This window comes from Glycine max, chromosome 15, assembly GCF_000004515.6.
Source record: "Glycine max cultivar Williams 82 chromosome 15, Glycine_max_v4.0, whole genome shotgun sequence".
In the NCBI taxonomy this organism is placed as follows: domain Eukaryota; kingdom Viridiplantae; phylum Streptophyta; class Magnoliopsida; order Fabales; family Fabaceae; genus Glycine; species Glycine max.
The window spans coordinates 24,024,719-24,096,570 of NC_038251.2; the positions used below are offsets into that span (position 1 = coordinate 24,024,719).

The 71,852-nt window shown below is 38.9% G+C and overlaps 4 protein-coding genes and 1 long non-coding RNA gene across 17 annotated transcripts in view; 2 read left to right on the top strand and 3 right to left on the bottom strand.

Moving 5' to 3' along the window:
- Window positions 1-2,349, top strand: part of LOC106796056 (uncharacterized) — a 2,519-nt gene extending 170 nt beyond the window's left edge. Inside the window, exons 1-6 of the mRNA XM_014767502.2 lie at window positions 1-422; window positions 510-728; window positions 823-1,086; window positions 1,166-1,801; window positions 1,889-2,127; window positions 2,210-2,349. The exon at window positions 1-422 is cut by the window's left edge and continues 170 nt beyond it. Of these exons, the coding sequence (XP_014622988.1) occupies window positions 117-422; window positions 510-728; window positions 823-1,086; window positions 1,166-1,663 (1,287 nt within the window). The 5' untranslated portion in view covers window positions 1-116 and the 3' untranslated portion in view covers window positions 1,664-1,801; window positions 1,889-2,127; window positions 2,210-2,349. The remainder of the gene's footprint in view (window positions 423-509; window positions 729-822; window positions 1,087-1,165; window positions 1,802-1,888; window positions 2,128-2,209) is intronic.
- A 27,810-nt stretch (window positions 2,350-30,159) lies between these two features.
- On the bottom strand, window positions 30,160-32,881 carry LOC102666695 (uncharacterized). The gene is made up of 6 exons (XM_006598395.1): window positions 32,694-32,881; window positions 31,862-32,588; window positions 31,514-31,800; window positions 31,150-31,217; window positions 30,995-31,068; window positions 30,160-30,393 (listed from the first exon to the last, which is right to left on the bottom strand). The coding sequence occupies exons 1-6, from the start codon at window positions 32,879-32,881 to the stop codon at window positions 30,160-30,162; spliced, it is 1,578 nt and encodes a 525-aa protein (XP_006598458.1).
- A 3,354-nt stretch (window positions 32,882-36,235) lies between these two features.
- Window positions 36,236-37,761, top strand: LOC102666825 (uncharacterized). The gene is made up of 3 exons (XM_006598396.1): window positions 36,236-36,569; window positions 36,637-37,407; window positions 37,679-37,761. The coding sequence occupies exons 1-3, from the start codon at window positions 36,236-36,238 to the stop codon at window positions 37,759-37,761; spliced, it is 1,188 nt and encodes a 395-aa protein (XP_006598459.1).
- A 206-nt stretch (window positions 37,762-37,967) lies between these two features.
- Window positions 37,968-46,510, bottom strand: LOC100798669 (uncharacterized). Of its 13 annotated transcripts, XR_005888698.1 has the most exons (12): window positions 46,036-46,510; window positions 45,409-45,473; window positions 45,216-45,290; window positions 44,985-45,080; window positions 44,804-44,853; window positions 44,605-44,678; window positions 44,405-44,512; window positions 44,180-44,310; window positions 43,059-43,193; window positions 39,053-39,173; window positions 38,697-38,816; window positions 37,968-38,418 (listed from the first exon to the last, which is right to left on the bottom strand). It is a non-coding gene; the product is annotated as an uncharacterized lncRNA (long non-coding RNA). The 13 variants fall into 13 exon arrangements; XR_005888700.1 differs by lacking the exon at window positions 44,804-44,853; XR_005888697.1 differs by having other exon boundaries at window positions 44,405-44,678.
- A 6,608-nt stretch (window positions 46,511-53,118) lies between these two features.
- On the bottom strand, window positions 53,119-58,295 carry LOC100804062 (NEDD8 ultimate buster 1). Its single transcript, XM_003546533.5, has 11 exons — window positions 57,901-58,295; window positions 57,469-57,591; window positions 57,268-57,364; window positions 56,282-56,317; window positions 55,932-56,119; window positions 55,714-55,816; window positions 54,646-54,827; window positions 54,499-54,576; window positions 53,867-53,969; window positions 53,702-53,795; window positions 53,119-53,605 (listed from the first exon to the last, which is right to left on the bottom strand). The coding sequence occupies exons 1-11, from the start codon at window positions 58,197-58,199 to the stop codon at window positions 53,241-53,243; spliced, it is 1,668 nt and encodes a 555-aa protein (XP_003546581.1). The 5' UTR covers window positions 58,200-58,295; the 3' UTR covers window positions 53,119-53,240.
- Window positions 58,296-71,852: the final 13,557 nt, after the last annotated feature.

Here is a 71,852-nt window from a genome sequence, read left to right on the forward strand (position 1 = left end):
TATCAAGCAAAGAAAATATTGTGTCCCATGGGTATGGAGTATCAGAAGATTCATGCTTGCCCGAATGACTGCATATTATACAGACATCAATTAATGTTTTTTTTTTGTACAGCCAAATGGCTACACAGCCAAACTCTCCTCCGCCTCCTCCTCCTTCTACTGGTGTAGCATCGCATTCGTCGTCACCACCATTGAAGCGGACTAGAAAGGCCTCACGCCTAAGATCATTGGCGACTAGACCATTTGGGGCAGAGAGACCCCTTGTCCATGTGGATCCTGTTACTGGCAAAGCAGACGGTCCCCACAGCAAGAAATTTAGAACATATTTAGGGATCGTTGCTCGTGATAAGGTGGATGTCACATACGAAAATTGGAAGCATGTCCCTATTACTCAGAAGGATTTGATATGGGAGGATATTCAGGTATCATGTATTATTTCATGTTCCATATTGTTTGTTAGCCAAATATTTGAATTTAGTATTAATAAAACCTAATTTACTCTTTGTTATGCTGAATTTGATATCCCTGAAGCATCTGATTTAAGGACAAAAAAGAAAATACTTCAGACTGTGGGGGAGCGGTGGAGACAGTTTAAGTCTGATTTGACGTCGAAATGGGCACTTGCAGCTGACAAGGATAGTGTCGATGACACTGTATGCAAAATGTACGACATTAGCAAGGAGAAATGGACCCAATTTTGTCAGAGCCGTAGAGACCCTTCATGGGAGGTAACTAATTTGTGATTTTCATTTTTTTTAACTTTAAATGAACTTATTATAATATATTGTAATCATGAGTTTCATTAATGTTTCATTTTTACAGAATGTGCGAAAAAAAGCACAAGCCGTCCAAAAACAAAACACTGCCCCTCACGTGATGTCTCGTGGGGGTTATGAATATTTAGAAAAAAAGTTGATGGATGAGAAGAGAAAGAAAAAACTAGAGGAAGCTACTCAATCCGGAAGCACTGACACCGTCACTGATCCTCCATCTCCCATCAAACGACACGTGAAGTGGAAGCTAGCCCGCACCAAGAAAACTGGTGACATGACATCTGAAGCAGCAAAGGAAATTGCTGACAAGATTGTAAGTCACTTTCAATTCATAATTGTAATTATTTTTTTTTATTGTGTGATTAAGTATAGAATAAATGTGTTCTTCACAGGATGCGCTTGAGGAGCAGGCCTCACAGGGTTCTTTTGTTATCCATGGACGTCATGATATACTGACTGCTGCCATTGGGCGACCAGAACACCCTGGTCGTGTGCGTGCTGTAGGAGCCGGTATAACCATCAAGCAATACTTTGGATCAGCTTCAAGGACCTCCTCCATTGCTCCCGAATACCTGCAACAGTTGACGCAACAAATCAAGGACCAACTGGAGGATTCAATCATAGAAAAAGTCACTCAACGGCTAATGTTATCCCTCAGCCAAATGCAATCACAGGGACTCGCACTGCCTCCTGAACCTGATATTGGTCCTTCAGCTGCTCGTGTCAGCACAAAGGAGAGTTGTGTTGATCCCTCGGGGAACGATCCAGACACCGATGACTCATACAAATGCGGGTTGTATATTGAAGAATATCCTTCTCGCCTGGTTGCCCTAGGAAGAGTTTATGAGGGATCCACAACCATTTACAACATTCCTTTGCTGCATGATTAAGTCAAGGTTGGTGTTGAGGAGATTAGAGATGCAGATGCTCCCATTCCTGTACCCACTAAAGAGGTTAAGGTCATGGGACAGGCTCTTAACACATTCCTTGCTTGGCCGACACATCTTGTCAAGCGTTTATCAGAACAGGTATTTTAGTGTCATTAAATGCTTATTTTTCTAATTAAAATGATTACTGTGATTAAATTATGTCAATTAATTATGTTGGATAAACAGGGAGCTGTGGTACCCGCGAAACCTACAGATAGGCCGGATGATAAGGTCGATGATCCGCTATATCTAATGACATTGACCATCCCACAGCTTTTTCTGAAGCCATTGCAGGTTATGTGGGATGCTACCTTGTTTGGCCTGTTTAATGAAAACTTCCCCTTGTACATAAAGCATGAAGATCTGTCTGAAATTGCACACGGTGGTCAATGTCTCAGCATATATGTTATACAGTTGTGGATTCTGTAAGTCAATTTAGATTATTGTTAATTACCTAATTTATTGTTTTACCTTTATGCATAATTTGCTTTGTGTTAACAATAATAGGCATATGGCTGAGACAAGTATACGAGCCGGGAATATCGATGTGTATGGATTCCTCGAGCCACAGTCTATCCAGAAATCTAGCCAATCACAATTTGAATCAGAAAATTACATTAAGAACTGGATGCAAAATTCAAAACGGGATGTGTACCTAGGAGCCTACCTGAATGGGTAACTTAAACTCAACAAATGAATTTAAATAATGTATAATAGTATAATAACCTATATTGGTCTCCACTGCAGTGCACATTGGCAAATGGTCGTCATTTTGCCTAAGGAAAATGTTGTCATTTGGTTTTGTTCGTTGCATAATTAGCCAGACAACTACCTCAAAGGCATAATTAATAGGTCAGTGTTGTTTTTCAATACATTTGCATTAGCATTAGTTAGGTAAATCAAAATTTTAAATGTACAATAAGAATCTATGTTTGTATTCAATAGTGCTTTGAAAGGACTTGACGATACTCAACAAAGTAAATCCAAGTCTCTTGCTAGGTGGATTGTTGTTAAAGTAAGTTATTTAAACAATATGTTTTTACTTATATTTTAGTACTGTGTAGACTAATTTGTACTGATCGTTGCATATCTAAATTTCATAATGTATTTAGTGTAATAGACAAAAAGGAAGCACTGAGTGTGGGTATTACGTCATGCACTGGATGTCAATTATAATCTTAGGAAATTTCCAGAATAATTGAGAAATGATAATTTTCAATTCACCAAATTTCATATTATTATGATTGCTAATATATTATTAACTTATGTTTTATTATATCATGCAGTATTTCACTGATCCTAGACCATTGGAACCATAAAAATTGAAGGCGCTTCGCAACCAGTGGGCAAAGTACTATTTGAAAGTGAAAAATGAAACTTAGGATGGTTAGACAATTTTGTAATTGTAGTTTATATTTACTTACTTAATTTACAATTCATGTCTCAACATTGAATATGTTTTAAATTCATAGTAATTAGTAAATTTCTCATTGAATTTTCTGGTAAAAACTGTTTCAAAACGGAATGAAAATTATATGTTGTGTGGTCTGATTTTAAAATTTACAGGTTATTTTTGGGATTTATTGGAAAAAAAGACATAATGTTAAAAAAAAGTTTCTAAAACAACATCGGTTTTTAAAAAAACTGATGTGAAATGTTACTTACAACATCAGTTTTTTTAAAAACTGATGTTAAATGTCACCTATCTCAACATTTTTTAACATCGGTTTTTTAAAAAACTGATGTTAAATGTCACTTACAACATCGGTTTTTAAAAAAATCGATGTTGATTTATAGATTTATAACTTTTTTTTTTTCATAATTCGTATCATATAACATCGCCTATTTAAATAACTGATGTCAAATATGATTTACAACATCAGCTTTTTAAAAAACCGATGTGAAATGTCACCTACAACATTAGTTTTTTAAAAACCAATGTCACATGTCACATTTAACATCGGTTATTTAAAAAACCGATGTTAAATGTCACTTATAACATCGGTTTTTTTAAAAACCGATGTTGATATATAGATTTATAACTTTTTTTTTTCATAATTCTTATCATATAACATCGCTTATTTAAATAACCGATGTTGTATTTATTAGTTAACATCGGTTTTGAAAAACCGATGTTAATGATACTACTTTCCACATCGGTACTTTCAACATCAATTAATAACCGATGTTGAAAGTCTTAAATAACCGATGTTGAAGCCTTATTTTCTAGTAGTGTTGTTTTAGTAATGTTATCACTTAGATTCTAGTTTATACTTTAATTATTATCTATGTAAATAAAGGTGCATATTTTCCAATATCTTCCATCTTTCTTTACATAAACCAAATGCACGTTCAATTGTACTTCGAAGACTAGAATGATAATAATTAAAAACTTCAACTCTCCCCCCGATTTTAGGCCCAATTCTAAATTGTGGGAGATGATACCGGTTTTCTTGTACGGCCCTAGAAAATCCATAAAAGTAGGGTAAGCAGAATCAACAAGATAATATTTACCTAAAGAATAAAATAATAGAGCAAGTTAGAACATAAAATTATAATGATACATATATTTATAATATATAAATTTTAAGTACCTTGAGGAGGATGTGGAAAATGCAATGCAGGCTTAAGTAAAGCCTCCATAAATATCTTAGTATCATGTGCAGAACCTTCCCAACCTGCCCAAACAAAAGTGAAACACATGCTAAAGTCACAAATAACCATGACATTAGTGGTAGTGTAGCCTTTCCGACCAATATAGACTCCTTGTAGATGAGAGCGAACACAAACTCATATATGAGTACCATCTATTCCACCAATACAATCCCTAAAATAAGGGTGATATCTGACATCTTTTAGAATCTCATCAAGAGTATCTCTAAATGATGGATCAACCGGCTTAATTATATCATTTGCAAACATACACACAGCTTCTAAGACACTATGGAAATGTCTAGATATTGTTTCACCTGAATAAATCTTTCCTCACAATTACGAACAGAACCTGGTTGACTTAACATGTATAAAGACAAGCCAACTTGCTCATAAATGCTGACATTTTGAGTTTTCTTTAAGTTGTACTTGGTTTCCAAGATATCACATAATTCAAGAAAGACAAGTTTCTTCATTCTAAACATCTGGTAGCAACGTATTGGATGACCATTTAGAATTTCAGATACCCAACGATGGCCTGTCATGCTTGAATCTCTAGATGGATTTTTCACAACATAATTCATGAAGTAATTGGTAACATTAGCTACAACAAACATCAATACTTTGTCCTTCGTAATGTGATCGTCATCGCCAGATGAAGAGTGATTTGATGATAGTGATGAGTCATTTGATGATAATGATGAAGACATCCTGTAGGAGGAAAAAAAATTCATAACACAACTGAAAATAAAAATCAAGTGTCAAACCATAACCAAGATCCATAACATAACAAAAATTAAAATCAAAGATCCATGACATAACTGAAATTAAAAACTAAGATCCATAACACAACCAAGGTTCATAACCAAGAAAAACTAGCAAGTGTCAATGATATCAGATATAGGAGAAACTAAGGAACTTGTGCTTAAGTCTCTGCCTTGTATGCTTCTCCACCCAGATCACCTCAACCACAATTTTTCGTCAGGGAAAACCCCACAATATGTGTGATTTTAGTTAATGTATTTTAAAAAATTTAAAAACTCTAAGAATAAAGAAGACACATATTTTTGCAATGATAAGAAATTTTTAACATTTATAATTTTTTAACATAAAATGAAAAAAAATCACATAGGTTGATATTTTCAATATAAAATCATGTTGGAGAACACATCAAGGTTTGAAGAAAGCCTATGCCATCTCTTGCAGAACATACCAAAGAATTGCCAAATATAATGGATAGTAGTAAGTAGTAACTCATGTACTCAAACTTACCCTGCCATGTTATTACAAAAAGCTCATGAAAATTTAACTAACATTATAAAGAACAAGCAACTTTTTAGAAACTCAAATTTACCATTCATAAATTAACCAAAAGCATCTTCATACTCATCTTACCCTCATGCCAAAAGCATCTAAAAAGAGCACAATGCAGTTAGCCTAAAATACAACTCTCTTAAGAAAAAAATAAGGAGTTATTTTGGTATGGCCACTGCATCAGCATTGCAAAAGGAACCATCACCCTCTGATTTATTGGTTGTGCTCCCCACAAGCCTCAAATACGGCTTCCGTTGCTACAAACAACTAAAGATCACAAGCAATAATCAAACCCCAATCATTTAGTTAATGCACCTCAAGCCTAAGCCAACCTTCATTTACTCCCAATTTTTAAAAATGAGCAAGAATATACCAGACTACAATACAACACATCTCTAGAGAGATCTTTTAGCAAATATTTCACAGAAAAAATAATTAAAAAAAAAATTATAAAAGAAAAGAAAAAATATAATAAAGATAAAGTCCAATAATACATACATCTAATGCGGTCAACTTCAACCGTACGAAGATATAAAGGAATTTCTTCAACAAAAATGCATGACTAACCTTAGCCTCAAATTTGGTATGCATGACTCAAAAAAATGCATGACTAACCTTAGCCTCAAACAAATGCATGACCAACTGGAAAGAATCTAAGTCCATCTTTTTAACTTTGCTCATTTAACTACTAAATTTTTCATTCTCAAAGAAAACCCAGTAAAAATGGATTTGATGTGGGTGAGGTTTGGGCTTTGTTATTCGCACCTCTTTTTGTCTCTTCCCACTTCCTATTTTTTTATTTCCTATTGTACAACTTTTTCACACTTCCACTCCCTCTCTAGATTTGGATTGTCTCCCATCCAAGATAATTCATGGGAAATTTTATTGGAAATTTCCGGGGGAAAATCAATCGGAAATAATCCGTGGCTAAATTTCGACGGACATTTCCCACGGAAACTTTCCGTCGGAAATTTCTCACGGAAACTTTCCCATGAAAAATCCATGGCAAAATTCCGACGAACATTTTCCATGGAAACTTTCTGTCGGAAATTTCCCATGAAAACTTTCTGACAAAAAATCCATTAGAAATTTCCGACGGATTACAAAAAATCCGTCGGTTAAAATTTCCTACTACGATTTATCCGACGGATTTTTGTTCGTCGGAAATCCGTCGGAAATTTACAGTTAGTGATGGAATTTTAACATTTCCAACGGATTTTGGCTGTCAGAAAAATGCTTTTTTTTGTAGTGGGAATTAGCACTAGATAACCTTGAATTTGAGGACAAGGTATTCCTCCATGAACTACTGATCATTGATGAATTTCTTGCTTGTCTATTTCATTCTCATTCATCTTATTTATACTAGTAATTGTCTGGTAGTGTAGAATTGAAAGGACAAAACACTAACAGAATTGCATAACAGAATCCTTTCTAACAAATTCTGTTATAGCCTATCCTAGCACTAAGTGCTGAAATCCTTCAAGTAATTGGGTCTTGTTGTATTCCTTTTGGGCCTCCCTTGCTAGATGATGTCGCTATTCTTGTTCTGGTTAGTTTCGGTAATTCTGCTATTGCTAACAACACCCCCTTTGAAAAATCCACCTTTTCCTCAAGGTGGTAAGCTTGACGAAGCTCATCCCAATTTTCCTAAGTTGTATCCTCGAGTGCAAGACCGCGCCATTGCACCAAGACCAGGCGGGTCAGAGGATCTTTGGTCATATCCAATTTGGAGGAGAGAATGGATAGTGGTTCCAATAAGGGGTTGTTACCTACAACATTTGGGGGTAGAGGGTCTGAATCTCGAACAAGAGGACCATGGTGAGGGCAAAGCAAGGAACAATGAAACACATGATGAATCTTCGAATTTTCCAGCAACTGGAAGCAATGGGCACCTGCCCAATGTGTTCAATGATTTCGAAGGGTCCATAGTAGCGTTTTGAAAGTTTGTGCTATGATGTTCCTGTAACAGATGTTTGCCAATAGGGGCAGAGTTTAACGTAAACCCAACCCCCGACATGAAATGTCACAACCCTTCATTTGTTATCAACTTGTTTCTTCATATCATTTTGAGCTTTGATGAGGTGGCGAAGAAATGATTCATGTAGTGTCTATCTTATGGTGATGAGTGAGTCAACAACCTCATTTTTAGATGACCCGATAAGATAGCGTGGAAGTGATGGCGGTGGTTTGCCGTAGGTGATCTCATACAATGTGGTGCCTATTCCAGAATGGAGAGAAGTATTGTACGACCACTATACAAGACTAAGAAATTTGTGCCAATCCTTTGGTCAAGTGTGAACAAAAGAGTGGAGGTATTGTTCGATTACCTTGTTCATAACTTCAGTTTGACCATCCGTTTGTGGATGATAAGCGGTGCTCATCCGTAACGTGGTTCTAGAAAGCTTGAAAAGTTCTCTCCAAAATGCACCGATAAAGATGGGGTCGCGGTCTGAGACGAGGCTTCCTGGAAAGCCGTGTAATTTATAGGAAATATCCAAGAATGAGGTAGCAACTTTGAAGGCGGTAAATGCAGGGGGTAGAGTTCCCAGATGAACCCCTTTTGAAAAGCGATCAACCACCACTAATATGACTGTGAAGCTTTGTGAACTAGGAAGATGAGTGACAAAATCTAATGATAAATCCTCCCATATCACCGAAGGTATCGGGAGTGGCTGCAAAAGATTGGCAGGTCGCCAGGAAACATGCTTAACTTGTTGGCATGTATGGCACTGTCAAACAAATTGTTGAACATGACAGTGCATATGTTCCCAATAAAAATTAAATTGCAATCTATGGAGTGTTTTTGCAACACCTAGGTGGCCTCCAATGCGGGTGCTATGAAATTCGAGTAGCAAAATTTTGATATAAGGATTTGCAGAATTCACTCAGATGTTATCCTTAAAGTAAATTAACCCATTGTGGATTTTAAAATCAGGGTAAGAATTGGGGTCTGTCTAAATTGCTTGTAATTTCTCCTGGAATTCTGAGCTTGCAAATAGTGTTTGTCGAAGTTTCTCTATGAAAACGAAATTGGGTATAGACAAAAGAAGTAAATGGTTGTCTGTTGGAGCTTCTACACGAGATAATGCATTTGTGACAATGATTGCAGAGCCCAAACAATATTCAATCTTGAATTCATATCCAAGTAATTTTGACAGATAATATTGTTGTTCACGGGTCTGAATCACTTGGAAAATTAAATCTTTTAGACTCTGGTGGTCAGTAATCACAGTGAAGGGGTGACCAAGAAGATAATGACGCCATTTTCGAATTGCAGTGGTCATTACGTGCAGCTCTCGCACATAAGTAGAGACCCTTTGTAATTGAGGACTGAGTTGCTTACTGAAGAAAGCAATAGGATGGTTGTCCTGCATTAAGACGACACCCATGGCACTTCCTGAGGCATCAGTTTCCAATATGAAAGGTAGAGAGAAATTTGGAATGGCTAAAACAGGGGTGTTAGTCATTGCAACTTGTCGCAACCTACCCTTCGGCGGGAGGGCGACGCGAGACTCGCGGGATGCGTGTTCCACGAAAGGAATACGCGCGGAGTCGCCACCAACGTTTATTTGAGGAAAACGTCGGAAAAACCGGAAAAGACGCGATCTACGAACTTTTAAGTTGAAAGGTTCGGGAGTTGTATTTACGCACGGGGAAGGTATTAGCACCCCACACGCCCGTCCCAAGGGACGGCAGCCTTTAATCGAATGTGCAAACATGACTTTGATTTTTTGTTCCCTTTTATGTTCTTATATTCTTTATACCCTTTTTATATTTTTTCCTTTTTTGTGGTCGACAAGGGTGTTTCCCTTTGCTCCTACGTATTCCTCAATTTGGGATGAGAAAATCAGACCTACGTAGTTCTTTCGGAACAAAGTGTTTGGTTAAGTTGTTTTTGTCTTTTTTGCAAAGTATGTTTTTATTGAACAAAAGGTCATTTAAGGTGTTGAACCATTTAAACGGTCTTTTGATTTTGAAAGGGGAGAAACGTTAAGGCTTTGGACCATTAACGATCTCTTGTTTTTGAAAGGAGAGAAACGTTAAGGCATTGGACCATTAACGATCTCTTGGGGTGGTCGACAAAAGCGGGGCTTTTGCTCCTACGTATCCTCAATGAGGAACTCAGACCTACGTAGTTCTTTCTTATCAAGTGATTCTTTTTATTTTAAGAGGTGATCATTTTAAGGCGTTGGACCTTAAAAATGATCCATTTTACTTAGTGAGAAATTGAAATGACAAACTTCAAAAGCCTATTTTTGTGGACGAGCTTGACTAGGCGAGTTGATTTTAGCCTTAGTTTCACCTTAGTTATTAATCAATTCGATTAAGAATGAGAAATCCCAAAGAGAAAACGTCCGATTGATGTTCCGCTTTATTTTACTAAAAGATGTCTTTTTGATTATTATATTATTTTTTACCTCTTTTTGATTTCCAACGTGGTTACGGCACGACCGAACGGTCGGAATTGATTTTAACCGAAGTTAACGGATAATGCAATTCAAATGTTCGGTGGAAATTTATTTTATTTTTAAGTTAAGCGAGAAATGACTTAAGTAAAATGGCTTAAGCACGTCAACAGGGGGTATAAAAAGTAAACAAAACGAGAATCAAAATGCACGAAACACAATGTGGACCACTACGGGTACATAGAATGAATCGAAAAGCTTGGTTCGAGGTACTTACCCGTTGAAGATCGAAGAACGATGAAGAACGAATGAAGAACGTCGAAGAACGGTTCAAACCTTTGCGAGATTCCTCACGGAAAACGTTACGGAAACGTTTCGGAAGCGCCTCGGCTTAGATTTTCTTCACGGAAACAATTTTTCCAAGCAATTTCCAAAGAGAGAGAAGTGCCTAAGGGGCTGGGATCCCTTCCTTCTTCATTTCCTCCCCTATTTATAGCAAAATAGGGGAGGTGGTTGCCGCCCAGCTCGCCCAGGCGAGCTCAGCTCGCCCAGGCGAGCAGGGTTGCTTCCTCCAGAAGCAACCGCCTTCCCAAATGGGCCTGGGTGCTATTTGCACCCCCATTTTTACTAAGTACACCCCCCTCTGCTGTTTTTTGGTGATTCTTTTTTCGTAAAGTTACGGAAACTTACGAATTTCGTAACGATACTTGTTTTCTTTCCGTAATGTTACGGAACCTTGCGGATTACATAATCATCCCCTTTTTGACTTACGGAATGTTACGGAACCTCACTTAATTATGCAACGATGCTTCCTTTTGATTTCCGATGTGTCACGGAAACTTACGGATTGTGCATCAACATTTTTTTGGTTTTCGGCATGTCCTGGAATTTCATAAATTGCCTAATGAGGGGTGCCAAGCACCTCACAAGGACCAAAGAATGGTCGCATGTCATCAAGCAAAGGTCCCCGGACGAAATTAGGGTATGACAGTTGCCCCTCTTTACTTGTCTTTTATTGAAGATAAAAGAAAAGTAAAGATAAGACACTAATTTCGTCCCTCCCGATTTGACGAGAGTCGCGGGTGACCATAAAATCTCCACATGCAAATGACTTGTTGTTCCCAAAATTTCACAAATTGCCTAATGATGGGTACCAAGCACCTCACAAGAACCAAAGAATGGTCACATGTCATCAAGCAAAGGTCCCCGAAAATCAGTGTATGACACTAATTTCGCTCCTCTCGGTTGATGAGAGTCGCGGGCGACCATGAAATTTCCGCATGTAAATGACTTTGTTGTCCCCGGAGGAACAAAAGGTGCAGAAGACTGTGTCAGCCTCTGCATGCTATCAAGCGTTCTGTCTTACAGATAGCAAAAGAATGGGTGCGAATAACCACAAGGTATCTCCGCGTATCTTGGGTGCAGAATGACCAAACTTGGTCTCTGCGTGCCATCGGACACAACTGTGTCTGCCTAGCAAAGGGGTGCGGATAACCGTAAGGTATCTCCGCGTATCTTGGGTGCAGAATGACCAAACTTGGTCTCTGCTTGCCATCGGACACAACTGTGTCTAAATAGAAAAGGGGTGCGGATAACCGTAAGGTATCTCCGCGTATCTTGGGTGCAGAATGACCAAACTTGGTCTCTGCTTGTCATCGGGCCCGCCGCCTCTGGATGACAAAAGGGTGCGGATAACCGTAAGGTATCTCCGCGTATCTTGGGTGCAGAATGACCAAACTTGGTCTCTGCTTGCCATCGGACACAACTGTGTCTAAATAGCAAAGGGGTGCGGATAACCGTAAGGTATCTCCGCGTATCTTGGGTGCAGAATGACCAAACTTGGTCTCTGCTTGTCATCGGGCCCGCCGCCTCTGGATGACAAAAGGGTGCGGATAACCGTAAGGTATCTCCGCGTATCTTGGGTGCAGAATGACCAAACTTGGTCTCTGCTTGCCATCGGACACAACTGTGTCTAAATAGCAAAGGGGTGCGGATAACCGTAAGGTATCTCCGCGTATCTTGGGTGCAGAATGACCAAACTTGGTCTCTGCTTGTCATCGGGCCCGCCGCCTCTGGATGACAAAAGGGTGCGGATAACCGTAAGGTATCTCCGCGTATCTTGGGTGCAGAATGACCAAACTTGGTCTCTGCTTGCCATCGGACACAACTGTGTCTAAATAGCAAAGGGGTGCGGATAACCGTAAGGTATCTCCGCGGGCTACCAGCTCTTGAGTTATGGCAACAAAAGGCGGTGTGGTCGACAAAAGCGAGGCTCTTGCTCCTACGTATCCTCCAATGAGGAACTCAGACCTACGTAGTTCTGGATAACTTGTGAGACTTGAAAAAGTCTCGGTGTTTTCTCCACTAAAATGCAAACATGTTTTAGCAAAGAGACAAATATTCCAACTGATTTTAGAGCAGCATATGATTTGAGTGACAAACAATGCGCCTACCAGGGAAGGAGAGTCTGCTGATGGGATCCCCCATAACCATAAATGAGATCTTGGATGTTAGCATTTCGTTTCTAAATGACCATTTAGAGGAAACACTGGGTTCGACAAAAATAGAAGAAATCCACTCAAAGTGTATCAATCTCGCACAGGTAAGTGTTTCATCCTAATTCCGAACCATAGATATGTCATGACTTGACTTTGCAAATTATTTCCTATCAAATCAAAAATTACATGCGTGATCATGGATCAATAGGGCTTCCCTTGGGAATGGGTTCTTTTGATGGTTTCTTCTTTCGGTTTTTATGTGTTTTTGGCTTTTGATTTTTCTGGCTTTTTCTTTTTTCTGTTTTTTTTTGTTTAGTGCGGGGCGAGGAAAAAAGGTCGCTAGCGCACGGGATTTTGGTTGGTAATTAAAGGGAGAAGACCATTTTAGGTCGTGGTTTCCTTTCCTTCCTTTTTGTTCATTTGGTGACAATTCTGTACTGTTCAGATATTGTCTGGTCCAAAGACCTCTCTGCACATTTCTTCTGGTTTCTTTCGATCCTTGATCAGGAGCTGGTCCAAAGACCTCTCTGCACATTTCTTCTGGTTTCTTTCGATCCTTGATCAGGAGCTTTCTTTCCTTCTTCTTCTTCCTTTTTTACTTTCTCCCATTCTTTGATTGGGAATTTTCCTTTCTTTTCTTTTTGCTTTCTCCCACTCTTTGATTGGGGAATTTTCCTTCTTTCCCTTTTTGCTTTCTCCCACTCTTTGATTGGGGAATTTTCCTTCTTTTCCTTTTTTTGCTTTCTCCCACTGATTGGAAATTTCCCCTCTATTCTTTTTTTGCTTCCGAGGGTAAGGATTGGCATTCTCACCCTGATCGGAAATTTCCCCTCTATTCTTTTTTTGCTTCCGAGGGTAAGGATTGGCATTCTCACCCTGGGTCAAGGTTTATGGTGAATCAGGATTTTGGCTCAAAGCTTGTAGAATGGCTAGACATGATACATGTCAGGGTTTGGTTTGGTTCAAGGATAAAAGGGATGCCCCACATTATTTCCATGACACAAATGCAAAAATGATGATTTGGAAACTTTATGCAAAACTGGTCATGCATGCACCTATGCGGACACTCAAGTGTCAAATTTTTATGGTCATGTGATGCTAGGGCTCAGGATTCATTTCCTCTATTTTAATCAACCCAATGTTTCCAAAATATGTTCTTTTATCAATTTGTGCATTCATCCGAGTCCATTTCGGGCGTCCGGGGAAATTTCACAGCATTCACCCTTCAGGTGTAGACACATTTTCCAAAAATTGGTTATGATCAACGAACTTTTTCAAAGAAAAGTTGGAAATCGTCTCTTTTCAAAAGCATGCTGTTTTTTAGCTAGACAACCTATTTTTTCCTTCTTTCTACCTTTTTCCTTACTTGCCCTTCTTCCCCTATTTGCCCTCTTTTTCTTTTCACTTTCTTTTCTTTTCTATTTCATTTTCTTTCCTTTTCTATTTCTATTTTTATCATGATTTTTTTTGTTTATTTTACATATATACTTTGGACGATGTTCCTAAACGAAGAACTCTACACGGTTCCAGAATTTCAAACATCATCGATAGTAATGATATATAAATACTAACGCACCAATCTAAACAAAAATGCATGCGCTGTACAAATGACAATCGAAACAACAAAAACAAACGTTAGTCTCTCAAGTCAAAACAATAACATAGAATAAAAAAAAATGACAAAAGAAATACGAAAGAAAACATGAATCTGGGGATCTCCCAGTCACGTGTCTCCACTCCCTCCCAAGAAGTCAAGCAAATCAGCCATCTCCTCATCCTCGTGGGCTTCTTCTCCATCGCCGGGAGCTTCTGGGGGTGTCCCTCCTGCTTGGGCCTCGGGCCAATCTCCGGGCCATGCAACCTCTGCCCTGAACTGGTCTGGAGTAGGGCATGAAAAAGGAGCGAAGCCCTGGCTCTGCATGCTAAGGCTCATCTGGTACAGACAATCATGGGTCCGTACATGTGCTCGGTGGTTGGCTGCCTGCTGGCGAACCAAATGTCGTAAATACTGCTCCATGTCGAATGCCCCAGCCTGGCCCGCCTGATGAGGTGGTGGGGGCGCGCCTGCGGCCTGTGGAGCATCACCCTGACCCTGTCTCTGGGTACAGTACTTCTCAATAAAAGCCCGGGTGATAGGCGGCCGAATCACCTTGGTAGGTGCGACGGGGACTCCGAACGACTGGCAGAGTCCTGTGATCAGTGCGGGGAATCCCAGGGCCCTGTTGGACTTATCTGGGTCCAAAGGGTGCCTAGTGGGCGCCATACCTGCAAAAATATAGATGGCATCAGCGATTAACTGAGCCACATGGATGCTCATCCGTGTCAGGATGGCGTACACCAGCTGACACTTAGGCATGGGGAGGTCGGAATTATGATCGGTGGGCAGGATGTTGCTGAGGAGCAACGTCATCCATATCTGGGTCAGGGTGGTCATATTGGTACGCATGATTCGCACTCGCCTCCCTGCAGCAGTCCGGGCAAAATCCTGCCCTGGTATACATAGCAGCTGGGCGATGGCCTCCTCATCGAACCCATCAGACCGGTTCCTCCTCTGGCCATACTCGCATTCCTGGCCCTCTTCCAACACCATCGGATATCCCAGGAGCTGGCTGATAGCGTCGGCATCGAACGGGATCCACTGACCCCTAACCCAGGATCTCATGTCACGCACGCCCTCCTCTGTTGGCCAAGCATTAGCATAAAATTCAAGGACTATTTCTGGATCAATCTTGGCCATAGGAGTAACCAGTGGTGCCCACCGCCGGCGCCCTATTTCCTCCTGAAAATCAGTATACTCGTCGTCCCTGAGCTGGACGCGTCGCTCCCGGAGAAACGACCATCCCTTGATGGCTTCAAAGCGCTGCTGGTGTACAACGCTCCTAAAGCGGTGACTGTCGTACTCCGGGGCGGAACTAGTTCCTTCGGCCGCCTTGTCCTTCCTGGACCTCTTTGAGGCAAGCTTCCTCGGGGCCATTCCTGCGAAGGCAAACATTTGGAAAGTTAGTTTACAAGAAATATAACAATCATTACAAACAAGGGCCAAACAACACTTCTCATGGCCCGAGTGTCAACATGCACTTTATAAACTAATCATATTGGGGTCGTGCTATTTTATGACACATACGTATTTGCACACATAAAAATTTTGTGTGAAGCATTTTACGACACCTATCCATGTACATATTTTTTGACAAACCTTTTCATGCTACATCCTATATATATACACACACATTTTTTTGGAAGGCTTCTTTTGTTACCTACTCACAAATACACATATTTTGAAAAACACTTTTACGCTACCCATCCAACACTTTGTAAGGCACTTCATGCTATATATATTCACATTATGCAAGGCATTTTATTCAACATTTTGCAAGGCATTTCCATGCTATATATATTTACATATATACATACCGTTGAGAGGTATTTTCCATGCTACCTAGGTGCAAGGTATTCCTCATGGGGCAGCCAAATTTAAATTCTAATAACAACCTCTCAAACATGCCCTAATATTCATGCCTTTTTTCATTCAAAACCAAAACTTAGATTCCTAGGCGTAAGTCATGCTTTCTTGTATTGAAATTAAAAGCTTGGGTTCCTAGGCCTAGAATTGCATTCGGGCACTCATTTTAAATCCTTCATGCTGTCCCTATACATATAAAACAGTCCCACAACCCAAAGCTCACAAAACCATGCTCATATCTCGTTGAGGCATTTCACCGAGCACTTGGTGGGCGCATGTTTAGGCACGAATATCAAGAGAATGGGGACAATGTGGCATGCGCCATCACTTCAGAATACACCCTAGGCCAAGGCCATCCCTTACAACCCCTCAATCCAACAAAAACAAGCAACAATCTGAGGATAAATCCCTCACGTTTCTTAGCAAACACATGCAATTTAGGGCACCAAAATACATCAATGGAAAGCTAGAAAGCCCAAGAATGAGGTACTTACCTGTTGGAGACGAATAATAGAGCAAAACGGAATCAAAAACGCAAAAAATGGTGACCTAAGGGCTGCAAAATCCGTGAGTCCCGTGAGCCTTCTTTTTTGAATGAGGGGGGGAAGTTTTTTGAATAAAAAACGTCCCCCCCTTCGTCATTTTTATATTTTGGTGCAGAGGTGGCTCGCCCAGGCGAGCCCAGCTCGCCCAGGCGAGCTAACCTGCACTTTTTTTTTTTTTTTTTTTTTTTTTTTTTTTTTTTTGAGGGGAACATTGACCATGTCCCCTCCCTTCTCATGGATTAGCATTTTGCCTAACTTGAACTTACTTAGGTTAGAATTAGGCGTTGATTACTTATCTTATTATTACTCTTTTCCTTTTTAAAACAAACAAATAGTAAAAGAAAGCTACAAAATAGAAAGGATACGGGGCTGCCTTGCAGCGACATTCCCTGCTTGTTTCGCAAAGAGAAGAGCAACGATCGGTCGATCGTGACCCCATCCCCGCTTGCGTTCATCCTTAAGTACCTGCAAGTAATAAACAACCAGGTATGGCCAATCTTGGCCGCATCATTACCCTACCTTGACTGGTTTCTGCCATTCATGTTTTGTCTTCACTCCAGAGGGTAGCCCAAGGTGATCCTGCCCCTGTTTTACCACAACAATATACATGCGTATGTGTATGCGTATGCATGAATGTTTTCAAACGCTGAAAATTTAGGGAAAGTTGGTTCAGGTTCAATTCTAATTAAGCGCTTGGGGGATCCCATGAACTGAGCGGAAGGGCTCAGGCGATCACAAATTAACGCAAGGTGTGAAACTAACATGAGGACTAAAAGCCTCAAATCCATGTTCATTTCTTTGAAAGATCGTAACAAGAGATACAACGGACCGGAAATCCCCGGGGGGAAATCTAGAAAACGCGTAAAGATAGAGAACATGTAGCGACATCCTTAATTGCCCCAGCTTCTAAGCATAATATTGTTTGACGACATCAGAGTTCACGGGTGAAGGTAGCTCTTCGCCATCCATGTTGGTAAGCACCAGGGCTCCTCCGGAAAAAGCCCTCTTCACAACAAAAGGCCCTTCGTAGTTCGGGGCCCATTTCCCTCGATGGTCCTTGACAGCATGGGACATTTTCTTTAGCACAAGGTCTCCCTCATGGAACTTGCGTAAGCGTACTTTCTTGTCGAATGCACTCTTCATTCTCTGCTGGTATAAGCGCCCATGACTTATGGCTGTTAAGCGCTTACCCTCAATGAGGTTGAGCTGATCGTAGCGTGTTTGAGCCCACTCTGATTCCTTTAACCCGGATTCCGCCAAGATCCTTAACGACGGGACTTCCACCTCAAACGGTAACACCGCCTCCATCCCATATACCAATGAGAACGGCGTTGCCCCAGTTGACGTTCGCACTGAAGTCCGGTAACCGTGTAACGCGAATGGGAGCATCTCGTGCCAATCCTTGTATGACACGGTCATCTTTTGGATAATCTTTTTGATATTCTTATTGGCCGCTTCCACGGCTCCATTCATCTTTGGCCGGTAGGGCGTGGAATTGTGATGCTGGATTTTAAACTCCTCGCACATTTCTGCCATCATCTTATTATTCAGGTTGGTGCCGTTGTCCGTGATAATCTTCCTTGGCAAACCATATCGGCAGATGATCTCTTTCTTAATGAACCTGACCACCACATTCCTCGTGACATTGGTATATGAAGCCGCCTCGACCCACTTGGTGAAATAATCTATCGCTACGAGGATGAAGCGATGACCATTCGAGGCCTTGGGCTCAATGGCCCCGATGACATCTATTCCCCACATGGAGAAAGGCCAAGGGGCGGACATGACATTCAGAGGATGTGGTGGGGCATTGACATTATCTGCGAATGCTTGACATTTGTGGCACTTCCTCACATGGACACAACAATCACTTTCCATGGTAAGCCAGTAATAACCTGCTCTTAAGATCTTCCTGGCCATAGCATGCCCATTGGCGTGCGTTCCAAACGAGCCCTCATGGACTTCCTCGATCATGTGATTTGCCTCCTTGGCATCCATACATCGCAGGAGTGTCATGTCGTGATTTCTCTTATACAGTGTGCCTCCGCTCATGAAGAAACTGGCTGCCAACCTCCTCAATGTCCTTTTATCGTTGTCGGCAATCTCTGGCGGGTATTCTTTGCTTTCGACATATCGCTTGATGTCGTAATACCAGGGCTTTCCGTCTCGTTCCTCTTCCACTTGGCAACAATGTGCGGGTTTGCCACGACACTGAAATTCAATGTAGGGTAGGTCCCCGTGCGGTGTCAGCTGGAACATAGATGCCAATGTAGCAAGTGCATCCGCCATTTGATTTTCCTCGCGGGGAACATGATGGAAGGAGATCTCATCGAAGGTCTTAGCCAATTCCTTGATATAGGCTTTGTAGGGTATCAGCTTGGGATCTCTAGTTTCCCATTCCCCTCTCAGCTGATGGATTACCAATGCCGAGTCGCCGTACACCTTGAGTAGTTTGACATTGGAGTCAATTGCTGCCTGGACGGCTAGGGCACATGCCTCATATTCGGCCATGTTGTTGGTGCAGTCGAATCCTAGCCTGGCTGTGAAAGGTACACATTGATTGTCCGGAGAGATCAACACTGCCCCAACGCCATGACCTAGAATGTTTGACGCTCCGTCAAACCATACAGTCCATTTGTCCCGATCTTCGTCCAACCTTTCCTCGAACAAGGCCATGATGTCCTCATCCGGGAATTCCGGATGCATGGGCTGGTAGTCGTTAAGAGGCTGCTGAGCCAAATAATCTGCCAAAGCGCTTCCTTTTATCGCCTTTTGGGTGACGTAGACTATATCAAACTCAGATAGCAAGACTTGCCACCGGGCGATTCGTCCTGTGAGAGCTGGCTTTTCAAAGATGTACTTAACCGGGTCCATTTTGGATATCAACCAGGTAGTATGACTCAGCATGTACTGCCTTAGGCGATGGGACGCCCATACTAAAGCACAACACGTTCTTTCGAGCAAGGAGTAATTCATCTCACAGGTCGTGAACTTCTTGCTTAGGTAGTAAACAGCGCGCTCTTTCTTCCCGGATTCGTCATGTTGCCCCAGCATACACCCCATTGACTCGTCCAAGATTGTCATGTACAAAATGAGAGGCCTTCCAGGTACTGGTGGCATAAGCACGGGAGGATTCATTAGGCACTTTTTGATCCTTCCAAAAGCCTCTTGGCAATCCTTATTCCACCGATCAGTTTGGTTTTTGCGCAAGAGTTTAAACAACGGCTCACAAATGGCGGTGAGCTGTGATATGAATCTGGCAATATAATTCAAGCGCCCCAGGAAACCTCGGACTTGCCTCTCCGTACGGGGTTCTGGCATCTCAAGGATAGCCTTCACTTTTTCGGGGTCTACCTCTATCCCTTTCTGGCTTACAACGAAACCAAGCAATTTCCCTGATTTGACCCCAAAGGTACACTTAGCGGGGTTCAACCTTAATTGATATTTCTTAAGCCTTTCGAACAACTTCCGCAGGTTGACCAGGTGTTCTTCCTCAGATTTAGATTTAGCAATTATGTCGTCCACGTAGACCTCGATCTCTTGATGCATCATATCATGGAACAAAGCTACCATGGCCCGTTGATAAGTTGCCCCGGCATTCTTGAGTCCAAAGGACATCACCTTGTAACAGAACGTTCCCCACAGGGTGACGAAAGTAGTCTTTTCCATATCTTCGGGCGCCATCTTTATCTGATTGTAACCAGAGAAACCATCCATGAAGGAAAATAAAGCGAAATTGGCCGTGTTGTCTACGAGGATATCGATGTGTGGTAACGGAAAATTGTCCTTGGGACTGGCCCGATTCAGGTCCCGGTAATCTACACACATTCGTACTTTCCCACCCTTTTTAGGAACTGGCACGATGTTGGCAACCCATTCTGGATACCGAGCGACGGCCAGAAATCCAGCGTCAAACTGCTTCTTCACTTCTTCTTTTATCTTCAAGGACGTTTCGGGTTTCATCCTCCTCAATTTCTGTTTTACTGGGGAACACCCGGGATTTAGAGGCAATCGGTGCTGCACAATGTCCGAACTCAAACCGGGCATATCTTGGTATGACCAAGCAAAGATGTCTTGGTAGTCTTTTAGCAGGGTTATTAATTCTTCACGGATAGGTGCGGCAATGCCTGTACCTATCTTTACTTCCCTCTTTCCACTGCCAATTCCTAAGTCTACTAGCTCTGTTTCTTCTTGATGAGGCCCCATTTCTTGGTCCTCATGGGCAACCATTCTTTCTAGTTCCGAAGGAAGTCCCACCTCCTCATCTCCTTCATCTTCCGTTTGGTTCATTTCTTGCTCGAAGTTGATAGACGGGTCCCAGGTATTAGTACCTTCGGGGGACTCGTCATCGGATCTGCCGTTTTAGAAAAAGAAGTAAACATGCAAATGAATGAGAATGGGTAGAGACTAGGAACAGATGAAGAAAGATCCTTGTATTATAAATTCAAAGACAAAAGACACAAAGCCTTAACAAAATGAAAACTCTAAAGCCTAGGCCCAACTATAGAGCTTTTAAAACCGTAAAGGTTTACATTATGCTCGTTGCGTAAATGCCGGGGCGTTCCTCCACTCGCCAATTTCCCAGCTGGAAATCAGGAGGGCATGGTCGGACCAAATCCAGAGTTCTTGGAACATCATCTTCACCTATCGCGACCACTTGACCTTCGTCTCCCAAACCCGCACTTATAAAGCTTCTACTTATGTGGCAGGGCGGGTTTCCTTCACTTTCTTGTTTCCAACGCGAGCTCTGACCGCTGTTCTTCCTTCCCGCGATGCTTCTTTTCATGTCCGCCTGAGTGGGCTTATAGCCTAAACCATACTTCCCACGATTCCCTTGGGTTTTTATCAGACTAGTTATGCCGCCATTGTCTTTGCCTAAACCCATCCCGGGTTCATAACCGTTCCCCAACATAACTCGGGCCATCATTACCGCCGCATCGGACAGACAAGGTTGTCCAAAGAGGGAGTCCACGGAGGAAATGCTGACCACCTCAAAAGACTGGAAAGCGGTTTCTAACGATTCTTCTGCGGCTTCCACATAAGGCATGGAGGATGGGCAGCTTACCAAGATATCTTCCTCGCCAGACACGATGACCAAGTGCCCCTCCACTACGAATTTCAGCTTTTGGTGGAGTGTGGAAGGCACAACTCCCACTGAGTGGATCCAAGGGCGCCCCAACAAGCAGCTGTAGGGGGGTTAATATCCATTATTTGGAAGGTGACTTGACAGGTGTGAGGGCCTATTTGTACTGGGAGATCGATCTCTCCCCTAACCTCTCGGCGAGTGCCGTCGAAGGCCCGAACCACCATTGAGCTTGGTTTTAAATGGGAAGCATTGAATGGTAACTTGTCCAAAGTGCTCTTAGGCATCACGTTTAAACTGGAACCATTATCGATGAGTACCTTGGCCACGATATGGTCCATACACTTGACTGATACGTGTAAAGCCTTATTATGCCCTCTCCCCTCGGCGGGGATTTCTTCTTCGGCGAAGGCAAGATAGTTGTTGGCAGTGATATTGTTGACCAGTCCTCCGAAACCTTCTACCGAAATATCTTGGGCCACGTGAGCCTCGTTCAGCACTTTTACTAGCAGAGCCCGATGAGGCTCGGAGCTCATCAGTAACTCTAGCAGCGAGACCCTAGCCGGGGTTTTGTTGAGCTGTTCGATAACCTTGAATTCGCTCTGCTGAATTATCCGAAGGAACTCGCTGGCTTCCTCCAGCGACACCTCCTTTCTACCATCCTTTTTCTCCGGGGGTCCCTTTGATGGAATATCTTTATTCGAAGCGTGGGGTGCTTCGCCATCTTGTTCCTCCACCACTTTTCCTTTTCCCTTGACGTCGGCGGGTTGGACCGGTAGGTCCGGAGGTGCGAACACACGACCACTACGGGTCACACCACTCAATCCCGTGATATTTGTTACCTTAGCCGACAGCGAGCTGACGTCAGTGACCTCTTCTTCCTTCTTCTCCGGAGGTGTATATCTCCACGGGACCGCGTGACTATTTTGATACGGGAAAGGAACAGGTTTGGCCATTAAGGGATGCCCAGGCTTTTGCGAGGCTGCACTTTTAGTAAAGTATATCACCAAGGGTTTGGGCTTCGCAATACCGCTCCCCTCCGTAGATTGCATGCATATATGCGGCTCTTCTTTTCCTTTAATGCCGACTTCTAGTCGACCTTGGTCTATCATCCGTTGCAACAATTCCTCTACTTCCAAACACGTCTCCATGTCATGCATCTCGCCGGGATGTAGCAGACATGAATTCTCCTTACACCCACTATGGGGAATTACCCCTCCTTTTTGTAGGGCCTCAAAGATAAACCTCCTAGGGGCTGCCACATCTCTCAACGGTTTAGACCTGTGGGGCCTATCGGATTCAACTGCATTAACTGCTCCCCCTCCATGATTGGCGAGCGGGTTGGTTCTCACATTGGGCCGATCCTCTTGGAAAGTCAGCCATCCGGCATCCATTAGATGTTGGACCTTGTATTTAAGGGCCATGCATTTTTCGATGGAATGCCCCGGGGCACCCCCATGGTACTTGCAAGTTGCATTAGGGTCATACCACTTCGGGAAAGGGGGTTCGAAGATCCTTCCGGGAGTTACCACGGCCAAATGATTGGCGATGAGGGATGGTAGAAGATCTTCGTACGTCATTGGGAGCGGGGTGAATTCCGGCAACGGTCTCGGAGGGAAGTTCCTTGTCGTGTTGGAATTACCGGCCGGTCGAGTCGCGTTCGGAGTTGGAACTTGGGGAGCTTCCCTCTGGGTGGGTGCCTTAGGCTGCACGGGTGTTGAGCTAGAGGCGTTCCCAGCAGGAGCCGAGAAGCTTGGGTGATGTTGCGCGTACTGATGGGTACCATGAGGTGTTTGCTGGGGTTTGACCCATGCGGGCGTTGAAGAGACGGCATGGGCATCTCCTTCCTTCCTTTTTACCCCTGTTGCCCCGATTCTTTTGGCGTTCACGTTTGTGGAGGAAACGTAATCAAACTTTCCTCTCTTCAATCCCACCTCGATTCTTTCCCCGGCAAACACCAGATCCGCAAAGCTGGACGGCATGTAACCGACTAGCTTCTCATAGTAGAACACTGGCAGAGTGTCTACCATCATGGTGATCATCTCTCTCTCAACCATGGGAGGAGCTACTTGTGCCGCCAAATCCCTCCATCGCTGCGCATATTCTTTAAAGGTTTCACCCTCTTTCTTGAACATATTCTGCAGTTGAGTACGGTCCGGAGCCATATCAGAATTGTACTGATACTGCCTTAGGAAGGCGGTAATCAGATCCTTCCAAGTACGGATACGGGAAGCTTCCAAATTAGTGTACCACACTACCGCAGCTCCGGCCAAGCTATCCTGAAAGAAGTGTATCAACAGCTTTTCATCTTTAGAATGGGCGCCCATCTTACGGCAGTACATTTTGAGGTGGTTTTTGGGACAAGTCGTCCCTTTATACTTGTCGAAGTCCGGCACTTTGAACTTCGGGGGAATAACAACATCGGGTACTAAGCAAAGATCCGTCATGTCTGCAAACGGATAGTCCCCAAATCCTTCCACAGCCCTCAATCTTTCCTCAAGGAGATCGAGCTTCCTCCTTTCTTCGGTTGCCGGGGGTGGCCCTTCCATAGACAAAACTATTGGCGACGCTGCGATGTTGGGTCGGGGCAACGTGCCTGGTGCCGGCCCTTCGGGGATCGGGGGATAAAACTCGACATCCCTCCGAGCATAATCTTGAGGGTCTTTATGGACTTCGTCGGGCTGCTGATGAGGCTCTTTTTCATGGACGGGAGAAGCAATGTGGTCCGCATCTTCTTGCAAGATGGGTGGTGAATAGTTGGGCGGCAATCCATAAGGGTAAGCCGCTCGGTTGTATCCCAGGTGAGGGCTGCCATCGTGCCCCAGTGCGTCCCTTCCCCGTCCTACTATGTTTGAGGGAGGATGGTGCGTAGTTGCCAAGGGAGTCGGGTCTACTTCGGCAGCCGAACTGACAGCGGCGGCGGTGGCCGCGTTCTTCTCTATGAGCTGCTTCATACTTAACATGGCCTCCATCATGGAGGCCATTTGTTCTTTCAGAGCCGACATGTCGGCTTTCATCTGTTCCTGCGTCTCCTCTTGATCACCCATCGTTCTAGATTTGGATCTGGTGCGATAGGGATCCCTTGCGGCGCGTTTAGTTATGGTGTTTTCCCTAAAAAACCAAACGTGAGGAGTGGGTAAAGAAAGAAAATGCATGCTAGAGATGAGATATAGGAGTGATTTGATTTGCACAAGCTTTTTGGAGTAGAAACATGGGACCAACTCATTTTATTTCAAAAAAAAAAAAAAAAGAAATCATATCTAGTCAAGGTCTGAGAGACCATACAAGTTTCCTAACGATTTCTAATTATGTGGGCCATTAAGTCTATCATATGCTGACAATAGCCGAGAAGCCCATGAATCTCTTCGGGGGCGGAATAGGTGTCTGCCATCGCCTTGGCCTTGGCTAACAATCGGGGAAGTTCTTGACTCCCGTTCAAGGTAAGAGCAAACCGATCCATCCACATGGTTGCCTCTTGGTGTAAAGAGTCGATCACCCTTCCTCTAGCCTCTTTTTCCGCATATACTTGGGCATACTCATCCGCGATTCTATGCTCGTGGGCCGTGGCTAGACCCAACTCTTCTTGGTACTTGGCGATGATAGCTAACATGTTGGTTTCTGTCTCGCATAGACGCTGAGACAAGCTTCTTTTGGACCTTGAACAAGCAATCAACTCCTCTTTCAGAACCATGCTATGTGCTCGCGACTGGTCCCTTTCTTCCCTTCGCAACTTGAGTTCACTATTGCTACCCCATAGAGCTCCGCGAAATTTGTTCCGGCCATATTCTTCCTTGCGAGCCCTCTTGGTCTCTCGTTCAAGGGCCCTTGCGGTAATTGCATTCTCTTCCCGTAACCCGGCACACTCCTTCCGAACGTGTGTAGCAGCCAACTTGAACTTCTCCTTGGCGAGTTTTGCCTTTCCTAACTCGCTTTTGAGAGCTTGGACTTCCTCGTCCTCTTCCGGTGCTTCGAAATTCTCTTCGCTGACGACTTTTAACTTGGCGAGCCAATCTAAACCTCGTATGCGAACTTTCAGCCATTCGTGGTACCCACCAATGATGCCATTACGAATGCCTCTAAGCTCTTGATCTTTCCTTAACGGGGTTTCCCATGCCTTATGAATTCTTTGTATAGTCTTGGAATTTTGTGCGCCGAGATCCCTCATAAGGAAAGGAGACATGCTTTCTTCCGTCGGTGCTCCCCTCATGGGGTACCCTAGTTGTCTTATAGCGAGCGTGGGATTGTAATTAATACAACCCCTCGTTCCTACCAGCGGAATGTTTGGGTATCTTCCACATGAGAAAAGGACTCCTTCTTTTCCTTCCTTCCATAGGGGGAACCAACTGATTGTTCTACCTCCTATCCCGGCCAAGAGCTGGTCCCAATCCATTCTCCTCTTTTCAGTGCACGAGCGATGACTTAGGAGCGGACATGGATGTCTTGTGTCTTGTTGGAACAAGTGTGAAACCAACCAAACACAGAGGGCGGGTAAGCAACAGATGATCCGTGCGCTACTCTTCTCGCACCTTCGGTCAAATGTGTCAAATAGATCTGCCAAGACAGCTACCACCGGACTTTCCTTACTATGGTGGTAGGCAAGGAAAGCGTCGATTGCTGCTAGGTCTATCAAACCATCCACGTTTGGAAAGAGGACGACCCCAAAAATTATTAAAGCTAACACATCCATAAACGGGACCCAGTCTCCTTGATTGGCCATACCCCTCGCCTTGTTTTCTAGGTACTTCTGTGGTAGGCCCGCTATGCCGTTCCGAGTCTGTTTTATGCGGTCCAAACCTCTGGCTGAATCCTTGACCACAGTTGCAATTCTGTTCAAAGAGGGGAGACACCCGGAGGGAAGATATGGTTTCCTTCCCTCGAGAGGACATCCTAGAATTTCCTCAAATTCTTCAATGGTTGGTACTAATTGGAAGTCCCCGAATGTGAAGCATCTCAAGGGCTGGTCGTAGTATTGGGTAAGTGATGCAATGGCTTCTATGGACACCTCTGCTATGGTCAATTCTAAGATTTTTCCGTAAGTCTTGCGGAAGGATTGCATTTGGAGGGGTTCCATCAACCGCCCTAATTCCTTGATGCCGGTGGTATCTGGGCTTTTGACCTTGACTTGGTAGAACCTCTTGCCGGTTTGATTTGTTCCCATGCTTACTAAAGTGAGATAAAAGCTGGTGCAAATCAAAACTCCGATATCTCATGGGTGGAATGGATGAATGCATGATGGAATGCATATGACACAGATGCAATCTAGGAATGCGGGGGTCCAGGGAATTTGTCCCCTTCTTAGATACGACGTCTAGGGGTAGCAAAAATGCCCCAACGCACGTTTTTAAGAAGGCGACACGGACCCTCCGTTGGTTTGTTTACAGTAGGGATCAAGACAGAACCCATATGCAATGCCTATGCAAAAGACACAATGCGGGAATGTACAAGTATGACAATATTTACTGAACATAAGCAAAAGGGTATATGATACTCATGCATGGCAGTGTGAAAAATGGCACGCAGCGTGTTTGCTTCGTGCCCCTATTTAAGGGACCTATAAGGGAGAGAACTAACTAGGCTTTTAGCAATAATCCCCAAGGTAGTTATATCTCTCTTGATGGTTTCTAGAGGTATCATCCCCTTTGAAGAACATATTGTAGCAGTAGGGACTACTAGCAACAATAGGTTTTCAAAGAGAAAAGCTCTAGATGAGGGTTCACTGTAATCAAGCAAGTCGGAGACCTAGCATGATCACAGATTCACCTCCACTCCTTATGTTCCCATGAACCCGGGTATAGGGCCCTTTTTCACTCACAGTGTGTGCAAATAGTGTTGGTGTTTGTGTGCATCAAATGAATAAATATTTACCTCATGCATACATTCTAAAACACACTAAAAGCAACAAAATAGTTTATATACATAAGAACATAAGACAACTAAAGGGAAACCAACAAAGGAGAAAGTCATGATAACACATTGCACAAGATTAAATGGCCTAACTCTCTAAAAAAGTCCCCAGTGGAGTCGCCAACTGTCGCAACCTACCCTTCGGCGGGAGGGCGACGCGAGACTCGCGGGATGCGTGTTCCACGAAAGGAATACGCGCGGAGTCGCCACCAACGTTTATTTGAGGAAAACGTCGGAAAAACCGGAAAAGACGCGATCTACGAACTTTTAAGTTGAAAGGTTCGGGAGTTGTATTTACGCACGGGGAAGGTATTAGCACCCCACACGCCCGTCCCAAGGGACGGCAGCCTTTAATCGAATGTGCAAACATGACTTTGATTTTTTGTTCCCTTTTATGTTCTTATATTCTTTATACCCTTTTTATATTTTTTCCTTTTTTGTGGTCGACAAGGGTGTTTCCCTTTGCTCCTACGTATTCCTCAATTTGGGATGAGAAAATCAGACCTACGTAGTTCTTTCGGAACAAAGTGTTTGGTTAAGTTGTTTTTGTCTTTTTTGCAAAGTATGTTTTTATTGAACAAAAGGTCATTTAAGGTGTTGAACCATTTAAACGGTCTTTTGATTTTGAAAGGGGAGAAACGTTAAGGCTTTGGACCATTAACGATCTCTTGTTTTTGAAAGGAGAGAAACGTTAAGGCATTGGACCATTAACGATCTCTTGGGGTGGTCGACAAAAGCGGGGCTTTTGCTCCTACGTATCCTCAATGAGGAACTCAGACCTACGTAGTTCTTTCTTATCAAGTGATTCTTTTTATTTTAAGAGGTGATCATTTTAAGGCGTTGGACCTTAAAAATGATCCATTTTACTTAGTGAGAAATTGAAATGACAAACTTCAAAAGCCTATTTTTGTGGACGAGCTTGACTAGGCGAGTTGATTTTAGCCTTAGTTTCACCTTAGTTATTAATCAATTCGATTAAGAATGAGAAATCCCAAAGAGAAAACGTCCGATTGATGTTCCGCTTTATTTTACTAAAAGATGTCTTTTTGATTATTATATTATTTTTTACCTCTTTTTGATTTCCAACGTGGTTACGGCACGACCGAACGGTCGGAATTGATTTTAACCGAAGTTAACGGATAATGCAATTCAAATGTTCGGTGGAAATTTATTTTATTTTTAAGTTAAGCGAGAAATGACTTAAGTAAAATGGCTTAAGCACGTCAACAGGGGGTATAAAAAGTAAACAAAACGAGAATCAAAATGCACGAAACACAATGTGGACCACTACGGGTACATAGAATGAATCGAAAAGCTTGGTTCGAGGTACTTACCCGTTGAAGATCGAAGAACGATGAAGAACGAATGAAGAACGTCGAAGAACGGTTCAAACCTTTGCGAGATTCCTCACGGAAAACGTTACGGAAACGTTTCGGAAGCGCCTCGGCTTAGATTTTCTTCACGGAAACAATTTTTCCAAGCAATTTCCAAAGAGAGAGAAGTGCCTAAGGGGCTGGGATCCTTTTCTTCTTCATTTTCTCCCCTATTTATAGCAAAATAGGGGAGATGCTTGCCGCCCAGCTCGCCCAGGCGAGCAGGGTTGCTTCCTCCAGAAGCAACCGCCTTCTGGAGGAATCTTCTGGAGGGCCCAAATGGGCCTGGGTGCTATTTGCACCCCCATTTTTACTAAGTACACCCCCCTCTGCTGTTTTTTGGTGATTCTTTTTTCGTAAAGTTACGGAAACTTACGAATTTCGTAACGATACTTGTTTTCTTTCCGTAATGTTACGGAACCTTGCGGATTACATAATCATCCCCTTTTTGACTTACGGAATGTTACGGAACCTCACTTAATTATGCAACGATGCTTCCTTTTGATTTCCGATGTGTCACGGAAACTTACGGATTGTGCATCAACATTTTTTTGGTTTTCGGCATGTCCTGGAATTTCATAAATTGCCTAATGAGGGGTGCCAAGCACCTCACAAGGACCAAAGAATGGTCGCATGTCATCAAGCAAAGGTCCCCGGACGAAATTAGGGTATGACACAACTTTAAGCCACTCAAAGACTTTATGTGCTTTTGGTGTCCAACTGAAGTTGTTTTTACATAGGAGTGAGGTCAAAGGGGCAGCAATGGCGGCATAGCCTTTGACGATCTTTCAGTAAAAGCCCGTGAGTCCGAGGAAGCCTCGCAGGTCCCTTTGGTTGTTGGGGACTGGCCACTCGAGCATCATGGTAATCTTAGAGTAGTCTGGTTCTATCCTATTAGTGAAAATAACATGTCCTAAATACTCCATTTGTCGTTGAGCAAACAAGCCTTGGAGTGTTTAAGGAAGAACTACCCCTGTAAGAGAGTTGTGAAAATCAACTCTAAGTGATGGAGGTGAGATTCCAGGGTGGCGCTATAAACCAAAATGTCATCGAAAAACACCGTGGTGAATTTTCACAGATAAGGTTGAAGGAGTGTGTTCATGGTTGCTTGAAATGTCGATGGTGCAATGCATAGACCAAAAGGCATTACGCGATACTCATAATGACCTTGGTGAGTGTGGAACGTCGTCTTCTCAATGTCGTCGACGACCATTGAGATTTAGTGAAAATTCTGACGGAGATCAAGCTTTGAGAACCATGAGGCTAGGCCGAGGTCATCTAACAATTCGTCTATCATAGGCATAGGGAATCTATCCTTAACTGCAATGGTGTTAAGCACGCGATAATCAACGCACATACGCCACCCACCATCCTTCTTTTTGATGAGTAACACTGGTGACAAAAACAAACTGCAATTGGGATAAATGAGACCTGCCGCGAGGAGTTCAGAGACCTATTTCTCAATTTCAAATTTTTGGGAATATCAGTATTGGTATAGTCGGACATTGACCGCGGAAGCAGAAGTTTGAAGGGTGATGTGGTGAGTTATTTGGTGGGGAGGTGGAAGCTGATGGGGTTGGTTGAAAATGGAGGAGAACTTGGTGAGGATGGTCTAAATGGCGTGGATTGGATGGTTCATTTTTGGGCTTGGGTCGGATTTGGATATGGGTGTGACAGATAAGTGAAATAACATTGAGGTAGAATAGGTCTGTAAAGAATGCCTGACCTGATGGGTTTAGGGGTGGGTAAGCAGGCCGACCCACCCCATGTAAGGCCCGCCCACATTGGTAGCGGACCGGGTCAGCCTGCCCTGCATTCTTATGCGTACCTAATAAATTGGTTCGCTCTCACCCCGTGGACCCCTCGGGTCGAACAGGCCGGTCCGCGGGCCTAGTTTTAAAAGAATTTCAATTTCAAAAAAATGCAACACAATCAAATTAAGTTCAATACAAATGTAAATAAAATATCAACAATTAGTCAATTACATCAATAAAATAAATAATGTCTTAACAAAAGAAAATCCAAGCAATAAATCTAAAATATGAAACTTAAACATCTCCAATAACAAATAATTCCATATTTGAAGTAGCTTGAGCCTTCTCCATCTCCACATCTTCATATTCTTTTCCTAAAACTCAAAACGATAATAAATATTAGAATCAACTCAAGTTAAGTGATTAAAAGACAACAATTATTACACATTATTTACCTTGCTCATCAAATCCTAGTAACCAATTTTTAGTACATATCAAGGCTTGCACATTGTCACCAAGAAGCCTAGTTCAATATTTGTTAAGCACCCATGAGCTAATACTAAATGCTGATTTGGAAACCATATTTGTAATTTAGATGCTTAAAATATCACAAGCCAACAATGAAAGATCTGGATTAAGCGGGATTCTTAAGGTGCTATAGTTGGTGGGATTCTCAAACCATGGATTAAGTGGGCTTACAGGCAACCCACAGACCCCACGGGCCAAACCCGCACGGTCCGCGGGTTAAGTGGGGTGGGCCTAGGGTGAGCCCAAAAATATTGCATAACCATGGACTATTTGAAAAAATCGATCTGTTACCCGCGCGGACCGCGGGCCCCGTGGGCCAGTCCATGGACCTGAGCCCGTTTACCCACCCTTAGATGGGTTGATATTGAAGTAGTCCCATATGCGACATCAGCTTGAAGTTGGACTGGTAAGCCTGTGTAGGTGAAGTGCATATTGAGGGTGGTGTAGTCAGTAATGACTGGGTCTAGCCCTTTCAACCATTCCACGCCCAAAACGACGTTGGCACTATTGAAGGGAAGCACATGGAGGGCTATTGTGAAAAAGTGACCCTGGAGTTGGAGGACGGTGGTAGGGCAAATCTAGTGACAATCAAGCATAGAGTTGTTACCAACCATAACGCAGGAGATGCAGAAAACGAACCACTCGAGGTTTAACAAAATGATGGGTACTTCCACTATCAATCAACACCGTCAAACGAGCCTGGTGAATGGAGCCGTAAATGTGGAATGTCTCGGGAGCTGTGAGGCCGGAAAGGGCATTGAGACTAATGTGAGGGATAGGAGTGGGTAGGGGATCAAAGTCAGAGTCAAGTGTTTCGGGGGAAGGTAGGTCAGGTGAGGGAGGGGAATTTGGAGTATCGACTATAAAGAGAAGAATAGGGATCTTCCATTTGTGATTTGAGTTCCACTTCTCATCACAATTATAGCACATGCCCTTTTTTCTTTGGAAAACCATTTCGTCTGAGGTGCAATGAACAAAAGAGGGCTTGGAAGCAGGGGGTGCAAGGGAGGAGGTATTATTGGAAATTGGTGGGGTAGTTAGTGGCTGTGGGCGATAACTGTGACAACGGTCTAAGAGCTTATCTTCCTGAAGTTTCACAAGCGTAGTTGCTTGAGGAACTGAAATTGGTTGGAGTGCTTGAACCTTGCAGCGTATGTCAGGTGACAAGCCAGAGATGAAGCAACTCAGTAGGAACGAAGGTAGGAGGCCGACCACGCAATTGGTAAGCCTCTCGAATTCCGTCAGGTATTCATTCACCGAGCCACATTGGGAGAGTTTGAAGAGAGCTCCCTTCGAGTCATCGTAAAATGATGGGACAAATCTAGATTCCAAGGCTTGGAGTAATCCGTTCCAGGATGTGATGAATCTATTACGGAACATCCATTGGAACTAGCTCAATGTCGGGTTGTCCATATAAAATGATGCGTGAGTGATATGTTCTTTGTCTGGTGTCTCTTGATAATCGAAGAACTGTGAAGCTTTCAAAATCCAACCCATAGGGTTGTGACCATCGTACCTAGGGATTTCGAGTTTCACATGGTGTCGGGTTGGGGAAGGTGAAGGAGAAGGGGAACGTTGCAAGTGGGTAAGCTGGTTCAGATGGTCAAGGATTGTATCCACTTTATGGGAGAGGTCACTGTTTTTCGGACAGGGAATCATGGTGTATAGTGAGGCGGGATATGACGTCTTCAGGACAGTTAATAGTGGTCTTGTGGGTGGCGTGGTCGGCCATGGCAAGTCAGACCAAATGTTAGGAATTGGCACTAGATAACCTTGAATTCGAAGACAAGGTATTCCTCCATGAACTACTGATTACTGATGAATTTCTTGCTTGTCTATTTCATTCCCATTCATCTTATTTATACAAGTAATTGTCTGGTAATAAAAAGCACAAAACACTAACAGAATTATATAACAAAATGGCATAACAGAATCCTTTCTAACAAATTCTGTTATAGCCTATCCTAGCTCCAAGTGCTGAAATAATCCTTCAAGTAATTGGGTCTTGCAGTATTCCTTTCGAGCCTCCCTTGCTAGATGATGTCACTATCCTTGCTGTGGTTCGGTAATTCTGCTATTGCTAAAAGTTATGGACAAAAACAATTATGCTTCATCTTAATATTATTATTATAAATGTTGTTATGGACAATAATCATTCCTGTGTTTAGTTCCTTGTCCTTGCGTCAACCTTTTATTGGTCAAGACCACAACTAATATGATGATCCCAAATCATGATATCATTTCTCACATGTAAGGGCATATCACACGCGTGAATATTAATGTTGGACAGTATAATAAATTGAAAACCTGAAAATTAGAGAGGAGAAAGTGGACAAAAACATTGGTAAATATTGGAAGAATAACATAAACTACCCAAATATAAATGTCTCTAAGATCTCATACAAATTACTCAAATTCTTCATCACTAAACCAACTTTAATGGATTAAATATAGAAAAAAATGGTTCAAGAATAACATAACAATGCTGCAAATATATAAAACTAGCGTGTTGACCCATGCTTCGCAAGGGTGATGTTTACTTATATTTGCTATGAACATAAAAAAAAGCATTATAATAAAACTTTGAAAAAATAAATTGTTAAAATGATAAAGAAATTAGTAATTTTGAAAATAAAAGTAAAAATAAAAATTCAATTTTTTTTCTGAAAAAAAATCAGTTTTTTTATTAGATTAAAGAAATAAAGAAAAATGTAACTTATGCGTACTCTAGAGGACATGTGATACCTTCCCATTAGCATTTTTCTGGTACTACCTTTGATGTTGATGAAAGGTTTGTGACCTTATGTGTGGTTCATTGATGTCTTCGTGAGGTAACTCCTCCTAGTGCCACCGAGGTACCTCTTTCTATGAGGTACCTCTTGTGAAAGAAGATTATGTGAACATGACTGCCACGTACCTAAATATGTTAAACTACAGAAGAAAGAAGTACGGACCATTGTGAAGCCTCTGGATGGCGGTGGAGGGTAGGGTCGATAGTTGGTAGTGTAGAGACTCTCTAGCAACATAGGGGAGGTTTTGGTGTAAATTATGTAGCTAGTTGTGTTACTTGATGGGCTGTAGAGAGCCCTAAAGTCATGTGAAATTATATATTTTTTTATTTACTCCTACATTTAACTTCCTTAATTATTTAAAAAATATTATATCATATTTTCCTATAAAGGAAGTTAATGTAAATGTTTTTAAAAAAACGGGGATAATTGGTATAATTTCCCAAAAACATTTGACCATCTACTGATCATGAAAGTCGGTAGAAGCTTTTATTATTTATTTTACTATACATAAATCTAGTTTTTATTTAAATTAAAAATTATATTTACCAGAAAAATTTACTAAAATTTTATTTTATAGTTAATGTTTGCACTTATAAAATGGCATCAATCAAGTCAATTAGATTAACATAAATACTAATGTTAATTAGTGCCTTCACAATACCAACCCAAACTAACATGTCCGGCCGCCGCACAGAAAGAAAGGATATAACATCGGTACAACTCAAACCTTGATTATATGACACTGTTAATATACTATAAATTATCACAACGCATATTGAGACAAAGAATTTTTCCTTTTAAGTGGAATATTATGATGCTTTTTGACAGAAACATTAATATCATTCATTTTCATTCTTGACGACCTAACACTACTGTAAAAATAGCTTTTTACAACACCTTTCCTACGACGGTTGTACAGAAACCGCCTTAAAAAATAGTATGGTGGCATTTTTGTAATTATTGTAAGTTTTAGAGCATTTTACGACACGCATTCTAAGACGGTCATTGAAAATCGCCTTAGAATGTTATATGTAATTAAATTCACTGCGGCTCTTAATAAAAACCCATCGTAATTGAGAAACAAAAAAAGGCAAAATGCGTCCTCCCCCTTCTCCTTTCGCGAACCCTAATTCTTGAACCTTCCTGCCTCCACTCAGCTGACCCTCTCATACTCTCTCTTCTCTTTCTCGTAAGGGTCCCCATAGTGCACATGGGAGCTGGTGTTGACGATGAAACGAGAAAGAGCACAAGACGTTTATGACAAAGCATGCAATAGCTTTCGCTAATTTGGCAAAGAGGCCTCCCATTTGCGGCAATGCAAACACACCTCCTCTTGCCCTCATTAATTGAAATCGCTGCCCCAGATCGAGCAAGTGAAGAAGCTGCTAGCTAGAGGAAAGATCCAGATCAAGAGGATAGAGAACACCACCAAGAAGGCCAACAAGCTCACCGTTCACTGCGATGCCAAGGTTTCTATTATTATGTTCTCCAGCACTGGAAAACTCCACAAGATCGAGCAATCGTACATTTTTTTTATTCTCTATCTCGTCCAACAAACCCTACCTACCTATCTTCTCTCTTATGTCTTTTTCTTTTTTCAAGAACAAAGCAGTTCTTCGATCAATACCAGATGACTCTGGGAGTTGATATTTGGAACTCTCATTACGAGGTTCTCTCTTTTCTTTTCTTCAGATTTACTTCTGCTTGCTGCTTTGGAAGTTGTAATTGATAATATATTTTATTTTAATTGGTTGATTTGTCCCCCAGAATATGCAAGAGAACTTGAAGAAACTGAAAGAGGTGAATATGAATCTTCTTAAGGAGTTTAGGTATATATATCTTTCATCACTTCGATCGATCTCTTTGGTAATGTTTTATTCTTTATATATATATATATATATATATTGTTAGATATTAATTAGAAAAATAATAATAACAAGTTTTATGAGCCTTAAATTGTGGAAGATGAAAGTTGTAAGGTTGTAAGTTACAAAGTCTTGAATAAGCAATTATGTGAGCATTTAGTATTCTTGAATAAGCAAATTATGTGAGTGGTTACTCTATTTTAGTATAAATAGGGGATCATACTCTTGTATTTTGAGTGCCAAATGAAATAAAATCTTTTCCTTCTTCCAACAAAGTGGCATCAGAGCTTGAGTTCTAGAGTGTTGAGAGAGAAACACTTTGTGAGTTGAGAGAGAAACACTTTGTGAGTTGAGAGATGACAAGCAATGTCTTGAGTATGTTTCAATTCCCTCGTCTTACCAAAGAGAATTATGATAATTGGTTTCTTCGCATGAAAGCCTTGTTAGGTTCTCAAGATGCATGGGAGATTGTAGAGAAAGGTTATACCCAACCTCAAAATGAGGCTATTTTGTCACCAAATGAGAAGGAGACTTTGTTGAAGTCGAAGAAGAAGGATCAACAAGCACTTACTTTCATTCATCAAGGTTTGGATGAAGTTATGTTCGAGTTGGTGTCAAATGCAACCACATCCAAAGAAGCATGGGAGATTTTGAAAACCTCCCTTGAAGGTGTTGATAAGGTAAAAAAAGGTGCGCCTACAAACTCTACGTAGAGAGTTTGAATCATTGCATATGAAGGAATCCGAATCTATCTCAGATTTTGGCAACAAGGTGTTGGCTATTGTGAACCAAATGAAGTGTTATGGAGAAAATATGGAAGATGTTCGTGTGGTGGAAAAGATCCTTCGCTCCTTAATCGCTAAATTTGATTATGTGGTTTGTGCTATTGAAGAGTCTAAGGATTTAGACTCAATGACCATAGATCAATTGATGGGTTCTCTTCAAGCCTATGAAGAAAGGTTCAATAGAAGACATGATGAGCCATTGGAGCAAGTCCTCAAAGCCAAAGCTTCTTTGAAAGAAAATGGAGGAGAAAGTAGTCAAAAAGCACGTGGATGTGGAAGAGGACGTGGTCGTGGACGTGGTCATGGCCAAGGAAGAGGAGGAAGAGGAGATTGTGATAATTTTGACAATAATGAATGGAGGAGCCATCAATCCACTAGAAGTCGTGGAAGAGGAAGAGGAAGAGGTAGAAACAATTATGAAAAAGCATATGAAAGGAGGTATGATAAATCTAATGTTGAATGTTTTAATTGTCATAAATATGGCCATTACTCTTGGGAGTATAGAACAAATGTTGAAGAGAAGGTCAATCTTGTTGATGATAAAGAAGATAAAGAAGTTGAAGAGTCAACACTACTACTATCACTTAATAATGGTGAGAAGGAAGACAAATGCTTATGGTATCTTGACAATGGAGCAAGCAATCACATGTGTGGATGCAAAGAGAAATTTGTGGAACTTGATGAGAAGGTGAAAGGAAATGTTTCTTTTGGAGATTCTTCCAAGGTTCAAATCCAAGGAAAAGGTACCATTTTAATTTCTTTACATTGAAATGTTGTGTATATTTATATTTATATGTTTAATTAGCATAAAATGTTTGATGTTGCTTATTACAGTGGTGTGCAGATTCCTAACAAAGAAAATGAAAGTTGTTATTTAGATATGAATGCATCACAAAAAAGGAAAATTAAAAATTATTCTCATGATTTGTTGATTCTTAGGAGTATAAAAAGTTATTTTCTACCATAACTACATATCCATATTCCCTACTTCGTTTTACAATACAACCATTGCAGTCTATGGTGTCGTCGCGTCGGGTTTCCCTTCACAAATTGCCTATGGCGGTTGGCAAAAAAAACGCCATGCCATTTTGCCATAGCGCCACCATTTAACAACACTGATCTAGAGACTCAACATAACAAGCTAACCTTATTCAGAATAAGATAATCCAACACACAATAAATTCCCAAAGTAACAAATAATATTGAAACAAAAGACTCAATTTCAAAATTAAAATCCTAAAACTACAAGCCCATTTTACATCAGTATGCTCTCCCAGATTTTCAAAAATCTCCAAAACCCTTGTTAAGGGTGAAAAAACTAATAATGTAAATCTTTTTCACCGATTCTGTTTATTCCTTCAATAGAAGACTTTTACATAAATGAAAATATATCAAAATGTTTTTTTACTCATTGATGCTATATCCAATAAGATGAATTTGACTGGTATGAACTCAATAACAAAAATTGGAGCTAAGAGCAAAACTGTATACTACATTTACAACAAAAAATGATTTAGTCTTACTTGAGTCATGTTTGGCGCAAAAACCATTGCAATATTACGTGCATTCATGTTGTTCAAGTTTTCCATTTGAGTAACATCTGCCATTAAATTTATTGCCCAATCTAGCAAAGCAACTTCTGTTGGAGGAAGAAGCCTCACAAGCTGAGCACATTCTTCTTCTGACTGGGATTGCATCACCTGCTCTGGCGAAAAAGGGTCCAATACTCTAGTTGGTAGTTCTCTAAACCAAGCCTATGAAGGAACAAAAACACATAAAAATTAATGAAATAATCTCTTTAATATAGTTGCCATAATGAGTTAGTGCCTTAGTGGCCTCTTTAATGCATCCACCACTCAGCCCCATGGTTAAAAAAGGAAAACAATTAACATTAGTGTATTTATTAAATTCACCTGGACAACTTTCAAATAAGAGACCAGACCAAAATCCAACAATCCAAGACCAAATAAATCTCAAAATATATAGGGAAAGAAAAGGAAAAGTGATTTTGAGTAGGAAAAAATAATAATACCTTTATGAGACCTGCCAAGCAGTGCACATCAATGCCATCTGGTACTACACCTCTATTTAATTATTCCCTCACAAACTCCTCTTGACCATTTTCAGCATCAATTCTAAAGATTCCTTCAGCCTGGATGTATACATTTAAGTTTCAAGTTTCGATTTAAAGATTCAAGCCTAATTTAAATTAAACAATCAATCATACAAAAGGTTTCTGGTCAAATCAGAAGCAAACATGGTCAAATAATGTACAAATTGTTTATCCACTAACTCACATTATCTGTTCAAGAAGCATATTAATAATTCAAAACACCTTTAGATTCTCACCAACAAGGCAGGGAAGGACATAGAAACTAGGATAAATACCTGCAGACCTCCTTGTGCATACAAATGTCTTTGCATTAACAGCAGTATTGTAGGTACACTATTCCCTCTGGCATCAAAAGAAAGCTGCATAGATTCTGTTGAAACTCCAAAAACATTTGCACTGCGAATAGTAAATGAAAATATATCAACATTCAAGAGGATAATACAATTCAGTATGCATCCACTGGACACATAATATGAAGAAAGCACCTAGATCAATGATCTTTCCCTACTTGTCATTTTTCTCATATTTTGTTACCATGAACCAAACCCACTTCAGAAGACTAATTTTGCAAGATAGACAAGTAGCACCTTATCATTATGAATTAAGTACTAACTACAGTTTGTAAATGGATAACATGACAAGCCAGTTGAAAGCTACTCCATTCACTGAAAAATTAGAATTATATGTTGTAGCGAGCCTTCAATACTATCTATCATTCAATTAAATTCCAAGCTTTTAAAGAGCAAGAGTAGAAAAACAAATCACGGTAGCAGAAACTAGAACCATAGAAATAGAACCAATTTAAGCACAAACTATTAACTTAAAATCTCAATTAGGAAACAAGAAGCAACAAAATTCCATGCCATTAGTTAAGCATCAGATATTTATTAGGCAAAAAGAGAGTTAAATATTAACTTTGGGGAAAAAAATCTTAAAAGTACAAAAAATTATTATCTGAAAATGAACTAATTAAAGACGTTTATTAGGTATCTACTTATGTAAAAAAAAAACATAGAAAAAAGGTGTTCCACTCTTTGAAAAGAAAGAAAATAAAACAAAATCTTTAGTCAATTGTTTGTCATCCTAAGCTACTTACTTTCACTAGCATGCACACATATTCGATGGGCACAAATTCTAAGCATGTCTCTGATCCTTATACTATGTACTTTTTCTCTCACCTTTGCAAATAATCTCAATTCTTATACACGAAGTATTTTTTTTCTCACAATTTTTTTAATGACAATTATGTTCAAGTTACAATTAAGCACTATTTAACACTAAATATAATTCTTTGCGAAATACTATTTAAGCACTATTTTTTTATCTATTATTTCTATATACCTTTTCTCAACTCCTACCTAGTTGATCATGTTATTTATTTTAGATATAATTCTGTGCGAAATACTATTTAACACTAAATATAAACATCTTTTTTAAAAAAACTTAAGCCTTAATTTGCCACCTTATAAAAAGATTAAATTAATTCGGAATCCCTATACGCTACTAGTATAGTATAGTCTCACACACGCAAGTTGGAATAATTGACTAAATTATCTCCTAAAATTATGAAAAAAAGTGTTTAAAATTATTAAAATATTATCTTTATTAGTTCTTAATTAAAATCAACAAAGAATAGTCATTTTAGTCCTAGTCCAAAGACGAGAGATTATATTAAATTTGACTCACTCGCTAACACTTAAACCAGTCATGTATTCAACAAATTCAAAGACAAGAGATACTTCAATTGAAGAAAACGCTCGACACAAATATATTATGAAAACCTCTTAATAATAAAGTTTATTTTTCTTCAAAAAAAAAATGTTCATTCAATTTCAATTTACTTTTGCTAGATGAGAACTGCCATACAGAAGCACAAAGAAATTAAGCTTTTCTCATCAGTATTTTTTTCATTTAATTATATGTTGATATATAAAATTTATTATTTATTGGTAAAAAAGAATTTTTTTTACATAAAATACATATTTTTAACAATCTCTCATTCTCAAATAAATTTATTTTAATGAAAAAGAAATTATAAGAAATAATTTTTCAGCTAAGAAACTAATGCTCTTAGGATATCTGAAAGCAACATTAGAGATTTTTTTTTATTTTTTAAACACATAATTAATCTTCATATTACTGTAATCTTTTTAAACACATAATTAAACACAAACACATTAAGTTTGTTTTTTTTTTCACTCAAAACATAAGCTGAATAAAACACCATAAAATTTTTAAACCCCAATGTCTATTCATTTCTCGCGATCAGTATATAACATGACTCAAATCCACCTCTTCGTTCCTGACAGATTAAATTCTCCTTAGAATTAAAAATCTACAACTACTCAACAAAACCACTAAAAATACCTAAATTATGTTTTTTGGACTGTTCTTTATAATAAGGACAGAGATTTTGAAGAATCACATCAGCAAAGCTTCTATTAGCTTCATACTCTTTTATTGAGCAAGTAAATAGCACTAACACACCTCTAAAAGGAAATATCAAAACTAAGCGAGCATAAAAAAAAGGATCCAAACTACCAAACCACAATATTCCGATTGATTAATCCCCAAAAATACTGAAACACGAAAGATCGATGAACCTACCAGCCATCAGTAACTGAACATCATAACAATCAGATCAAAACTAACCAACCAATCACTCATTTAGTCATTTGTCTGCAACATCGCTAATTACGCCATATACATTCGCATTAAAACAGATAGAATCGAAACTTTCTCACTTTCAAAATTTCGCATAGTTGCATAGTTGAACATATGAAGATTTATTACAAGTGATGTGGGAAATGGAGGGTGGCGCCGCCGTCAGAGTCTTCATCGAAACCGATGGCGAGGGAGGAGGTGGAGGAAGGGGATGTGGCAGCGGTAGCGGCGGCGGAGGAAGAGGGGCGTTTGGGGCCGAGGAATTGGCTGAGGGTTTGAATGGGTTTGATGATTCCACTGAAGATGAGGCGGAGGATGTTCTAGAAAGGGCCGCCATCGGAGGCGGCAGAGGAGGAGGAACAGTCGCCGTCGAAGATCACGTAGTCGACGCGGATGACGACGTTTTCGACCTGCGGGACTAGGGAGTGGAAGCGGCGCTTGCTCTTTGGAGAGTGAAGGAGCGTGAAGAAGAGTAGCTAGGGTTAGAATGTTCAACAGCGCGAAAGGAGACCACGAGGTGCACGTTTTATTTTTTTAATCCAAATGAATTAAGACGGTTTTTTTAAACAACCCGTCATAATTTTAATTCTATACAACATTCTAAGGCGGTTTTGATTAACAGTCTTAGAATGAATGTCGTAAAAGGCTCTTACTCTTAATATATTTACAAAAATACCACCACACCACTTTCTATGCCGATTCCCAAACAACCGTCGTAGAGTCCCTGTCGTAAACTGTTGTTTTTCTAGTAGTGTGTATAATTAAAATCCGAGTAAAATTAATACACTCCGGAATCAAATGGTGTATATTTACATTTTGAGTAACTAATTAATTAGGTACATGTGTACATTTTGAATGATTAACAAAAATATTCATTATTAAAAGTCTTATTCTCTTCTTTATCTTTTGTATTAATTTAACAATGAATAAAAAAATTAAATTGCTTTAAAAAAATATACATATATAAAAAGTAAAATTTTATATGAATATGACTACATTGTATAAATGATAAAAAAATAGCAAACAAGCATAATTTAAAACATAAAAGGAGATGAAAATTCTTCAACATAATAAAAAGTTTCTCACAGTAAATAACTACTACTATAATACAAAAATGTTATAAGCATCGCTAATACATCACACTTCAGTAGTATTTGATCCCGTTTTTTTTTCTCTCCTCCTTAAAAAGAGAAGCTGAGTTAAACATGCTTTATGAAAAGAAGTCTTAAAAATATAAAGACCTTATTTTTTCAAAAGAAATTTTAGAAACAAGGAGATTTTTAAAAAACTCCTTGAAATGACTTTTCTCCCGCTTGTGAGGAGCTTTCCTCACAAAGACTCCACTTCGATTCTCATATGCCTCTTTTTATGTATTTCTTTCTCTAAAATAGATACTATTCATTCTTTCTCAAACATCGTCATTAATTTTAACCGTTTCAATCTCATCAACACAGTTTCTTTCTTTAAAACAGATACTATTCATTCTTTCTCTTGAACATTTCAAATTATATATATTATATCTCTTTTCATCAACACATTTTCCAAATCCTGTGGGTTTGAAAAATTCAAGTATAGTGCAATAAATCCAACTTATAGGACACAAGAAGCATTACTTACCTGCTCACTATGACTAGAGGTCCATGCAACATACTTCTCTCTTTGATAATTAGGAAGGCATTTAGAGGTCCATGCAGCAATCATTCCCGCTGCAGCAAGTGGCCCACAAAGTTTAATACCTCTGGATTTGCATCCCTACATGATCTTGCATAATTAGCTTAATCCATCAAATTATCATATCATAAGCAAAAAGTGAGTACAGAGTAGGATGCCATATCAATCAGACTTCACATAAATTAGATAATACTTTTACACATTGGATGCATAAGAATGAATTTTAATTACCAATACGTAGAGACCATAAGGAACATGATGTGACATTGCAACTAATTTATACCAGAAAAAAAAAATAGCAGCTAATATTAGTTATAATTGGCTGCAATTTTCTCCCAACTTCGAATATGAATTATCATTTATTAGCTGATAAATCCTAATTGATATTGTATAGATTTAAATCCCTGTTTAAGTTAAATCATTTGAAAATTGAAATTGCAATTTTCTGCAATTTTGACAATTGAAATTTAAGTCCCTGTTTAAGTTAAATCATTTGAAAATTGAAATTGCAATTTTCTGCAATTTTGACAATTGAAATTTAAATCCCTGTTTAAGTTACATCATTTGAAAATTTTCCTTTTTAAATAGGTTAGCCTGACTATGGCCTTTCTGGTGTAATCTAGTAGAAGCTTGGATTCCTTGTTCACTTCATCCCTTTTTTCCTCGAGGAAATATCACCCATTGCTACAAGAAAGCTAAACACAGATTCCAGGGTGAGTTCAATATTCAAACTTCAAATATTGATGCAGAAACCAAAGCAAAACAATAATGGTGAAAGCAAACAAAACACACCTACTCATTTCAGTATCTCTTATATTAAACAAGTTGGAGATTAGCTTTTGTATAGAGTTATGTTCTTATCCTTATAAGACTAATATTGTGGCAATTAGCTTTCGTATAGAGTTATGTTCTTATCCTCTCCCCAGGCAATGCTGGAAAGCCAGTAATCCACTACATTGGATAATGTTGCAGGTAAATAGCACATGTCACATGGCAGTTCTTCCCAAAATTCAAAAGAAAAAAGGTAGAGAAGAATAAGAAAAGATGTGAAGAAGAACATGACATACCTTAAAGCCATTAAAGCATCCTGTTAACAACTCAGTAGGACCCTTTGCACTCTGTGATAAATTGTCATGCATTTGAATTGCTCTTTGGACATTATGTGTGAGAGACATAAGACCTACGATGAACTTCCTTTCTGCTTTTTGCAAAAACAAGCACATAAACCTCCCAATTAGTCTTGACACATTCACATATAATTAAAAAAATATACCTTAAAATCCTCACTATACCTTTGACATATGGAGATTCACTGAGGCATCATTTGTCAATGGAATGGTAAGGACTCCATTTAATGGCTCAAGGGCATCAGGAGCATATGACCCACCTATCAAAGATGACTAAGAAAACAATGAAAAAGTCATTTTCACATATAACATGATAATAAAATAATACAGAAATAGCTACATGTATAATATAAATCAAAACTAACAAAATCACTAATTTCTTTGTCAGTCCAGTCTTCCAGTTGCTCATCCAAAGAAACCACAGAAACATCAGTTTCATCTGCATTAAAAAAAACAACGAAAACGAAAAGCCTCTTACAAAAAATTATGAAATCATTGGTATTGCCTACCACCATTTTCATTATTTTCTCTTTCTTTTTGGAAATGAACTTTTCCAAGCCTAACCTGGAAGTTCAATGCCAACTTTATCTGAATTTGTACTCCAAAATGAATTGCTGCACATTGGATTATCATGGAAAGAGAGAACATAATATAGAAATTGATTATTCTATTTAATACAAGGCTAGAGACCATTGATTCCATTTACTTCCAGCAAAAATAGAACATCACTAATGATTTCAATAACCTTGGATGAGCTGGCAGCAAAAAAGGTGGAAGGAGGTGCAAAACCAAGTAACACTAACACAACAACACCAACTTCTTGAAGCAACATTGAAGGTTGCTGCAAAGTGAAATTAACCCAGTGAAATCATTATTATTGATTTAACCATTACAAAAGAATGCAGTAATCTCATTAGTGAAACTAAAGGGAACATGGAAAAGATGAAAATGAAGAGAATATTTAACAAATACTCACTGACCCATCTGCAGCCAAGTCAAACAAGGTACCAGTTGTTGTTCACCACCAACTGATTGATGACCTGCGTGTTCCCTGCAACAAGCATTGTTAAACATCAGCACTAAAAGAATGTTATATCCAACCAGTGACCTCTGTTGAACAATACACGAAATCATGTAAGTACGGAATCGAAAAAGAAATATCAAACTACCTATCCAGTCCATTGCATAGACACCAAAGTTGCATGATGTTAATAGCCTTGCAAAGTCCGCATATCTTCCACGGAAAAATGAGTGCCAAGTCAGAGAAGTGGGGATGGGGGATAAATCTCATTATCTAAGATTAGAAACAATCAAAAGAATGATTTGAATCTATTGATTATCACTTGAAAAACTAAATACATATACAGTTCTTAGCTAACATCTTTCCAGAGAGCAAGATTAGCCACACAACTCGAAAGGCTAATCTCACACCAACAGGAATATATCTTAGTATAATTATTATCACACAATGTACAGAAAATCAAAGTAGTTTTTAGAGTCCTACATCTTCCAAAACAATAACAGCTCAAACCATCCAAATGGACGAAAACCATAAGCAAGGGAAAGAGAACATCGGAAAATACGATAGATTTACCTCTAATTAAATCCCAAGCACTACAAATCCAAAAAAACAACGAACAAAACCACAAGAACAATCCAGTTTCAGAAGCAGAATAAGATGCGAAATTCAAAACAAGAATAAAACGAGCAGTGTCTCAGAAATGAAGATCCAAAATGAGAAATGCACGCAACATTGCAATGAAGCACCAAAGAGAAAAAAGAGAGGTGAGAGTTACCTGAGGCTTGCTCACGTGCAAGAACAACAGCTACGAAAAATGGTAGAGCCACGAGTTAGGTTTGTGCGGGTTTTTAAAGTAGGCTCAAATGCGCCAGCGCCCTTTTGCGGCATGTGTCCTCCTTCTCGTGCACGAGCCATCGCCGCCTCAAATGCTTCTTTGGCGAAGGAGGCAGCCCAACCGCGGTGGAGAGGCGGCACCAATGAGGGAGAATAAACAGGAGGAAGGAAAGGAAGAAGGTGTAGATGAAGATGAGTGAGGCTCTGAGGGCTTTAAGAAGCGGAAGCAACTCGACGAAGAGGTTGGTTCAATGTGGAAGAGATTCACGAAGGGGTGCTGTGTGCGCACGACTAAGGTTCAACAAGAAGTTAGAGGTTCTGAGTGCGCGAGACTAGGGTTAGAAAAAGGAAGGGTTTAATATTGAGGGAGGGCGCGAGACTGCGAAAAGGAGAAGTTGGAACGATGGAGGGCGCGTTTATGTTTTCCAAAATTAAGACAGTTATTTTATAAAACCCATCGTAAATTGAATTATAAATAACATTCTAAGGTGGTTTTCATTAACCGTCTTAGAATGTGTGTCGTAAAATGTTCTTATCTTCACAATAATTATAAAAATGCCACCGCACCACTTTCTAAGGCGATCCCTAAACAACCGTTGTAGAAATGGTGTCGTAAAATGCTATTTTTGTAGTAGTGACAACCAATAAGTGTCGGTTAGAGTGAAACTATATAATTAAGTTTAAATATATTAAGTTTTTTAAAAAAAGTAAATCTCTAATTTGAGTCTATATATAGATGAAAAAACTAAATTAGAGGAAAATTCTAACTAAATGTTCTCTTACAAAAATTTCTTATCAATAAAATTAATAATAGATATTTTGTATCTTTAACATGTTTACCTATAAAAGGAAATTCTATAAAAAACTTTAAACTCTTGTTATAAATAAAATTTAATTTATTTTCACTCCATCATAGAAAAATATTAACAAGTACCTCTAGCCTTTTATATAATAAATAATTAACTGATTTATTAAAATTTATTAAATTTAATAAAAATAGTTAAATTGATTAACTTTAGTTAATAGTATCACAAATTTAAGTTTTATTCTAAAAATACCAATGAAATTAATTGATTTAAGTATAATGATTTTATTTAATGATACTAATTGTAAAATTTTAAGTCAAAAGATAAGGTGCACGCATATTGAGAATTTGATTTTTATCACTAAGGTTTAGGTGACTTAAATACAAAGTGAAAGATTGCAATTTACTAGATGAAAATTAGTTGAATAGATGCATTGGAAATTGTTTTGTTTTAACTTCTAAGAGAACTTATTTATTATAATTGGTAACAATCTTCACTATAAATAAAGAAGAGATTAAGTGGAGAAATAACAACACATGAGGAGAGAGTGTATGAGAAGATAGATTGTGAAATAAAGTCACTTTGTTAAGAGAAAAGTATATTTGTGTGAGAGTGTTATAATTTCTTATAACCATTGAATGAGGTACTCAAGTTTGTAGAGTGATATACTATTTGGGGTAGGTTATAATCTTGTAATCATTTTTGAGATAGTGAAATACTTTGAGTCGGTTCCGTGAATGTAAACAAGAGGTATCGAACCACGTTAAATTCTTGTGTTTGTTATTATTTTTTCTATAGTGTAATATTTGTTGTGTTCTCACATGGGGATAAATAATTTTAATTGTGAGAGCGTTGATTACCCAACAATACTATAACTAATTTAAGAACAATTTTACCAATCATGGATGTAACTTATATTGTTAATAAGTCAATCAATATATTCATTTGCATGAAAAATGAGTAAGTGGCTCATTAATAGATTTCACAATAAGTCAAGGATATTAAAAAAATACAATAATTTTTTAAAATTGAGTTTATATTTTTTTATTAATAATTAGGAATAAAAAAAATCTATCCAATTGTACGTTTCTTATATAAGAAGCAGAGATAGTAACTTTTTATCTTATAGTTCAAGTATAAAAGGTTACACAAATAAAAATATGATTTTTATTTAAAAAATATTTATTATATTTAAAATTATTCAATATTTTACTAAGTAATCAAATAAAACATTTATGAAGACTATTGATATAATGTACTTTAACTTATGCACCATTTTTTTTATAAGCAGAAAACTTTATCAATGAAAAGGGATTAACTGTGGGTCTGTAGCGCAAGCCACTAGGAAAAACAAGGAACGCTTAACACATAGAAGGAAAAACAAAAATAATAATCCACTAGAAACGAGAAAGCCTCCACCAAACAAAAGTGACCTCAATTTAAAAACCCCTCTCATCAGGCTCACTAAACTAACACGTAACACCAAAGAAAAAGTTTTATGATTATACTAAGCTCAACATATCCCTTAATCCATTCCGCAGCAAGTTCATCCACAAATGACCCTTTCACGAACTTTCTCACCAAATACATAAGATAAAGAAATTTCTATTTTAACAAAACTCTGTCAGTAAACTGGCCTAGATAAGAGTTTTTAAGATTCTCAATCGATTTGATCAATTTTGAAACTATTTCTCATTGTTTAAAACGTGGAGCTTCTCTTTTCCACATATTTGAATTATTGGTAATATTTTAAAATTATTTGTGTATTCAAAATTACTTTTTCTTATTATTTTACATGATTAATTAAAATTCGTAGTGTAATGCTCGAAAGATAGGATTTTTAATTTAAATATTTTAAGTATGATTTATTTAACAATCTATTTAACATGTTTATACTTCTAAGTAATATCTTGTGAGTAATTATTTTTAAACATTGATGCTTAATTAAATCTAATATTTATGAAGAATATTTTAATTAATTTAATTTCTACAATTCAATATGTAATATTTTTTACTTATTTAAAAAATATTTTTCACCATCGTGAAAAACAGGTCAGGCGTGTGATTGACAAAGCTTTCTCTACAGCTTATTGCCCATTCTCTTAACTAAAATAAATACGGATCTTGCTATCAAGTAACATCATGATAATGATTAAGAAACTATGAAAAATATTTATTGTAAAAATTATAAAATAATATAAAAAATTCATAAATAATATAATTTTATGTATTTTGATATATATATATATATATATATATATATATATATATATATATATATATGTTTTTTTAGTTACTAAGTAATAAAAAGACATATTCTAAGAAAACAAAATCATTGAAGAAAGAGATGGAGACAGCACGAAGTTCTGCCCCAATCCCTCAGCCCAATTTGGACACCAAATGTATGTATAATAGAGGGCAATGAATGTGCTTGCTAGGTTCGGTCATGGGCAATTGCTCCATACACCCAGCACAATTCTTGTTCATCCAGCATTTTAAGTGAAGTGACAAAAATATCCTTCATTTAAAATTTTAAAACAAATCATATTTTCTCTTCTCCCTACACCCATTTGCACCTAGCATCTTCATCTCCTTTTTTTTGCACCACACTTCCCCTTTGTTAACCTCTCCATGCATCCATTGCGTCACACCGCTAGTCCCTATCGTCGTCGTCACCATGAGTCCCCTCCCTTTAAGTTTATTTAGTGTTTGTTTTTAAAAATTGGAATCCTTGGATTGAGAATCCGAAGGAATTCATATAATCCATACAGATTAACAATCTGTAAGGATTATACAGATTCGTAATTTGTATAATTCTTATATTTTTTATTTAATTTATTAATTAATAAATTATTATTTGAATAAAATTTTTTATTTAAAAGTAAATTAATATTTCTGTTGTCATTTTATTATTTTATAAATAAATATTGTTGTATATTTTTAATATGTATTTATTTAATTAATTATTTTTTTTTTTGAAGCTGGTTTATAATAATTAATTTATTCAATAAATAATTAATTTATGAATTTTTTTATTTAAAAATGAATGTATAAATTTTATTGTTATTTAATTATTTTTAAAATATAAGTAATTTAATTATATTTGATATTTAAAATATTTTTTTATAAAATTGTTAAATATCAAAATTTTCATTCCTTAAATCTGTCTATGTCACCAACCAGGTTCATATACTCATCAGTCCATTTTGCAAGTTCTTTAAGCAAATGGTTACGAACCAAAGACCATGAATCTTCACTCATACCTAATAAGGCAACAATTGCACGATATTCACAGCTACCATCAGGTTTGACATCAACAATATTTTCAATGAAATCATGAATGCATGGATGAAATTAATCCAACATAGACATATTCCTTTGTGGTTTTGGTTGTTCGCATGATGATGTAGCCCGTTTCATTGAAAAATTATTATTTTGCACAAAATGCAATGCATCCACATACTCATAGTAAGATGGATCACACTTCGTTGATCTTTGATGTTGGGTCATCTATTTCTTTTAAAAACATGTCCAATCACATATGTACTTGTCTCAAAAGATGCCTTAATTGCAGTGTGTTGCAGTGTGATCATGTTGTTCATGTCTTGTATAAGGTAACTTTTAAAAACATGTTCAATCACATATGTACTTGTCTCAAAAGATGCCTTAATTGCAGTGTGTTGCAGTATGATCATGTTGTTCATGGCTTCCCAAACACAACATAGGTCTCCAAGACTATTTTGCAGTAGTCTCTTTAAGACCCAATGAGCAGACTCAATCCTGCATTTGAAATACACAAACAAGTAAACAAAAATAATTATTTTTATACATTAGACCCTAAAACCTAACACCAAAATATATTTACAATTTTCATATATGTTAGTTGTTGTGTTTCCTAGATGCATCACCTTATTCGTCCAGGCTTTAATAAATATTTCTTTACGGAAAATCAGTCATGTTTGTTTCACATAATCAACAAACGTTGCAAATTCAGTTAAAAGCTTTTGAAATCAAACTTTGCCGCTGGTAATCGATTACAGGAAACTGGTAATTGATTACCAAAGAGTAAAAACTCTGGTAACTTAGAAAATTTTGAGAAAAACTCTTTTGAAAAACAAAACTGTGCTATGTTTGGTTTTTGAAAAATCTTTTCAATACTTCCCTTGTGAAGTCTTCTTGATTTCTTCTCTTGAATCTTGAAATCAAACTTCTCTTGATTCTTGAATCTTCTTGATTTCTTCTATGAAACTTGAAATTAATCTTGATCTTGAACTTGTTGACTCAATCTTGAAATCATTCTTTGGGCTTTTTGTCATCATCTTCGACATCATCAAAACTACTTGAATCAACTTGATTCATCATCATGAAACTTGCTTCTACAATAGATTGTTGAATTTTAATATTACACGATGCTCATACACGGTTTAGAATTGTTCATGGTTGTTTCATAAAAAAAGTATGAATTGTTGTTGGATGAAAAAATTCTTTTTCTTATTATGTTAATTGATTAAGAGAGTGAGAGAGGTTTTAAAATACTTAATGAGTTGGAGCCATTATATTATTAGTCAAAATATTAAAGTGGTCTAATCAATATAAAATTATGGCTAAGGGCATATATGTTATGAAAGGCTAATTGTGTAGATACCATTAGTGATATTATAATTTGATGAGGGGCCAAATTATAATTATCAAATTTGGGCTAACTAATGACAGTTACTACTCTAAGAAATTATGGTCCCCATTTATAGAGAGGAGCGACAATTTCGCTTTTCTTTTCTCTTAATGCTTATCAAAAGTAAAACTAATTCAGAGAAGAAAATAAAACTCTTTACATTTGAAAGATCATACAACCAATCTTCTCATCAACCTTTCATCATAATTCCATTATGACTAATCCAGGTATGCTTCCGCATTTAGTTTTTTATCATGATTATGAGTATGGGAGCACAATGGGTTTCATTCATCTTTATGTAGTAATTTATCTCTACATGGATAGAAAACATGTGATCAGGATTGATGATTGCCTGTTAGAATCAAATTAGGTTGATTGGTTGAATCCTTACAATTTAGTATGAGAGCCACCCATACTTGATTCATGTATAATTTTAAAAATTTTATTTATTCAGGCTGCTAGGATATTCTAAATTTTAAATGAATTTAGATATTTTACATATTTTTACTTGATCTTACCAACCATATGTAAATGCACCGCTCATTTAAAGGTTATAGTGCATCATTAATATATATATATATATATATATATATATATATATATATATAACATTGTGCTTGTTCTTACTTTCAGATGTCGTTGCAGTACATTAAAATAACAATCATGGGCTTCTAAAATTTAAAATAAATAAATAAAAGTTAAAATAATTTACTCTAAAAATGTTTTAATTTTGGATTTGGTACATCAATGCTAAAAATTTAGCTCATTTTAACTGTTTAGCATTTAAATGAGCTAATTGAATCAAGATATGACCAAAGTGACATCTCCTGTGTAGATTGTTTATGAGAGAAATGGGTTTCATGTGTGATTATTAATATGAATGGTGATTGGCCTAAAGGAAAGTTACCATTTAACTAATTTACATACACAAACACACCTATGATGTAAACGTGTGTGATAATTATGAGGTTTTGCATGTGAATGATAAATCATATCAAAAGATGATTTTGTTATTTGATATGCTTTTATTATCAATGTTTGAACATTACAACAAAGATATCACTAGCAATTAATACCGAAAGTTTTACGAAAATAACTTGAGTTCGACTGAAAAAGAAACCAACAATTATTTACTCAAATACTATTCAAACTCTTTATTTCTTTTATAACAAACGGTAAAGATCTTTTTATCTTTCTCTTCTCTATTCTCTTTATCTTTATTTCAACCCAAACAACAAAACAAACAAAAGGTGTCAAAATTCATACTCTATGAGCTGAACGCGCCCCGATCTGGGCCTTTAGAGAAAGTAAGAAATTATTGCTTCCTGCATGTCTCTGCCGTTTACGTTGAGAATAATCTCAAAATGTTATACAATAGTTACTTTCTTTAACACTTTTGCTAGGCATAACTTTTTTTGTAAATTCCCCCTTATTATATTTGGGAATTTCGAAAGCAAATTAAGTATTTAAATAAAGCTAAGTGAACTTACCATCATACAAACTCCAGGGTATGAACACATATTCACATGTTGTACTCATCATGCTATTTTCAAAAGCTCCCGCAAGGAAGAGCAGAAATACGTTCATTATTTATATCATATCCTGCTGTTTACATAAACTGGTCAATATTATTCTAAATGGTCCATAATATTTTAAATCATTTTTTTCTTACTGGGAAGGAACAGTTTCCCCACGACAGCTTGCAGACTCAACCAGGGCAAGGTACTCAGTTATGGCTTCCCCTTCTACAGTAACTTCGATGTCATAATCAGCCAAGGCATCTGCTTTCGCTATATCTGCAGAGAGCTCATCTTCCATCTCTACATCTCGTTGTTCTGTTTTACTGTGATCTTCAACCTTATACATCGCTAAATCAGCATCAACATTGTCTGGCAAAGGAGCAGATGAACTTGCACCACCATGGGAAGCAGAAGCTGAATTTTCTCGAGGTTGCATGGGGTCAGTCCCAGGTTGTGCTGTCAGTCTTTGCAATACTTCATCTAAACTACCTCCGGCCTCAAAAGCAGCAACCACTGCAAAGAAACAGCAGTATGAGAACACTCCTATATGTCTATAACTAGTATCACCTTAGCACATTGTTGTGCCTTGAATCTAGATAACTATTGTACCTCTTGATCTTTCAAAACCCATTTGCACAACTTTTTCAATTTCAGAATCTCGTGCTGCTTTCTGTCTCTTCCTTTTCCTGGACTCGATATTGACCTTCATGTTGAAGAGAGTAAGAAGGAATATTGTTTTAAGTGACACAGAATTTTGTCAAGACAAATAGTAACCTGTAAAGCAGAATTAGTTTCTGGATTTGTCAAATCATCCAATGCTTTCTGAGTGTCATTTTCATTTCTTCTAAGGGCTTCAGCAGCAAGCTCCTTGTCAAACCTGCCAGAATAGCAATGTCAAGTCTGACTGTTATAGTATGCTTATGTGAAGTAGCTTTATAATACTAGTAGAATAAACCCTCAATTTCAATCCTGAAGTATTACCCTCTCCCCTAAATGGTCCGTAACATTAAAGAATTATATAAGTAATCCCTCAAATATTAGAAATTAAGCCAAGTAGTCCCCAAATATTGAAAAACCCTTCAACTTGAATATTTGAGGAATTAATTGTATAATTTTATTACTTCAGGCATTACCTAGGAGAACGGATAATACTTGGGAACCAAATTGGTTGTTTAATCAAATCAATACTAGTATGATTAGCTAACAGAGACTCACAAATCGCAATAAGAAATATAATGATCTGTTTAAGTTAGAATTGCATGCATGCAACGATAGATGCCACGCATGAATAAAGAAATTGTAAGTGCCATAAGCCTAGGTACTTACAATACGTACAAAGAAGTAGCCTCTTTACAGTACCAAATATCAATATTTACTATACAACATAAAAAAAAAAAAACACTTACCCAATAGAGACCAATTCCTTCAATCTCTCTAGATCCACAGCTTTCTTTAAGGGTGTCATCCCATATCGCTTTTGTTCCCTGGAAGCAAGCTATTTAGAAAGAGAAACCAAAGAAAATAAAGTCTGATAAGCATTAAGTGTCACTCACTTAATTTCATTTCTCCTCCGAATATCCTCCTCCCTCTTTCGCAGTTTCTTTGTCTTCTCCTCAGCAAGGAAATCAATGGCACCCCCAACATCTTGATTGTTCATTCTCAATGCTCTCTTTGCATCACGTTCAGCAAAACCCATGCTCATAACAAGTGATAAGGCTTCATCCGGCACTTGCAGCTGCAAGAAAAAGGACATTGCTTACAAGAAGAGTGAAAAAGTAATGAATGTTATGCCAAATTCTTTGGCAGGACTATATGCTCTTTTTATTCTTCTTTGAAAGAGGAAAAAAGGGGCAGGGGGCATACAAAAACAAACAAATCTGGCTATATCAATCAATATCCATCAGTACGTTCAAAATTTAAAATTAGTAATGTTGAACTCTTAATGCTATAGAAGCTTGAGCTTCAGCTGCTATTTATCAAATTTAATGTACATCTTGTAAGAATAATATGATATATGTCACAGCTTACAAACATTGATGTAACATTAAAAAATAAATCAAGTAACTAGAATATGTGAACAGTTCTAGATAAGGGAATATCAGCACAACAACAACAAACATAACAAAAAGAAGGATAAAAAACATATGAAAAGAAAGAGGAGGAAAGAAGAGAATAACAGTTGACTACTACAATATCCTTATAGGTATTAAAAATATTTGCAATAACATGACAAAGGAATTGCTTCTCTTAACATTGTCTAAAAAAAACTAACATGATACCATGGAGTAACAAAGTTCAGATAGAGGTTTCTTCATTTAATACAGCTCACTTCAAAATAGACTTTTTATTTCCATTTACTTTCCGTGTTAGTCTAAGGAAGGGACTAGGGAGAGTGACATAGCTGCTTAGGAAAATATTTTCAGTTTTTACAAAAAAAAAAAATTATCTCAGCATTAGAAATTTATTTAGTGCTACATGTCACACTAAAGTGAAAAGAAATGGCAACGTCCATTTCTTTATCCTAATGCAGATAAAAATACAAATAATAGAACAAATTTGAAAAGTGCTGACTTTCTTTCTTTTATCCAATTATCACAATATGCTATGAGATCTTAACAAACCTGGATAAACTTTGTCCTTGCTGAGGCTAATGTTTGTTTGGATTTCTCAAATTGGCCAGTATGATACGCCACCACCCCTTCAAGTAGCTCTAGTCTCAAATGTCTATATATGAAGCCAAGATAAGTATGGAAAATTGATCTACTTTGAATCTCATCCCAAAAATGTTGAGAATTTTAAAGGAAAAAATATATACAAGGGTTGGGAATGAACAACTCACAATGCAAGTTCTGGATAGCGACCTCCTTGCAAGAGCCTGAGGCGAAAAGAATCCTTTCCATGAGCACGTTCAATACCTTCCCTGGCCATTTCAAGACGCTTCCCTGCATCCGAGAGCCATTTGATGTCTCGTATCATAAAATAGCACCATACCATGTCTATTTGTAGTATCGGAACATTGTCAATGAGCTGAAAAGAAACAAATTGTATTAAACTCAGGCTGGTTTGACTCCTCTAATGTGAGGGATGAAGTATAGAAAAACAAGGTTCGGGGAAAAGACTATTTCTGACGGTTTTGGGAAAAACAAAAAGAAATGAGGATGTAGATTGGAATCAGATTAGATTACTCACCTCAATGACTTTTGGATCACAAAGAGAGAATGACTCCTGCAAAATAAATTAAATCTTGAATTAATCATGAAAATATAATAAAAAAAAAAACTATGCATAGCAAGACAGAAGAGAAGCCGTGTGTGCAACTTCATGAATTATACGCCATAGTCACCCAAAATAATAATAACCTAGCAAAAGTTCTAATAAAAAAGAAGGTTAAAGAAAGAGGGTAAAGATATCAAAGAAACTACATCCAAAAACCCTAACAAAGGCAATGCTCGTAAGTCAGAGTGCCTATTCATCACATTACATTCAGCTTGAGCACAATCTTGAGTTACAGCGAACAGCATTATTGCAGTTAGGACCTTCTCAACGAATTACACCTTCCTCTTTTCCCTATAGTAGTTCCTCTTAATTGTTTGATCTACGTTACCCCGACACTACTTGTTACCCAATAAATGCATCATAATGGGGTTACTATTAGGAATGTTAGGAATCCCTAGTTGAGTGGAATAAACTTAACTAATTAATGTGGTACTTAATGCATGAGGCTCTCTTGCCTGATGAACTAGTCTTATTGCATCGATGCTTTCATTGAGAGTCTCTACCGGGCTCTAAAGGTGTTAAAAAAAATGGTTTGGATTGAGCCAGATTGTAACCGAACCTAAACAAAGTTGGTTTTTTCCTGAACTAGTTCAAGAAAAAATGAGTGTACTGTTTTATAAAACCAATTCGGTTAACCGAATTGTTTCTACAAAACTTGTTTGGTTAACCGAACTAGTTTTTATTTAAATATTTTTTTTCATTTGAAAAAAATAGTCCAAAAATTAGTTCGAAAACTAGTGCAAAACTGGTTCCGTTCTTAAAACTAGTTTAAAACTGGTTAAAAACTAGTTCAATTCAGAACTAGTTTTTTAAAATCAGATCAGTTTTGAACATTTGGAATAGAACTAGTTCAAAAATTTGCTCATTTGGAATAGAACATAAACTGGTCAGAAACTAACCTCTCCCATGCTAAGCACTTCCAGGGCATCTTTGTAATTCCCCTGTCTGATAAGTCGCTTCCCCTTCGCGTGAAGCATCAGTCCCATCATCACTGCCCTGCCAAACAGAATCACTATCATCACATTCCAACACTCCAATTCCAAACCAAAATGCCAAACAAAAAACAAAACATTACATATACACATGTGCATATAACATACCTCTGATCAGTCTCAGAGCCTAAACGCACTTTCTGTCCATTCTGATCCTCAACTTCAATATTGAAGTCTTCAACCGGCAACGCACCATCCGCATGCCTTTCTGCCATTGCATTCGCAGCCGCCCTGTTCGCAACAAATGCAACCAACCAACTAAGTGCATGTTTGAATTAAAGTTTGCAAACTTAGGTTTGAGTTAGTGCATTTTGGTTAACCATTCAAAAAAGTAAAGTACTTTTGGATAGTAAACTCGACATGTTTCATAACTCTCAAAAGTACGTTTGCTCTCCAAAACGGATAAAGGCAAACCCACTCTTGAGGGTGACGGAACATGTCATGAAATTTAGTTTACTCTCCAAAACTACGGTCAGCACACCCAAAACGACGGACGCGTTTAATTTCCAAATTAAAATTGCGCGAAGGCGCGTGGATGACCTGATACGCGCGAGTCTGGAGGAGCGTTCTTCCTGGGCGAGGAAGGAGTGTCCTTGTTGAGGAGTGGAGGCGCGAGTGGCGAGGATCTTGGCGTTGCTTTTGACGCCGAGTTGGGCGAGGGTTTGGGGCGGAACGGTGTCGTCTTTGAGAATTTTGCCGGCGCAGATGAGGTTGATGGAGTCGGAGGGAGTGTTCGATCGGGCGGCGACGTGGTCGCGGAGCGTGGCGAGGGTCCAGGCTTGGAGGTCCACCTCTTCCAGAACCCCCGCCCATGTCCCTCCTATCTTCAATTTCGCCATCGCTCAACACTCGGGTTTCTGCGGGGGGGCTTTTTGATTTCTAAAGTCTGTGTGCCTAGGAGTTAAGTAAGAAAGGGATGGAAAGGTGGAAACGGAAAAGCGTGTTTTACTATTCCTATGCAACTACAACAAGAAAGAAAGATTAGGATATTCTTTTCTTTTCTTTTTTTTTTTTAGTTTGATTTTCAAGTAGGACAAATTTAATAGAGTGTGATTTTCTTGCAGCTTAAGATGTTTGATTTCAAGTATTAATATCAACTGAACGGTTCAATTCTACAAAAAAAAAGAAGGCCGGTTTTGGTAGATTTCTTTGAAAGTATTTATAAGAAAAAAAATAAAAAGAAACTTAATTAAAAGCTAATTTATACATAAATTAATTTAAATTTATAAACAAGATTTTATTTTCCATTTTTTCTTCCTATTTTTCTTTTCTGTAAGTGCTTCAAGAAAAGTGAAACAAAACCTAACTTAACTTCTTATCTCTTTTCATCTATATTTATTTTCAATATCTTTTTTACTAACTTGAATATGAATATTTTTCTAAAAATCATCAACATCACAACATAAATTATTTTTCATAAATTTAAAGTATATTTTATATGTTCAAAAACATTTATTTATTATATATTTAAAATATAATATAGTTAATATATTAAAAATATGTATTTATTATAAATTTTAGTGGTATGAAATAGTAGTTTTTAAAGTTTTAGTCCCAGCACAAAAAAATAATAATAAAGTTCAATTGTAGTATCTTTAAAAAAATTGTTATTTCATTCAAAATGTACCACTTGCCTACAAGGCTACAACAATTACCAAGAAAAAATAAATCTAAAATCCAAACTCATGGTTGGTTGGTCATCCTTCCAACAGGAAAAAAAAATCTCCAAAATTAAATAAAATATTCTTCTTGTCAAATTAAAAGTGTGATTTATATATATATATACTCATATTATTTAATCACGGGATATTGATAAAGAATACAACTTGGAACAGATAAGAAGAAACGAGGATTAGCAAAGTTAACAAAAGATCTTACTAATCCGTGAGCCACCGAGTTTGCACCACGACGAACGAAGTTGACTTTGATGTCAGATCTAAAGTGCAAGAGGTTCCAGCAGCATAAACAGATGGTGCAGCCAAATTCAAAGAGATCATTGGCCCCTTTAAGGATGTTGTTGGATACCTAAATGCAGTTAGACTCGACGATGACATTCTCCACACCCAGGTTGAGAAGCCATTTGATTGCCTCCAGCACCGCGATGGCCTCGCCTTCTGCAACGAAAAGAAGGAAATTTTCTGTCTGAATGCAAGCTTGGACGAAAGACCCATTGTCATCGCACAAGCAGAACACCATGCCAAAAGCTCTGCGGTCCTCAAAAAAAGTCGCATCAACATTGCATTTCAACAAAGCCAGGAGCTGGAAGGGGCCAATGGGCTTGAGGTTGGGCAACAATGGAAGACTACTCAGCTTGAGGCTGGGCTTTTTGCGCATTCCTCCACTGACTATACATCTCGTTAGCTCTAGCCAAAATTTGGTCGACATAGTTGCTTGCTTCCTTCTACAGAAGGTCATTTGGGGCTAACCAGAGACTCCATAAGATCATGCACACCCGCGCAACCTGGTTGTTATCAGCTGCTGTTATTAAAACAAAAAATAAGTTCCCTAAAGCTTTCCACATACTCTGCAATAAGGTTGAGAACATGAGCTAGATCAGCTGAGTTCCTGCATTAGAGTGCTTTATCACATGCAATAAAGGTATGCCAACAATTCTCCAGGTTTGTTTCACAAGTGACACAAGTGGCAAAGCAAGGAATACCTCTATGTTGGAGATGTAGCCTGGTGGGTAAACAATCTCTACAGGCTTTCCAAAGAAAGTGCTTTATTTTGGGAAGGAGTTTAAGACTCCAGAGGCTCCTCCAATCCCTTTGAACCTTTTAAGTAATGCATATCAATCAAGGCACGATCCCCATGGTATGTTGTGCAGACTAAATAAGCATTATCCTTAATTACTCCAACGCCATATCAAGACATCATCCCTATCTTCCTTTAAAATTGGTACATAAAAGATAGCCTCAACACGTCCTCCCAGTCTAAGATACTGTTAAGGATATCCAGGTTCCAGTTACCCTTATCTTGGTCAATAAGGTCCTTGACCACCATAGTTTCAAGCTCACTAGGTGGTGGTGTTCGAACATGTCTGTGTTGAGTACCCCTGAGCCATGGGTCTTCCTAGACCCTTGTTGTGGCTCCATTTCCAATGCACCATCTGCAACCTTCTTAAACTAACAAAGAGGCACTCCAAAGGCTCCTCCAAGAAAAACTAGGATTATGCCCTAGATGGGAGTTTAAGAATTTACCATCAGCAAAATGTGTGTACGAGATACTAGAGAGTCAAGGTGTTTTAACAGTCTCCACTCTTGTTTGCCTAGGAGGACTAAGTTGAAGTCATGGAGATCCTGGAAGTTCATTCCTCCATGTTTTTTCCTAAGAGTTAATCGTTCTCTTCTCATCCAGCAAACTCTTTTTCCATTTCCACCTTACAAGCCCAACCAAAATGAGTTTAACATCTTCTGGATATCATCCAAAAGAGATGAAGGAAGGAGAAAAGCCTACATGCAGTAGGTTGGAATAGATTGCAAGACTGCTTTAATTATAACCTCCTTGCCAACCTAGGAAAGAAATCTACCTGACCAAGATTGGATCTTACGCCAGATCTCATCTTTAACAAAGTTGAAGATACTCCTTTTGCTTCTCCCAATTAATGATCGCATGCCAAGTACTTACCCATTCCCATTCCCTTCTTTACACTCAACTCATGTAAAAACAATTGAGGTGTTTCGATTAAAGAGAACTTCAGATTTCTGAAAATTAATGGATTGGCCTAGGCGTTGCCATTCTTCATTGTTTGCTCTAAAGAAAAGGATAGAGTCATGTAAAACAAAATCTTCAAGGATGCTCTTCAGCTTTAGACATTCTTCATCATTTGCTTTAAAGAAAAGGAAACAGTCATCTCTGAAGAGCAGATGATAGATACTAAGGACACTTATGTAGATTTTTACCCCATGAATACAACCTCTAACTTCTAGTGATTTGATTAATGTCAATAAGCCCTTAGTGCAAAGGATGAAGAGGTAGGGGGACAAAGGGTTCCCCTATCTCAACCCGTGACCTAGGACGATAGGCCTAACCTTCTCACTATTAATTATGAGTGAGTAGCTCATAAATTCAAGACACATAGAAATCCTCCCATAATAGTTGAAAATTTTCATTTTCAAATTCTTTTCCATTGTCCCTTCTAATTGAAGTAATGCACATTCTTTTTTCATTTTGAACTCTTTTACAAAATTTAAAGAAGACATTGAAGGACTCATCCTTGTGGGCTAGGAACAAAATCTAGGTCCATCTAGAGTAATTATCCACTACAACTAGTCTATACATTTTTCCACTTACTGAGGTTGTTCTAGTTGGGCCAAACAGATCAGGATGTAATAACTCTAAAGGTCTTGAGGAGGAAAAAATATTTTTGCTAGAAAAGGAACTTTTAACTTGTTTTCTATTTTGACAAACTTCACATGCATTTGTCCCTCATACCCATGACCAGATTTGTCTATGGGACATCTTCCATATCGTTCCAATTTGTTAAGATTTTCCGTTTCTCCAACAAATTTGGCTAAGGTTGTCTTTAAAGTATCAATCTACTCATTAAGTTCATTAAGTTTTGCAACATATTGAGGTTGACCCTTAACACTTAATTCTTTAAAAGCTTATCATTTAAGAATTTCATAGACTTTTTTGTGAATTTCACATTCTACCCAAAGATCATGTTTACTCTTTTTCAAGTTCTCATAATCTTTGTGAGCTTGTGCACATTCTTTCCAAAAATCATACCTTTCTCTCGTTAGGCAATCTTGAAGTTCATTGAGTTCTTTTAACTTCTTTTTTTTGTAGAACTCAAATTTTACTTTCCTAAATGTGAAAGTCATTCATTAAAGTATCTCATTCTTTGGAAAAAAATTTCATTTTCCAGAAAAATTTCCTTTTTCATGGTTTCATAAGCTTCATTGTTTTGAGTAACTTTTTGTCAAAGTACTAACATATTTAGATTGATGGACTTCTTTTAGTTCAGTATGATCTTTAGACAGTTTCTTAAACTCTTTTTGCAAGTTTTTGTAAACTTTTGAAAGAATGGATGAGTTTGAAAGTAGTTCGTGATAGGCTTGTTTTAAAGATTCAGGGTCATCGAGATCTACCTCCTCTTGTTTTTATTCTAATTCTTCAGAAGTTGTATCGACCATCAGACATAGGTTGATTTCCTTTTCTCCTTCTTCATCAGAGGTGGTGTCATCCAGATCCTCCCAAGTGCTCATGAGGCTTTTCTTGTCCTTGGACTTCTCCAGTTCTAGGCGCTCTGACTTGAAATGTCCAGGCTTGTTACACTTATAGCATATAACGGAGCTCTTTTCTCTGTCTTCCTTCAACTTAAACACCTTCTTGGAGGAGTTCTTCCATTCGGGCCCAATCTTGTTCTTCCACATCTTCCTGATCTTTCTCGAGATGAAAGCTAACTCATCATCCTAATTAGATTCTTCTTCAAATTCCTCATTAGAAGAGTTGTCTATGCTCAGTGCTTTGGATGCACTTTTGGACAATGGCCTTGATGAGGATTCCTTGGTTGATGATGCTTTCTTTACTTTCTGGCCACCAAGAGCAAGAGATTTTCCCTTCTTGATTCCTTTATCTTGTTCATGGACCTTTAAAGTTCTAACAAGCTCTTCAAGGGACATGGTGTCAAGATTCTTCAAACTTCTCAATGTTGTAACCCGTGGTCTCCACTTTCTAGACAAACTTCTCAAAATTTTATCAATATGATCATAATTGTCAAAATTTTTGCCTAAAGATCCTAGTTCGTTTAATATGGTTTGGAAGCATCCAAACATACAATGTAGGTCCTCAGCTTCGTCCATAGTAAATAACTTATTCTTACATCTGAGGAGACTTAGTTTGTTTCTCTTTACCTGTGACGACTCTTTATACGTTATGACCAGTGTGTCCCATACCTGTTTGCACTTCTGAAGCTAGTGCTCCTTGGTGTATTACTCTCCATATAGATCACACGACAGAGCATTTTGAGCTTTAAAGTTGAGCAAAAATATTTATTTTTCCTCTTCTGTCCATTGGCTTTTGGGGATCTCATTTAGCTTAGCATCATATGGAATATAGTTTCCATTTTCTACAATGTCTCACAGATCAATGTGTATAGACTCAAAGTGAGCAATCATCCTTTCCTTCTAGTAGTCGTACTTGACTCCTTTGAAAAATAGTGGTTTGTTGATAGCTTATCTTTCTTCCATTTCTTTCTTTGACTGCATCTTTGCCTCTATATTATTAGATATTAAACCCAAGAGGTCGAGCCCTGATGCCAACTGAAATAACAAATATCACGCTAGAGGGGGTGTTGAATAATGTCATCCAATGAATAAAACTTGTTTTGATGAAAACAAAAACACTATCGTCCAGTGATTGATAAAATAGTATTTTCACAAACGTTTATATTGGTGTGACTAAGTGTGTCAAGATAAGCTTAAGAGAATACCAATAAAATAGCTTAAGAAAGAAGTATAAACACTTAGTTTATATTGATTCACTCAAACAGAGCTACATTCAATTCTCTTTCACAAACCACTGAAGGGTTCTGTCGCAACCTACCCTTTTGCGGGCGAGCGAGGTGAGGCTCACGGGTGCGTCTTCCAAAGGAGAAAAATGCGCGGAGTCGCCACCAACGTTTATTTGTGGAAAATGTCGGAAAAACCGAAGGAAACCGGTCATGAAGAATATTCCAGATTCGGGAGTTGTATTTACGTTTGAGGAAGGTATTAGCACCTCTCACGTTTGTCCCAAAGGACAACAACCTTAAATTAGAATTGTGTGAAATTGTGTATCTAAACTTTTATTTCTTTTTTATTTTTGAGGTCGACAAAAGCGGGGCTCTTGCTCCTACGTACCCTCCATCGAAGAGGAAATCAGACCTACGTAGTTCTTTCTAAAGGGCGAATCAAGCGATTCTTTTTACTTGGAAGGTGGTCCTTTTAAGGCGTTGGACCTTAAAATGATCCATTTTTACTTGGTGAGAAAAACTGAGGTATCGAACCTTAAAATCCTTTTTAGTGATTTTTTGCAGACGAGCTTGACTTTGCGAGTTGATTTTAGCCTTAGTTTCACTTTAGTTATTAGTCAATTCAATTAAGAAAGAGAAATCCCAAAGAGAAACGTCCGATTGCTTTTTTTGGTTTATTTTACTAAAAGATATTTTTTTATTATTATATTATTATTTTACCTCTTTTTGGTTTCCAACGTGGTTACGGCATGACCGAACGGTCGGATTTCATTTTAACAGAAACTAACGGATATTACAATTCAAATGATCGGTGGAAATTCATTTTATTTTTTGATTAGGCGAGAAAATGACTTAAGTAAATGACTAAAGCACGTCAAAAGGGGGTACAGAAAGTAAATGAAACAAAAATAAAAGTACGCGAAACAAATGGGGACCACCAAGGGTACATAGAATGAATTAAAAAGTTTGATTTTGGGAACTTACCGGTTGAAGACCGAAGAACAACGAAGAACGAACGACGAAGAACGGTTGAAAATCTTCGCGAAATCACCCACGGAAACGTTACGGAAGCGCCTCGGCTTGGATTTTCTTCACGGAAACAATTTTCCTCACTAATTTTAAGTGATTACGAAGTACCAGAAGGGCTGAACATTTTTGTTCTTCCCTCCTTCCTCTATTTATAGGAAAAGGAAGGAGATGCTTGCCACCCACCTCGCCCAGGCGAGCTAGGTTGCTTCCTCCAGAAGCAACCGCCTTCTGGAGAAACATCCTGGAAGGCCCAAGTGGTCCTGGTTTCTATTTGAACCCCCATTTTTACTAAATACACCCCATGCCCTTTTTTTAGTGATTCTTTTTCCGTAAAGTTATGGAAATTTGCGAATTTCGTAACGATACTTGTTTTCTTTCCGTAATCATCCCGTTTTTGTCTTCCGGAATGTTACGAAACTTTACGGATTGCGCACTAACACTTCCTTCTAATTTCTGGCATGTCATGAAACTTCACAGATTGTGCTACGACACTTTTCTTTTGGCTTCCGGCATGTCTCGGAACTTCACAAATTGCCTAACGATGGGTGCCAAATACCTCGAAGTGGTCAAACGAGGGTCGCATCCCAACAACGGATGGTCCCCGGATAAAATTAGGGTATGACAGTTGCCCCCTCTTTACTTGTCTTTTATTAGAGATAAAAGGGAAGTAAAGATAAGACACTAATTTCGTTCAAGCGAAACACCATTCGGCCAGTGAACCTCCCTGCCAGCGGAACCTGCAAAAATTTGAAAATGATCAGTACCGACACATCATCCTGATACTGTCAAATTCGTTCCTCTGGGTTGATACAAGATGCAGAATGACCATAATTTGTCTCCGTGTTTTGTTGGACACAATCAAGCCTGGGCGGCGAGACACATAATGACCATAATTTGTCTCTGCGTGTCACCAGACACGATCGCCTCTAGATGGCAAAAAGGTGCGCGGAATGACCATAATTTGTCTCCGCCCACCTTTCAACTTACTGTCCCTGAATGACAAAGGGCGCAGAATCTGTCTCTGCGCGTTTATCACTCGACTTGCGAAATCTGAATGACAAAGGGCGCAGAATCTGTCTCTGAGCATTTACCACCCAATTTGATGTTCCTAAATGATAAAGGGCGCAAAATTCGTCTATGCGCGTTTATCACCCAATTTGCGAAATCTGAATGGCAAAGGGCGCATAATTCGTCTATGCGCATTTACCACTCGACTCGCTACTCCTGAATGATAAAGGGTGCAGAATTCGTCTATGCGCGTTTATCACCCAATTTGCGAAATCTGAATGGCAAAGGGCACAAAATTCGTCTATGCGCATTTACCACTCGACTCGCTGCTCCTAAATGATAAAGGGTGCAGAATTCGTCTATGTGCGTTTATCACCCAATTTGCGAAATCTGAATGGCAAAGGGCATAGAATTCGTCTATGCGCGTTTACCACTCGACTCGTTGCTCCTGAATGATAAAGGGCGCATAATTTGTCTCTACGCGTTTATCACCCAATTTGCGAAATATGAATGGCAAAGGGCACAGAATTCGTCTATGCGCGTTTACCACTCGACTCGCTGCTCCTGAATGATAAAGGGCGCAAAATTTGTCTTTGCGCGTTTATCACCCAATTTGCGAAATCTGAATGGCAAAGGGCGCAGAATTCGTCTATGCGCGTTTACCACTCGACTCGCTGCTCCTGAATGATAAAGGGCACAAAATTTGTCTCTGCGCGTTTATCACCCAATTTGCGAAATCTGAATGGCAAAGGGCGCAGAATTCGTCTATGTGCGTTTATCACTCATCGAGCGTGCGAATAACCGCATCTCATCGGGCCCGCCGCCTCTGGATGAAAAAAGGCACAGAAGACGACGTTAGTCTCTACGTGCTATCATGCTTTGAGTCTTATAGATAGCAAAAGTACCAAATGGTTCCCGCATGTCATCGGGCCCGTCGCCTCTGGATGACAAAAGGCGTAGAAGACGACTTTAGTCTCTATGTGCTATCATGCTTTAAGTCTTATAGATAGCAAAAGTACCAAATGGTTCCCGCATATCATCGGACCCATCGCCTCTGGATGACAAAAGGCGCAGAAGACGACTTTAGTCTCTGCGTGCTATCAAGCTTTGAGTCTTATATATAGAAAAAGTTTATACGGATAACCGCATGGGTATTTCTGCTTGTCGCATGACTCCAAGGTCAGTATGACAGAGATTATGGGGCGACCGACAAAAGCGAGGCTCTTGCTCCTACGTATCCTCAATGAGGAACTCAGACCTACGTAGTTCTGGATAACTTGTGAGACTAAAAATAATCTCGGTGTTTTCTTCACTAAAATGCAAACATGCTTTAGTAAAGAGAAAAAAAACTTCCAACTAATCAGAGCAGCATATGCTTTTCGGATGAAAAACAATGTGTCTACCGGGGAAGGGGAGTATGCTGATGAAATCTTCTGATAACCATAAATGAGATTTTGGATGTTAGCATTTCGTTTCTAAATGACCATTTAGAGGAAACACTGGGTTCAACAAAAATAGAAGAAAATCACTCCAAGTGTATCAATCTCACACAGGTAAGTGTTTCATCCTAATTCCGAACCATAGATATGTCACGACTTGATTTTGCAAATCATTTCCTATCAAATCAAAGATTACATGCGTGATCATGGATCAATAGGACCTTTTCTCGGGAATGGTTTGTTTCTTGTGGGAAATTTGGCTTTGAGTGTTCTTGGCCTTTTCCTTTTCTGTTTAGTTTGGTGCGAGGCGAACAAGTCACCGACGCACAGGATTTTGGTTGGCAATCAAAGGGAGAGGACCACTTTAGATCGTGGTTTCCTTTCTTTTTTTGTTTACTTGGTGATAACACTGTATTGTTCAGATGTTGTCTGGTCCAAAGACCTTTCTGCATATTTCTTTTGTTTTCTTTCGATCTTTGGCCGGGAATTTTCTTTCTTTTTTGCTTTCTCCCACTCTTTGATTGGGAATTTCCTCTTTTTTGTTTTTCTTCCGATTCTTTGATCAGGAATTTTCTCCTTTTTGTTTTCTTTTGAGGGCAAGGTTTATGGTAAGTTGGGATTTTGGCTCAAGGCTTGTAGAATGGCTGGATATGATATATGTCAGGGTTTGGTTTGGTTCAAGGATAAAAGGGGATGTCCCACATTATTTCCATGACACAAATGCAACAATGATGATTTGGAAACTTTATGCAAAACTAGTCATGCATGCACCTACGTGGACACTCAAGTGTCGAAATTTTTTTGGTCATGTGATGCTAAGGCTCATAATTCATTTTCTCTACTTTAGTCAACCCAGTATTTCCAAAATATGTTCTTTTATCAATTCGGGCATTCATCCGAGTCTATTTTTGGGTGTTCGGGAAAATTTTCACAGCATTCACTCTTCAGGTGTATACACACATTTTTTCAAAAACTGGTTATGATCAATGAATTTTTTTTCAAAGAAAAGTTGGAAGTTATCTCTTTTCAAAAGCATGTTGGTTTTTCAGCTAGACAACTTATTTTTTTTTTCTTTTTCTCTTTTTCCTTTTTATTATTTGTTTATTTCTTTTTTTTTTTGTTTTTTTTTGTTTTGTTTTTTTTTTCATGAGGTATTTTGCTACCTAAACATATGTATATTTTTGTGTGGTATTTTTGCTAGATAGATGCATATCCAAGGTATCTTGCTACCCAAACATACGTATATATATTTTGTGAGGTATCTTTGCTACATACATGCATATCCAATGTATCTTGCTACCTAAACATACATACATACATACATATATATATATATATATATATATATATATATATATATATATATATATTGTGAGGTATGACTACCTTCTGAGCTTGTGCTTGTTTTATTTAAATTCCCAGGATCCTGAGCAACTAGGTGTGTCCCCCTATGAATTGAGAAACAAAGGTGATCAAATAACAAGCAGAGATTTAAAAGGTACTAGGTTGCCTCCTAGTAGCGCTTCTTTAACGTCTTGAGCTGGACGCCTGATGACTTGTTGGTCACGGACCTAGTACTTTGCTTACCTTTGGCTTTGGACTTGGTCGCCTATTGGTCGGCCATGTGTCGTAGGCAATACTCTAACCTTTCTGTGGATGAGCTGAAGGGCTCTGGAGGTGGCGGCGGTGCATTTGTTGCCTGTTGCTGGCCATCCCCAGGCTGTTGTGGTGTCTCGCCCTCTGCCTGCCTGGGGGCGCAATACTTCTTGATGAAAGCTCGGCTAGTAGAAGGCCTGATGACCTTGCTGGGGGGTGACAGACACTCCGTAGAACTGGCAGAGGCCCATAATCAGAGCCGGAAGCCCCAGAACCCTGTTGGACTTCTTTGGGTCCACGGGGTGTCCTGCGGGCGCGATCCCTGCAAACAATAGATGACATCAGAAATCAGTTAGAACCATATGCATACTTACCTATGTCGCGATGGCATGACCTTGCCGGGGGGTACGGGCACCCTGTAGGACTGACAAAGGCCCGTAACCAAAGTTGGAAACCCCAGAGCCCTGTTGGACTTCTCCGGGTCCACTGGGTGTCTTGTGGGCGCGACCCCTGCAAATAGTAGGTGGCGTTAGAAATCAGTTGGAAATAATGCATACCTACCTATGTCGGGATGACACAGACCAACTGATACTTCCGCAGGGGGAGATCGACATTACGGTCGTTGGGCAGAATGCTGCTAAGTAGCAACGTCATTTATATTTGTGTAAGAGTGGTTATGTTGGTGCGCATGATCCATACTCGTCTCTTTGCAGTGGCACGGGTGAAATCTTGCCCCGATATGCATAGTAGCTACGTGATAGCCTCCCTCTCTGGTTGTATTCGCACAGTTGGTGCTCTCCAATATCAGGGGGTGGCCTAGGAACTGACAAAAGGAAACTACTGGCCCCTTAACCGGGAGTGCAAGTCTCGGTTAAGCATTTAAAGGTAGAGGACCTTAAATTCTCTTAAGGTGCAGATGTGGAGCCCTCTGAAAGCGAGGACGCATAGCCCTCTAAAGTCGAGGGAGTGTGCAGCCCTCAGAAGGCGATGACGTGTTGCCCTCTAAAGGCAAGGGCGTGTAGCCCTCTGAAAAGGGGGACATGTAGTCCTCTGAAGGCGAGGGCGTGTAGCCCTCCGAAGGCTAGGACGTGTAGTCCTTTCAAGGTGAGGACGTATAGTCCTCTAAAGATGAGGGTGTGTAGCCCTCTGAAGGTGAGGTCATGAAGTCCTCTGAAGGCGAGGACGTGTAGTCCTCTGAAGGTGAGGGCGTGAAGCCCTCTGAAGGTGAGGACGTGTAGTCCTCAAAAGGTGAGGACGTATAGTCCTCTGAAGGCGAGGGCACGCAACCCTCTTAAGGCGAAGGCGTGTAGCCCTCTGAAGGCGAGGGCATATAGCCCTTTAAAGGCGAGGACGCGCAGTCCTCTAATGGTGAGGACGTGCAGTCCTCTGAATTTGAGGTCGTCTAGTCCTCTGAAGGTGAGGACGTGAAGTCCTCTGAAGTTGAGGACTTGTAGTCCTCTAAAGTGGAGGACGTGTAGTCCTCTGAAGGTGAGGGCATGAATCCCTCTGAAGGTGAGGACGTATAGTCCTCTGACGGTGAGGACGTGTTGTCCTCTGAAGGCGAGGGCATATAGCCCTTTAAAGGCGAGGACGTGCAGTCCTCTGAATTTGAGGACGTCTAGTCCTACGAAGGCGAAGGCGTGTATCCCTCTGAAGGTGAGGACGTGAAGTCCTCTGAAGGCGAGGACTTGTAGTCCTCTGACGGTGAGGGCGTGTATCCCTCTGAAGGCGAGGACGTGTAGCCCTCATAAGGTGAGGACGTACAGTCCTCTGAAGGTGATAGGTACTAGTACCCAAGGGTCCAACCTTATGAGAAAGCAAGAGATCGACTCATCGAGAGGGCCGGTCATCCCAAATTCACAAGATTTGGACATTAGATGTAGGAAATCTATGCAGTTAACATGATTTTTAGGGATGCAGATGCATGCAACCTTTGTCATGAAATTTGGTAAGTGCGGACTTCATATGAAACAATGCAATGTAATGGAAATTTGTACAATGTTCATGACATTCTTTTCCTATTTTGTGATTTTTATTTTTATTTTTTTGGAAAACACAGATTGACTGTCCTTTTGAAAGAGGTGATAATTCATGCAACCTTATCCTATCTTTTGCAAATCTTTCTGGGAACTCCCTCAGAGTGTATGTTCTGTTTGATTTAGTCACTTGACCATTTTGGAGTGACGGCAATGGAGCCGTTTGACGTTTAATCAATCCATATAAATTCCAGGGTTTGTCCCCCTTTTTTTTTGTTTAAAAACATCGACGGGTGAGAACTTTTTATCTGTCCCTATGTTCACTTGAGGCTCATGCACGATGCCCCTCATTGCCCCAGTGTAAGGCTTTGAGGTACCAATTGTTATCTTTCGTCATGACCTTGTAGCTGGGAATCTATTGGGTGAGAACTTCTAATCTGCCCCTAGGTTTACTTGAGGTTTATGCATGGTGCCCCTCATTGCCCCAGTGTAGGGCTTTGAGATACCAATCGTTGTCTTTCGTCATGACCTTGTAGCAGGGAACCTATTGGGTGAGAACTTCTAATCTGCCCCTAGGTTTACTTCAGGTTTATGCACGATGCCTTTCATTGCCCCAGTGTAGGGTTCTGAGGTAACCATTGTTGTCTTACTTTTCACAACCTTGTAGAAAGGAAGAATGAAATAAGTGGTTGATTCTTGCAAAAAGGATTTTCCATGGACGAGAAATAGTTGAAGGATTTTTTTAGTTGGAGGGTTAAGTCAAATGACTACTATTCTTGATAACTAACTTCTCTCTAAAAAGACAAACCTTTCGGAATGATAAAATGAGGTCACATGAATGTCTATATTTTTACTTAAAAACACAGTCAATCAAATGTTTTTTTTCTTTTTGAACTTTTCTGCTTTACTCGTTGTTTACGGCACCCCACCAACGTGCAGGATGAGTAATCTCTGATTGAACGATCTTGGAAGTCAACACGCAGGAGC

Excerpts from the sequence above, each read along its gene's own strand:
- LOC102666695 (XM_006598395.1), bottom strand. The coding sequence starts at position 32,881 with ATGATTCCCTGTCCGAAAAACAGTGACCTCTCCCATAAAGTGGATACA. Across the intron at positions 32,589-32,693 it reads TGGATTTTGAAAGCTTCACA|ATTCATCACATCCTGGAACG; the intron begins GTTCTTCGATTA and ends GTTCCGTAATAG. Across the intron at positions 31,218-31,513 it reads GGGGCCCGCGGTCCGCGCGG|GCTTCTTGGTGACAATGTGC; the intron begins GTAACAGATCGA and ends ATATTGAACTAG.
- LOC102666825 (XM_006598396.1), top strand. The coding sequence starts at position 36,236 with ATGACAAGCAATGTCTTGAGTATGTTTCAATTCCCTCGTCTTACCAAA. Across the intron at positions 36,570-36,636 it reads TGTTGATAAGGTAAAAAAAG|ATTTTGGCAACAAGGTGTTG; the intron begins GTGCGCCTACAA and ends AATCTATCTCAG. Across the intron at positions 37,408-37,678 it reads GGTTCAAATCCAAGGAAAAG|TCTATGGTGTCGTCGCGTCG; the intron begins GTACCATTTTAA and ends CAACCATTGCAG.
- LOC100804062 (XM_003546533.5), bottom strand. The coding sequence starts at position 58,199 with ATGGCGAAATTGAAGATAGGAGGGACATGGGCGGGGGTTCTGGAAGAG. Across the intron at positions 57,365-57,468 it reads GGCTCTGAGACTGATCAGAG|GGCAGTGATGATGGGACTGA; the intron begins GTATGTTATATG and ends TCTGTTTGGCAG. Across the intron at positions 56,120-56,281 it reads GTGATCCAAAAGTCATTGAG|CTCATTGACAATGTTCCGAT; the intron begins GTGAGTAATCTA and ends GTTTCTTTTCAG.